We start from the raw sequence: 72,089 nt of genomic DNA, 5'->3' as shown, positions 1-72,089 counted from the left end.
TAACTAGGAACCGACTGGAAATCGGTTGAAGGGTGAAAAGGGGATGCAACGCTTTGGAGTGACAAGAAAAGGGGAGGGGGTGAAAAGCTCGGTGGCACAGACGAAGATAAGGCCGTGGAAGCAATTTAGCCGGAGTTCCGAAGCGCGATGGCCGGCCGCGAAAGAGAAATCGGCCCTTTCCGCAACAGCAGCGGCTTTCTGGGCGAAATAACAAAGCGGTGAACGCCGGTGCACGCATGTTCAGCGGCGTGTTAGCAGATAAGAACCGCGGTCTCGCGTTCCATTAAATGGATTTTAGGCGGAAATTAGGTTTGTTAACGTGCATCCCCGAGTGGAACGGCCGCTGTTCATACATGAAGGATACAATTAGAACGTTAATTAGCGTTGCAGTACGCAGCGACGCGACGCGACGCGCGTTCTGCCCGCCTATTTTCCGCGATCCCTCCGCGTTCTCGCCTCCAGTTCCTGAACGGACGAGCCGGCCGCGCGGCTATCTGATGGAAAACGACTGCACGAACGACTGACCGACTGCGAAACACGCTGTCTTACACGCGCAGATATACCCAGACGATTTTTCACCGCTCTGCTCTTCTATTACACGAAAGTAGAGTTAACCTTAATTTAGCTGGCTGAGAATTGATCGCTTGACGGAACGAAATTTTCTTCCACGTACTACCTGAATTGTTTCTCCCTAACTACCTTGAAAAATGTGTAGTTCAACCTTTCACTAGTAACTATCTGTTCAAAATATATTAAAAATGTATACGAATCTATCGAAAAGTATACGAAACAGTAATTTACGCGCGTATAACCCTGTACACGTTAAAAGATTTCCATAGAGATCGCAAGAGGCCGGTTCGCACGAACCAGGTATCGAATGAAATCCGTTTCCAGTAACTTTTCCAGCTAGAGCCGCGTGAAATCGATAATCAGCGAGCATTACCCATTCGCATTTACAACGCTCACTTATCCCCGCCGTTCGTCCTACCGTCGCCGGTGACTTTCCAATTAACCGCGTAAACGTCGCCAGCGTTCCGCAATCGAAGTTTCCCAATCGCGACGGTGTCGAGCGTGGTCGCGTAGTCGCGGGAAATCGCTCGCTTCCTGGCCACGCGCAATTACCAGTCGGCCGCGATTTCAACAGGAAACCCATGCGCGATGGAAAATCGCCGCGCGAAAGAAAACGGCGGCCTGTACCCCTCCATTTTCCATCAGCTACCGCCCGTCTCCTCCGGTCCCCTCAGTGATTATTGATAATTACGTAACGCGGAGCAGCGGTTTCAACCTTGGAAATTCCGTTACAAGAGCACCCCAGAACAAACACCGCGTTCGAGCGTGACGCCTGGGGTGGGGCGAAAAGAGAGTTTGGTCGCATTTGCAAGTAGATTATCATTCCAAGAAGAGAGAGAGAGAGAGAGAGAGAGAGAGAGAGAGAGAAAGAGAGAGTTCCTTCTGGCCCCCGAAAACAACTGGGCAACGTCTTTTGCCGCTGACGTTTGACAAATAAGAAACGGGGTCCAGCCGTATCATTACCCATCCTTCGCGGTGGATTCGTCCCTGGCCGTAGCCGGGGCATCCTCAAAAACTCTTTCGGCGATCTAATAACGTCGAGGACGCGCCGCCTCATTAGTCAAGTCCGAGCTGCTCACCCTCCGGCTCTCTCGCCCTATTATTACAGCCGGTCCGCGTGTAACCGGTACCACGCTACAACCTGTATACCTCTCGTCGCACGAGCGGATACCTCTATCTTCCTCGCATCGGCGAGCTCTTTCTGGTTCTTCTCTTTGCTTTTTCCACCGACGAAAGCCCGGAAGATTCCAGGTGGAAGATTGCGCGAGACGCCGCCACGATCCGATCCCGTCCTCGTTCGAACGCTCCAACGAATTCCACGCGACACCCTCTACCCTCGCGTCCTCTTCACTCATCGAGCTCCAGCGATTTAGAAATTAGCGGCAGCTTCGTATGCGTTCCATCCGTCGCGACGACTCGCGTGTACACGCTCGCGTACGCGGTAATCGATACAGTAATTGCTCGCAGAGGGAACGATGTATGCCGATCTCGCTTATATAAATTCGCAGCGTGCGTCAAATCTTCAATCACGTAACAGAGCAATTGCGGCAAGATCCCCGAAAAAGGAGGAAGCAGAGGCGCGCGGATGAAAAAAAGAGCACGGGGCAACAACGATGGAACGAGGGGACGAACGGGAAAGAGCAACGACGCGTAATCCGTAATCATAATTCAAGCCGGCTCCGTGCTACCGGTTCCGTTGTAACCGATGACTGCCGACCGGCCCCCGTGTCACGTCTCCCTCCCGTCCATCGCCTGAAATCGCAGCGGCCGCCGGAATTTTATGTAAAATCCGATGCGGCTGTTAGTTTATGCGGGCAGCATACATTGGCCGCGGTCCCACGGACGTGCCCTACGTACCAAACCCCGCCAGCGCACTTTTCCTCCCTTTCTACTATCCCGTTTTCCTTTCCCTTCGCCACCTTCGCGGAGCCGGCCGTCCGATCCCGAGGCTTCCACGATATTTCGAGCCCCGATCGCGATCAAATCCGCCTATATTCGACGGGAATCCATGATTCCCCCGTTACGTGCGCGGCTGAGATTTACGTCCGAATTTATTTCGGAGATAATAGCCTGGCTATTAAAATTGGATAACGATGTTCCTTTTCGGGGTTGAAGCGTTGCAGCTGAGATCTCTCGCATGTTGCAGGTACAACTAATAGCAATTCAAGTCGTGGAACTACTTTGGTAGCTATACTATTGAATTAAAAGAAATTGCAATTACATCTAAAAAGAAAAAAGAGAATCGTTTCCAAGAGGAACGACAAAAAACCTCCGCTAGCTCTAAATCACACGCATCGTTAAAAATTCCCCGCGATCGTTGACCGACATTCCAACACGCTCATAAGCAATGGCTGTCGCTGGATTTGCATGAAATCGAGGCGTCGTCGGCAAGTAGAAATTACGAGGCGATCGTTCGCGTCACGTAGCATTACAACGTGCGATTTAATTGTAAGCCAGGCCCGCGGCCGGGATTTTCCGCGGACAGAGTGGACGCTGGGCGGAGAAGGAAAAAAGAAAAGAGGGCAAGGGACACGGAAACGGGACAGGGAGAACGAGGTGGCAGGGGGCGAGCGACAAACGGACGAGGGAGGAGAACACCAGGGTCCCGTTCGACCACGATCTCACGGACCAGACGAGGCGACGCGACGGATGGATGGATGTGAATGCAATTGTTTAATTGGGGAAACGGTACGTGGCACGTATAGACGAAACTGCTCGAGCAGAAGCCCATCCATCACCCAGGAGTCGCCGCCGCGGGCGTCGATGCCCATTCTACGCGGCTTCTTGCGAGCCTGCCCTCTCTCGGGACGATGGACCGAGAGACAGTGGTTCGAATTGGGTATTGACGTGCGTTCGCACGCGAAAACTGCCAGGGATTCTGCGGATAGAAAAATTTTATAAGTAGAGAAGCTAACTTCGTGGTCTAATGGACACGTAGGATGAGTTTGGAGTAGAATTTGCGTTTGATATCGGTGTCGATGTCCAGTCAGTTTGGAACCTTGTTTACGAGTACGGAATATTTTGGATAGGGTCAAAAATTGAATAAAGAACGGGATAAAAAGGAGGACGAGGGAGCAAGGCCGAGGTTGCGTCGACGTTTGACATGGCCGCCGGCCACTGACAGTCCTCCTCTCCCTTTCCAATCGTCTGACAGAGCGCCGTTGAAAAATGATGCGCCGTCAGTGGCTCGGCTAAAAGTACAAAATAGTTTTTCGCTCTCGGAAAAACACGGCTTTTTGTCGGCCTCGACGACCCTGAAACCGTTCCTTCATTTTTCTCCCTCGACATTCCAGGCTTGTCGCGAGATATATATGTCTCAAACAGAAAAAAAGCACGCAGAAAAATTAACAAAACCATCGCAGAAACGAAATCTCGTGTCTTGTCTCTCGGAGTATATCAATTTAGATAGCTTTCAAATTGACCCTCGAGCAAGGCGGAAGGAGGAACAAAGGAGGCAAACTTCTCCTCGCTCTTCTCATCCCACAAATGGCACCCGGGGAACCTTTCCGGATGGACATTTAACTCATTCCCGTTAAGTACATGAAATTAATGCGGCCCCCGGACACGGTTCGCCCTGGAAGAAAAGAAATTCTATGATGGCGCGCGCTGTACGCACAGGGTGAGGGTGAATGAATCTTCTTTCTGTCTACGCGTACGATACGATTGAAAAATACTTGCCCAGCTGAAGCAGGAACGAGCTGTACAGCTCCTCGATACTTGTAATTAACGCAGTCACTTTTTAAATTCGAAAATAAAAGATTCCGCGATGCAACAAATCCTGCAGCAAGAATTCGGTGAACAGCCGCATCGGAGGGTAGCGGTAGCGGCGGGTGAGGGAGGCGGAAACGGTCACGGGCCGTGTAGAATGTGGAACGAAGGGGTTAGGAACGAGGGTAGGGGGCCAGTACGCAGTATTTCTTGCCAGGGTCCAGGCTGTAACGCTCCCTGGTCAAACAGTGTGTCGCCTTTGGTATTTATCGGGCAAGTTCTCACCTCAGGCTCATTTGTCTTTTCGCCGCGGGGAGTTGTCCAGGAGGGTTAAGCCGGTAGGTGAGAGTTTCGTAGCAGGAAAGAGAGCACGGGTCTCCTTCGCGATGAGATACCAGTGAAACTGGCCACTGGACTCCCAGCGTCCCGTATTTCTCGGTCACGACGACCGTTGCGCGAGGCGTTCGGACGATGATCGTCGCTATGATAACCCGTGACAAGGGTCGGCCAGGACGAGAGGGCGCTCGGTATTTGTCGCGAGCTCTACGTTTCGCATACGGAGGAGAAATGCTGAACAGAGAATCGTATCAATTCAGGTGGCAGCTTATCGGAGGCGAGCTCGAGCGCGCATGCAAAGCGCGCTTCCCTGTTTTTTCTAAGGTTTCGTCGCGCTTAGACGTATCTCGCGCGCATAATGCACGCTCGGCCACGAATGGAAGGGAAAAAAAAGAAAGAAAAGAAAAGGAGATTACGCGGCACGGCCACGGACGTTATTAATGACACGCGCGCCGGCCGCATAATATTCATTACCACAAATAGTTGATTATGTACGTTGGCTCATATTTTACCAGCGGCCCGACAAAGGACGTTGCTACGCGGCGGAGGCCATGACGAATTAATCTACTGATTAAAGCAATCCCCCTTGACACCACTGGCTGCTACCACACATTTAATACGTCACCGGGAATCAAATCTCGTCCGCCCTTGCCCGATTTTTTGCCCGGTGCACGCGGAACGGGGAACCTCTTCTTCTTCTCCGCCGCGTCCGCTACGCGAATTCCACCGCCTCGCCTCGCTTCTCGCGCCACGTCTCGTTAACCAACCGAGAGCGGGTACGCACCGGGCCGCGGCGTTATCGCCATTAACTCGTCGATTCCACCTCGCGGTGGGTAGAACGCCGGATAGATTTTCCCGAGCGTGGAATGTTGATACCGAGCACGCTGATGGCGATGCGCAACCTTTGATCGGTGGGAGAGAAATGGCGGCCGATGATGACCAGGATGCGTGAGCGAACGTCAGAGGTGAACGCCGTGATTCTACGGATTCACCTGGGTACGGGTTGCCTTTACCACCTATCGGACGTCTGCTTAGGCCTTTGAAGAATCGTACGCTCGTTGCTCGACGGCCGGCGCGGAGATCTCGTTGCGATTTAATTTTACGCTTTGAACGCCGTTTCGATGATTTATGAAACGCGACGAGCACGGAGGAGCTTGCGAAACCTGGAAGAAAGGTCGAGGAGGGTTACGAGCTTTCGAGGTGAAACTCTTTCTCGACATCAGTCATCCGACGTGGATCCTGTACGTGGATCTCTGACCCGCTGCATCCCCCGGTTCGTCCATCGCGATGCGTGCGCGATCGAGATTCAAAGCCCACCGATTATAACGATTCGCGCGCCGAAGACAAACACACGGAGGGAGAGGAAGAAACGTTAACAAATCGGTTTTAAATGAATCGTCCGCAGCGGGCACAAGACAGAATCAGGCGGGCGGACCGGCCGCGAAACGTCCGTTTTATTAAGACGCCCAGCGGGATAACATATTACAATCCGCGTAACAGATTCCGTCAATGTTTATAGCCGGCGAGATTTCATCCATCACCATTTTTCAGCATATCTGCGATCATCCATCACGAACGCTCCGGAATCCCGGGGTGGGCCTGACGGCGCGATGTCTGCCCACAACTACTAACTGCTAACAACTTGTTCCTGTTGACACTATCGAAAGCGTAACCTCTTATAGATGATCATGCGCGATTTATCTCGCGACCCGATCGCGATTGTCCACGGGAAACGGACAGCGGCCCGGCGCGGTGAAAGAAACGCGTACGAATCGGTATCCCGTCGCGCGATAAAAACGTGGAAACTCTCCGTCGGTGCTGGTTTTTCGGAACGCTGCGCCCCGCGAATAACGCACCGTCGATGGCTCGTTTTGTCCTCGACGAGGCGTAGAATAGATTCGATGCTCGAATTTAACGAAAATTTTTTAATTTCCCTTCAACGAACCGAGCATTTTCAATCCACCTAAACAACCAACCGAAATGTTATTAATTCCAAATCGAATTAACGATCATCATCGTGCGAACCGTCGCAACTATCTCGCTCGTATCAAATTGAAAGCATCGACGAAAACGAACGACATTAAAAAAAACGTGGGGGGACCAGGGTGACACCCATTTCGCTATCCAGGTGAAATCAGACGGGAATTCGTCGGTTTCCGCGATTAGGCGCGATCGTTAACGCCACGGCGGGCGACGTGTTCGAGGATCTCGACGCGGGCGAAGGTGATGCGGGGCAGGGTGGCCAGAAAGGAGTGGAAAGGCGAGTCGGAAGCGGTGTCCTTAAAGCTCCACCGCGAGAAAGGAAGCGCGTGCACGCGAACGCGCACTTAGCGTCACGAATTGATATCGAGTCGTGGGTCACGTGACTGGAAACATCAAACCTGGACGAGGTGTACGGTTCGTATCGGGGTTGCCTCTGGAAGCCGATTGGTCGCCCCGGCGATTCGCCTAGCGTATCACGTGGCACGCCTTCTGGTCACGCGAGTGCTCTTTGTTTCAACTTCGAAACGGGGGTAAAAAGTTTCGCGCCCTCGACCGCCCCGCACGAACCCACGCGGGGGGTGGCCCGATCAATTTACCCGCCAAGTTGGCGATTATCGAATTTTTGGTCAATTCGCTGGATGCTTTAAGGGTAACACGGTTTTCTACTTATCCGTTGCTGGAATTGCTCCTCTGCTTCGACGAGGTAGTTCGTCGTGGCCAACCCCTTTCGAAGAAAAGCAGTTTTTTCAAGTTTCATTCGATCGAGGTCGAGCGACTCAAAGACATCCCCCTCGTCGTTCGTTGAACGGCAGGAACGTTGCTCCGCGGACCTTGTTATTATCGCTATCTCGTGATCGAGTGCGCGTTGGTTGGTCCTCGATGGGCTAAAATTGCTCGAATAACAAGCAGCGTGGCTCGTTTCCGTGGCCCAATGGGTTTCGACGTACGCAACAACCTCGGGACGATAGCCGCGTAATTATATAGCGACCAACGAACCACCCCGACGACGCGATGTGTGCGTTACACGCGTGATCCCGAAAGGGAGATATCAGGGACGCGACTGGCTCGCGATTCGAGATAACCAGCGAACCACCGTTGACAGCTCGACTTTATATCGATCGTATATCTAGCCTTTCATCCTCGAATTTACTCGATTCCCTTAATACCACGTGCAGCGTAGACAAATATTTAAACGAACGTCCTGCACAATTTTTATTTAGGAAATTGTTGTGTATTACGAATAATTCTATCGATACACGAAAACGAAAGATGCTACACTGGTTTCAGATCTCGATCGTGAGACCAGCATCTGCTCGAAACCGCTCATCACAAGAACCTAAGTTGAACCAGTCGATTCGCGCAGGTTTGGGATGCTCTCGACGCGGTTCTACAACGGACGATTCCCATCAGGGCAGATGTCTTCATTTTTCTGGCCAAAGGCTATTCTCGTATCGACGTTATAATCACGATTTTGGTCGCTGAACGACTGCGAATTTTTAATGCGCGCATCTGCCCCTTGATTGTATAATCACCAGGTTATAAACCGGCCGGGAGCACGTATCATCACGATCCCGGCGCGCACTTAACTCGTACCAACGGCGACGAGTCTGAAGGGTTGAAAAAAAATTTCGAACTCTCTCGAACCATCTACATTCTTTCATTAAACGTAATGCTGATGTCCGTCCCGGCTTTACACGTACGATACCAAGTCGAACAACAAAAGTTGAAATATAAAGGGCGACCATCCGAAGAAGGAGAGGACGAAATCCAGCAAACCTGAAGCAACGAGGACGATAACAGAGAGATCGCTGACGGGCATGGTCGTTGAGAAACGATACGTTTCTCGCGAGGAGAGCTCTCGCACGGGCAAAGTGGAAGTTATCTCTCCTGGCGGGCTAATAGAATAGCTCGGATGGCGCGCCTCCGAGGGGGTGGGTGGAGGTACGGGTTCTCGCGGGCGTGGAGGACCGGCTGGAGGCTTCTCCGCGGCGGTTTCCCGTCCCCGTTTCGCGGCATTCGAATTGCAAATACCAGAATGTTTGCATGTTATTGTCACCGCATCGGTACCCGGAGGGGACAACCGGAGAAGCGGCGCGCAGAAAGAGCAGCCGGCTGGGGGGATGATGGAGGGCGGCGGAGGGAAGGCGAAGAAGAGGCGCAGAGGAGGAGGAAGAACTCCTCGAGAGGAAATGGAGAGGAACCGACTCAAGTCTCAGATAAAGACGAATAAAAATAAGCGAGCGAGCGGAGAGATAGAGGGTGCAGGATGGAGACGGCGTTTCCTGCCCGAGGAACATTAGCGCCCTCGATACTCACCCCCCGAACCCACCCACGCTTTCGCCGAGGGGCCACGTTCCTCTGCCCAGGCGTTCGCTTCTCTGCGCTACCACCGCGTGACAGACGGGTGGCCACCCCCTCGATTCTCAGCTTGTCCTTCCACTTTTTCTCCCTTATTTAACCTTTCGACGAGCGACAGACAGAATTTCGAAGCACTGCGAATCTTGTATTACTAACGAATAGCATTTTCTTCGCGTTCGAATGTAAAAATATGGCGGGCCACCTTTCTAGAACGCATAAATTCAATGGCCTACCGTTTGACGAGCATCAAAAGGGAGCAGGAGAGGGTGTCGACCAAGGAAACCGGATGTCTCGCGAGATCCAGTCGCGCGATTTGTTTCGCTGTTGCTCGTAGCCAAGTTATAAACTTCCCCCTATCTACCGGCGTAGATACGTCTCCCGTGTTTGCCTGGGGAGCGTTTATCGCGCGATTCCATATTGAAAAGCGCGGAAGGATCCCGCGCGGAGTCCCTTTCAACTTCTTCGCGACCATTTATTGGGAGATCTAGATGCCACCGTCGAACGCAGACTGGTGTTCGTTTTTTATGGCACCCAGCTTATGGTATTCGATCATGGGAATCTTAAAGTTAACGTCGAAAATCGAGTCCTCCTCGTTCAGCGTTATTCGTATCGGCCTTGAATCACTGGCGAACGTAGCGTAATAGTCATTCGAAGAAATCTATCGAACCAACCTCTCGTCGAGCGAGCGAACCACCAAGAGACTGAACGAAGTTTTCTTCTCAAGAAACTTCAACGAAACACCTCCCGATCCCACGTTGATCGCGCGAGGAGGACGCTGCGAGGAAAACGCGGCGGATATCTGGCGTCTGTCCCTATTACGGCGGCCATTTCGCTGGACCCCGGACATGACGGTCGCCGCATTACGATAATACAGCCTAATAATAGAGTGGCCGCGAAACGAGGAAGACCAAAACGGCGGGACAAAGACGGAGGTAGCGACGTTGTCGTGGTGGAAGAGAGCCGTACGATTGGACGCCCCGGGCCCGTAATTGCGGCCGTACCGGATGATTATTGGTGGCGCTGAGGCCCCGATCACGATCGAGACTCGCAAGCACCGTGTATATATCCCGGACTCGATCGTTCCTCTACCATCGTCCCTTTCCAAGCCGTACACCACCGGCTAAACACACCCATTACACTGAAAATGCGACTTTGATGATTGGGTGCGAGCCTCTCCTTCGCGTGTTGTCGCTCGCCTCTTACCTACGCTCCTTGGACCGCTCCGCGTAGATGATGATTCCTCCTCGCTGGACGTGGGAGGGCCCACGGTGAATTGTTTCACCATCCCGGTGGTACGGCATTCCCCTCGCCGCTTTTTTCCTTCGTGATGTAATATCGTTGGATCATTGGTTAGCGATGGAAGGTGGAGGATCGAGCCTCGTCGAGCTGGCCTCGGTTGATGAGCTAGCGTTTTGTGTCCTGCGTCGTTCGTCCAGCTGTAAACAATAGAGATAGCGTTCGTTGATCGATTTGTTTAAATTATTAGACGAGATCGACAGAAGCTACCAAGAAGAGTGCGAGCATTCGCGGGGGATTTTAAGATTCTAGCGTTGGTTCAGGGGACCAGTTGTCCCGGGATTCTGGTTTTATCGCGGGTCGCATGGCAGCGCGCGGTCAACTTGCAATTAATTTCAATTATAAAAATATTATTGCCCTTTATGGCTCCGGCAGGTGCTTCGCGGTCAGAGGTCGGCTTTTTGCCCGGGCTACACTCGCGGCTTCCGCGTCTCTTCTCCCGAGAGCACGCTCGAGACCCCGTTCTCGTTCCTGAGATTAATTTCGCGCGGTCCGCTCTTGGAGGAAACGGACATTTTACGAGCATGCATGTCCTTTTACGGGTATGTTTCCACGACCAGAGAATGGTCGTTTCGTGATTCGCCGCAGACCGTTGAAAGTGGCATAGCTATAATTACTAGTTAACCAGTTAACTGAACTTGATTTCTTTAACAAAAAATAATCAATTCAATCCCTATAAGTAACATTTCATATGGACCATGTATCTGTATATACAAAATAAAAAAATTTCTCGAGATAGGTCAGCAAGCAATTCCATTTAGCTACCATTTTCCTCTCCTTATCGACGCAAAGTAGTCGAGTAAAAAGCAGCGTCGGAAATCTGCGGAATATTATACACCCTCGTCCATTTCAATTCATTACAACCCTTTCGCGGGAGCGCCTTAAAACAATCTACGGCCCCGATCATCCCCGCGGCGACCCTCGACGGGAAGCCCTGCTCGCAGTTACGTTTTTTCCTCCTCTACGCGGTTCCATTGGCGAAACGGACGATAGCAAGCCGGCAAATTAGCCGGTTAAAGTCCGTTCGCTACAATCGCGCCGGTTTTCCAGCGTGCCGCGGGCGTTACATCGATCCCATTGTCGTCGAAAGACGGCCGCACGGCCGGGCGAAGAAAAAGGCGGCATTGTTCCGGGGCTAATAGTCCGTTAATTCCCCGGGCGTACATTGTGCGCGCGATATCCCAGCCGCGGCTCTGGGGATCGGTTAAATCGAATCATAAAAGAATCATAATTAACCGGTCTTTTGTTGCCGCTGAGGAGCGAGGACGGGGGCGAGGAAAGCAGCGCGGGCCGCGCGCTCTGCACACCCTCGCGCGCTTCTACGCGGCCAAATTGCCGCTTCCGACTCTCGCCTGGCCCCGGTAATTTTGAATAATTCCTCGCGCGCCGGTCACCGCGTCGGATGTACATTTATAATCATAAACGGATCGTTCCAGCTGGAGCTACGTTTCCACGGAGTGACAAACCTTCGAGTTGTTATGGTTCTTTCGATATTTAGTCTTAATATTCACCCACTTGCTTCATCATCGCGTTCACGTCTTTTCTTTCAATCGTTTTCTTTTTATCGCGAGAATTTTTAATTATTATGAGAGAAAGAAGTAAGAGGGTATCGCGTCGAGAACCCCTTTGGCGCCTCCTTAATTCGTTAATCTGCCGGTTAGAAACACTCGCCAGGCTGATCCTGATTCACGTCCGGATCATTGCGGGCGATTTACCGAACGGTGATTTATCGTAACCACCGGAGACCAGACTCGAGCAATAAACCCGAGCAGCGTCTAAATCCCTATTTTACTTACCGACCAGTCGCGAGGAAACAGAACGAGGAGGGTAGGCAGGGGATGGAAATCCGGGCGTGTACTAAATTTAAAAGTAAAACCTCCGCCTTTGTTGCCGGATCCCCGCGCTGAAAGAGAACGTTGTTCTGCTTCTTCGAGCCATTCAACAGATTTAAATGGACCCCGAGTCCCGCGACCGCGCTCTCCTCTTTTGGTTGTTTTAAAATACAGACGCTCCGCGGGTTCAACGATACGTGCCTCGGATTTATTTCGATCGAGCTCGTTCTCTGCCACTCTTCTTTTGCTCGTTTGGATGGTTTCCTCCCTTTTTTTCTTTTTCCTTCTTTTTTGGCGCAGCGGCAGAATAGATTCGTAGGTAGTCTAGTCGCGATATGGACGGTGGAGCAGAGTATCGTTCCAACGTTTGGCCACTGGATAGCTTCGAAGGTTGTTCGTGTTTTTTCTGCACGATTCTACGTTGCTGAGTTCGTAAGAGAATTTGACAATTTTGCTTTTACATTCACTCGATTCCAAACGCTCCATTTATCAAAATTAGGGGATGAAAGTTTCTTCTCTGCGCTGCTCTTATGTATTACATTATCAGAAGCATCGTTTATGAATAATTCTAAGCTACTACCACGATTTTTAAGACTCGAGCAAGCACGCTACTTTCGCAGCAGATCCTCCGGTTACGTTTAACTATACATCCCTTACGGAAGTGTGGGCGGATCGGCCAAAACGCGGGCCCCAAATACATTATCCTAATGAATTAGAAGTCGGCCGAGCCGATTCGAGACGCAGCCGAAGTTCAATTAACTTTAAGAATCAGGTGACATATTTAATTTCCTTGGAATAATGAGAGTGGGGCCGCGTGGAAGGGTGAGCCGGGCGAGATACAGCCGGCTTGAGTGCCGGAAGAAGGCACCCGGTCCTTCGCCGCAGCTCCGTGCTAGCTCGAGAGAGAGAGAAAGAGAGGAATAGAGAGAGAGAGAGAGAGAGAGAGAGAGCCGTCTCGAACTTATCGCCCCGCACGAACCAGCCCTGTGAGACTTATTTAGAAAATGGAAAACGTTCCCGTTAATCGAGCGGTCGCGCCGTGCCATCGTTGTTACTTCGTCGAACCGGCTTCGTCTTGCACGCAAAAATTTCAGATCAAAGCTCATAATCTCGACCGCGTCGGAACTTTATTAAAATGGGTAGCTGGTAGAAAAATGTTTCGTTCCACGAAACAATGAAACTCTCGACGGCGTTCCGTTCGCGCGCACCCGCAAAAAGGGACAGCATCGCCGGTTAAAACTCACGGCGGAAAGTCATAGTGGTTTTTAGCCCCGGGTGGGAGTTCGAGTCGCAGGGTTTTTTTGTGGGACGATTAGTCGCGGGAGAGAAGCAACACGGCCGTAACGGCTGGATCCGCGGTCACAGCAGGATTTTGTCAGGAAGCTTTTATCCCTTCGCAAGGAGTAAATCGTGCGGTCGCCGCGTACATCTATTTGTCACTCGGACCGCCTCGTGGACGTCACGGAGCGGGGAAAGGCAACGGACGTGGCCTTATCCACCGTGAGGCTCGCCCGCGCCCACCCCGCCGCCCCCTGGGGGCCACTCGATCTTTCCTCCTGTGGTCGATCCTCCGGGCCAGAGGAATAGGTAACCTTTCGTTAAAGAGGTAATTTGTGCAACGCACGCGGTGGCCGAGAGCAAACCAAACCAAAGATTAATGCACTACACTTACTGGGGCAATTTGCGCCAAGTGTCGGACCCTAGACCTGCCCTGTATACCTCCCGGGTAGATTTGTTCCAGGGCGGCGTTCTCGCGGGGAGATCCCTCTCTTTTCTAGCAGCCACCCCTGAGAGGGATCCCACGGAACGAGGAACGATAACACTCGCTGGATCCGTCGATGGATCCGTCATTGATCTAGCGCGCTTGAAAATGTGTACGAGACTACGAAATAAGTTGAATTCTCGTGGAATTAAAATCAAATGAACGGATGAGCTTAAGAAAAAATAAACTTATATGAAGATCCACCATCTTATTAGTACTGTGAATCGTTCGTTCTCGTTTCAGAGGTTGGTAGAAACAATTAACAAGGATACCCGTCTAGGAACCAATACCAATACGTTTAAATAGTTAAAACAGTACTTCCAGACGCGCGATTTCTATCGAGACAAGTCGTTCGCAGGACAAAACATCGTCTAAAATATTTTCTAAGCGCGTGCACCGAATCGACGGAGGGTGCGGCGGGACGGAGAGGAAGCCGCGTGGCGGATGAACGAGGACGGTCGGTGCAGAAAGACAGAGCAGGGCCCCTGGTTGAACGGGAGTGGCAGTTCTTGCGATTAGCGAGCGACTAGGGGGAAGCTCCGGCACCGGAGTCTGAGGTTTTAATTAAGCATTCACTGCGGATGATATCGCATGCCTCTTTATACTTCATAGCGGCCAGATGTTGCTACGAGGACCAACCTCGCCTTAGGTCCTCCGTGCCGTGCCGCCGCGCGACGGAAGGAACGTCGCTATTTCGTTTTAATTATGCATGTTTAATTTGCTTATATCCGGCCCGGGGCTGATACGGGCACAGCCGAGACGTTTCTGGCCGAGTTTCGCCGCAGTTTCCACTCGCCGCCACCCTTCGAGGAGATTTCGCGTGACCTGACGCCTGCTGCTGTCTGCCGCGTACCCTCTCGAGGGAATTTGCGTCTCGCGCGCTTCAGAAACTCCGTGTAGCGACAGAAAAATGTGTAACGCAACGTGTACGACTGTCGAGGAGATCGTTCTGTTTCGATAATAATCGTCGAACTGTGTAAAGTGCGAGCATCGCTCGAGAGGGTGGGAAAGGAGTGACTTTATTTGGAGTCTCTAACGAGTTCGCCTTCGCTTCGGACGAGAGGAAGGAAAAAATTCGAAGGGTCTGCAGGGAGTCGTGTTTCGTGAACGAAGGACAAAAGCCACCCTTGCGGGGAGGGCTCGTTTCGGTGGTCCGGTGATTGACAGATCGAGCCCCATGCTAAAATGGCGACGAGAGACGGTTTATTTTTAATGGCGGATGCGACCAACGTAGGGTGTGCTGCTTTCTGGGACCATGCTCTCGGGTAAGACGAAACGAAGTTCCCGTTTCCGGTTGCGATGGCTCGTAAAGACATCGTAGATAATTGATTACCGATTTTCGACCATTCAACCCTTTCCAGTAGACAAAATTTGTAACCTTGCGTGAGTATTAATCGCAAGATGAACGAAACGAAGACGAAATCTGTCGAGGATCTGGCGACCTAAAAGCATATTGAAAGAGGGTGCTAAGACGGAGTATACGCGACTTTCTTCGTGGCGCTCGGTAGCCTATATATTAGCCGCATCTTCGTGGAAGGGGTGGCGATGTCAATATATATGCAAACGCCGACATAACGATCTATCGGTACGTAAATATATAAGGGGGTGCGAGAGGCGAGGTGGAAGGCGTCGAGAAAAAGAAAGCGAGGGACGGTGGGACGGAGTTCGCGCGGAGCTGAGAAAACGGGGTGGACGAGCAGAAGCGGTGGCGAGGGGTGGAAGAAAGAGAGGGAAGAAAGTCGAAGCTTAATATAAAACTTCATTTCGCAATCGGTGGCAGCCGGAGGAAACGGAGAGAACTGACATACAGAAATTCCAGTATCGTAAAAAGGGGCCTCGGCTGGAATCTCCCATTTTTCTAGTATTAAGCTTGCCCGAGATAAGATAAGCGTGAACGTTCGTGGATTCGAGCACGCGGCGCTGCCGCAAAAAAGGACGGGGAATTTCCTCGATCCGAGAAGAAGAACCGGGACGATGTCGATGAAACCTCTGAGGAAGAACGCGAGAGCAATGAACAATAGTCGTGGTTATTTTTTATTGCTCGAGAAGCTTATATTCGAGAGACGAAAAAGTCTGCTTGCAAGCTTAAGGAAGAAAGTGTATTGCGAAGAAGTTATTGACTCCAGTTTCTAATCTAATAATTAGAATCACAGCGACAAAGTTACCTCGTTCACTTCATTCCACTCTTAGAAACAATTCATCCAAAGCAACGCGGAGAATGGAAATTCCAATTCTATCGATCGAAAGAAGAAAAATCTGCGGAGTCCTCGAGAGGACTCGAGTATCCACCACCCCTTTGCATCTCCAGCCATATTCCTCCGTCGAGAAACTTTTCGTTCGTATATTTCGAGCATCTTTCCTATGTTCCTCCGCGGCGCGGCTGAAAGAAGGGGGTTGAAGCGGGGCGGCACGGTGGCGCGCGCGCGATGAAATTTTTAATAAATAGCGGAGTCGATATGAAGTATAGGACTTTGACATATCATGTGTCTGTAATGTATAGTTAAATCTGGCGGCAGATGTGGCGGTAGCTCGCCTCCTCCCTCTCGCGCTCTCTCGCACCCGTTCTCCACTCGGAGCCATCCGCGCCCTCGTTCGCGTTTGCCACTCGCCTGTCGCCCTTCCCATCCCTCTCTCTCTCTCTCTCTCTCTCTCTCAATCTGTCTCTCTCTTTCTATCGTATTTGTCCTCTCGAAAATTTTCGATTCTAACTCTACGCTACGAGTCGATAGTGCACGGAATCGCGTGTCTACACTGAGAAGGATTTTTTCACTCGCTTGCTCGGATATGAAATATATTAATAACGTACGATGAAAATTGATTTCACAAGACCGAACCAAAACGAAATTTCATTCCCCATGCAACTGTCCATCCATCAGTTTTTTTTTCTATCGATTTCCTGCAACAAAAGATCCCGTTCTCACCCCTGAATGATGTGCAATACGTATCGAACCTGCCCAGCGAAAAGCTCACTGTTCTACTGCATCTTAAATACATCAAAAGAAGAAAAGAGGAACACGCACGCGATTCGTCTATGTTTCAGGGTGTACCGCGCAAAAGGAGGGTAGCGATGCGAATTTTTTGCCCGGTGGTAAAAGCGGTCGGAAAGTTTTCGATCAAACCGGCTGTCTAAATGAGAGCTTCTCCACAAAGCGGATCAGGGTAATCTGTCATCAAAACTGCCCCATGGCAAGTCGTCGTAACACCAGCCGGCGCATCCAGCACCCGGAAACCGTTGCGACTACCTCGCATCCAATGTTTCATCCCCGAACCCGCTGCAGTATTTACTACCCCCGTAAAATTTACAACTCGACAAACAGAATACGATACAACGAGATCTGTCTCCCATAAGAGAATCGCGATTTCCCTTCGTTTTCACCAAGCGAACGATAAAGCACCGAAGGAAGAGCAGAACAAAATGTCCAAGTGAAACCCTTCACCAACCACAATCGAACCATCCATGCCCATCCATCCAAGAACGAGAGATCTTTACCTTCTCTGAGAGCGTTCCTCCCGCGGGAAGTGGAACCGCGTGGCCGAGCACGTGAGAACTTCCCCTCCACGTGGCGTGTCGTCGGAAGCGGCGCGCTCGCGCGTCCCGCCCACAGTTGCGCCGGAATCCATGACCGCCCAAGTCGGCCTCGTGCTCGTGGGGCGAACCGTACAGGAGGAGAGAGTCTGCTGGGCGCACTGGTGGCGCGCCGCGTCGCGGCCCAGCAGAGAGCGCAGAGCGGACGGGTCCGCTCGTCCTCGCAGCTTCGTACCCTGCCGGTTCACCGTGCCCTCAGACGGACGCGAAACGTCCAGCCCGCCTACGACGCCGGAGGGCTGTGCCTCGGCCGCCGCGATACCGCCGCCCCATTGGTCGACTCGTTCTACTAGCGGCTGGTCACGTGACTCTCCCAGTGGCACGCACATCGAGGAAGAGGAAGAGAGAGAGAGAGAGGGAGAGGGCGAGAGGCAACCGCGACGCCGAAGCGCGGAGTGACGCGAACCCCGACGCCGCCGCCGGGGCCGGGGCCCCACTACCGCCACGGAGGAAACGAGATAGCAGTAACAACAGAGACACGCCACCGGGAACACTGGAGAAGCGAAAAAGACCGCGGCGTGGAATTCGTCAGGGTGCCGGAGTGCTCGAGTGGAAGTCACCGCTCGAGAGTCTCTCTCTTCTTCGTCTTCTGCCGACCTCCTCTTCCTCCTCTTCCTCCTCCTCGTCCCCTTCTCCTTCCCTCGGCCGTGGTGCACCCAGTGCTTCCGCCACCATCGAGCTGGATCCTCGTCCCCTTTCCCACATCGCCGTCTTTTTCTATCTCTCTCTCTCTCTCTCTCTCTCTCTCTCTCTCTCTCTCTCTCTCTCTCTGTCTCTCTCTTTCTCTCTCGCTCTTCTTGTCTCTGTTTCTCTTCCCAGTTAGCTCGCCTCTCCGACGTCGCCCTTCTCGTACCACCTCCACCTCCATCTCTTTCTCCTCCTCCTCTGCCACATCACTCGGCAAGTGTACATCGCGATCGCTGGCTCGCCTGCCTAGCCAGCCTGCCTGCCTGGGTTCCGGCCGATCGGAACGCTCCTGGTAGCCGCGGCGTACGCGATCCCGGTGCGCGCCACTCTCTCGTGCCGATCTCGCGCGACCGTCCATCGATCCACCGATCTCTGTGAAAGTGCTTCCGCGTTGTGGCCCGGCCGCGGGACTCGTCTGTGGTACGGTGGTAGCCCCTGGGCCTCTGTGTTTTTCTGTGCGCGCTCGTGCTTCGCTCCAGTGAACTGCGTAGAGATGACCCGGTGAATACGCTCAAGTGGGTCCAGCTGTCGGTCGCTGGTGCACCGCTGCTGCTACTACCGTTTTCCCTCGAGAGTGACCCCGCGACTATGACTCGCGGTGCGCACCCGACACGCGGTGCGACACGCGATCCTTTTCAATTTCTGTGAGATCTGCTTCTCGCGTTCTACACCCCCCTCTCGATGACGCTGGCTTCCAAACTCTGACTACCACCTACGACACGCGCAACCAGATCGTGACTCAACCGTGAACGAGCGACGAGAACGAGGGCGTTCATCGTCCCATGCGCGGCAAGCAACAACCTCTGTCGCACCAGGTAGAAAACCGCGAAGCCCCGTCGCAGCTAGCCGGAAGGCACCTCGAGGCGTTGGTCCACGCGGGCAAGGAGGTCGCGAGCGTGAAGACGAGGCCGACGACACCCGTCCTGGCGAACGACGGAGGGGGTGGCTTCTGGCTGGCCACGGTGGCCGCGGGGGCAGGTGCCCCGGCCGGGCTGCCCCCGCACGGGACCCGTCATCCAGCCATGGACCCAACATGCGGCTCCGCGGAGACCGGCTTCATCAACAGCCAGCCCTCCATGGCGGAGTTCATGACCGCGTTGCCGCAACTAGCAGGCGACGCTGCCCTCCAGCATTCCCCGGGAACCGGAGGATCCATCAGCCCTGGTTCCCACCATCCTGGCTACCACGCGATGATGGACCCTCACGGGGTCGCAGATCCGTCCGTCAACGTGCCAGAGTACCCGTGGATGAAGGAGAAGAAGACCACCAGGAAGAGCAACCAGCAAGGTAAGCGGCAGCGACTTGACGAGAGGTTGAAGTGGATAAGACGGAAGTTTTCTTTTGGAGAACGGGAGGTTCAGTGGTTAGATTATAGGTCGGTTGTAAAGTGGGGATTCGATTGCTCTTCGTCGTTTCAGTCGCGTTATTAATTGCGAGGGACCCCACAGGACAATTCAAGGGTTCGTTTCGTTCAACCCGCGCCGTGGGGGGTGAAACGACGAACGTTTGAGTCAATTAACGCGGGCCGTATCCGTGGACGATTATCGTTGCTACACCGCACGATTTTACAACCCTTTCACGTAGCTCTAATGGTTATAGGAATCGGCCTGCGCCACGACTGGGAAAGAGCTCTAATTATTCTCAACACTCCTATTCAGAGCCCATCACGCCTGTCCGATACCAATTTGAGCGATCCTCCGCGGTAACTCGGTAGGTGAAAAACAAACCGACGAAACCGAAAATTACCCCTTTTACGTATCAACAAACGCATCGTCGTTCAACACGAGGCATTCATTGAGAAAAGATCCGTGATCCGTCATTCATCAACATCTATCAACCTCCTATTCATCTGACAGGACATCTAATCGTTTGCAATCGTAGAACATAAATCAATTACAGGCAAGAACGCGTAAACACACGCGTGAATTGTCCTTAAACTGCTTCTTCCACCGCTGACCACCCTCGACGAACCTCCGATCGAACTACCAAACTACCCCTTCTGCACCATGTAAATTACATTATCGCGGGAGAATTCGTCGAACGATTCGTTCGTTTCATTCACGAAACAGAAACTATCGTCGTCCAAGTCAATGGACACCAGGATGCACCCGTGCACGGGTTCGCAGAGAACGCAGGGTCGCGTCCAGGCCCTCCGCAGGGTGCCCGTTGTCCGTCGGCTAATGACAGTCCGCAGCCACTCCTTTTCCTCGACGGAGGAGCATCTGGGCCTCGTCACGTGCGAAAACCGCGCGTTTCCCAAAGCATTGGTAAACATTCGCCGGCAAATTATGATGTATCCGCCAGCGGTGCGTGAGCCAGCCGCTGACAATCGATAGACCGATGGCCAACACATGCGGGCGCACCGGAACCCTTTCAATGACGATGAATTATTGTCTTCCGGGGACGGATCGCGTTCACCGGTCGCGTACAATCCGGGATCCGGTGTCTTCGACCGACCGCAAGGACCCTGTTCCACGTTCGTTCTGGTTTGCACCCAGAATTCACGTCGATTAGCTTTTCGGTTTCTGACGCGTGGTTTCCGTGCATTCGCAGGGGTGGTAACGACAAGCTCGCGTTTGCTTACGGTCACAGGAGACCACCCTCGCAGTTGGAATTCCATTTAAGATTTCATACGAGAGAGAAACTCGTTCAAGAGGCTGCTCGAGGCTGAACGCAATTTCCTGCCGGCAGGAAGCGACGCGTCGTCCTCGAATTGTGCAACCGGAAGTGAAGTAACGGCCAAGTATCGCGTTACGCCCGTGTATTGATAGCGCGCGCTGTAATCGACTCGATGTCATTGTTCTGGTAATTAATGGAATTGCAAAACGCGCCAGTCGTCGTTGCCTCTCATCAAGATACCATACGATCGTCTCTCTTCTCTCGTATCATTCTATCTCTCCACGATCGAGCATCATTCTCTGTCCATCATCGAGAATCATCCCTAAAAATTAACGGATCGTTGCGAGGAGCATGCGGCTTAATGTGTGTAACTTGGATTTATGAATTCTCATATGCAGCAATACATTAGTCCGGATATAGTACATATATGTATGTAAAAGGCTTAAAAGTAGAATACAGGTTCTGGTAAAGTCGGATCCCTGAATTGGAGGAGTCCCCATTGAGGTGATGGGCTGTTCGTTAACAAAACTGTAAGCTCAAATATTATCTATTGTTCATTATGTTAAAAGAAATTTATTAGTCTTCGTACATTACAGCACGTCATAGATCAGTCTAATTTATTGCCCAAGCAACCATAATTCAGAAGTTAATTAATATTACATTTGCAAAAATTTACAATATGTAAATTTCGTAAATTTTAAAGGTGACGAAGCCGGTACACGGTTCTTGGATCTTAAAAATGGTAAAAAGGTGCGGCAGGAAGAGGAGAACCTAGTCAACCACTAGGTACAAAATTATAATAATATCTTTTACGTTCAAATTAATTAGACATGCAAAATAAGTTTACTAGGAATGTAATATTATATATCTTTCGGAGAATTAATACTTGCATCGGCAAAGTTGTGATGGAGAAGTTGAAAATTAGCGGCGATCTACGAGAAGCAATGAAATAAGAGATATTAATGGTCAATTTAAAGTCGAAACTTACTTTGAAAAATTGAATACCGTCTTCTTAAAAGAAACCGACACATTAACTAATTAAGGAAAAATCATTCCTACTTATAAAAATTTTGTTATTTTTTGTAAAGGTTTAATATGATAATATAAAATATTTTAAATATTAAAAAAACTAAAGTAAAATATATTTTTATATATTTTTCTAATATATTTCGTAACATTAAATGATAAAAATTAAACAAATTACGTTTGAAAATATTTAATTACGTAGATTGATCTTTACTCATACATTTATAATAAAATGAACATAGTTATTCATATTTTTTTTTTTCAAACAATGAGCAAAGATATAAAGTACTTTGTTGTTATAGTTCTAGATACTTCACAAGTTCCGAAAACGATAAAATAGACCAATACCTGGAAAAAGTCTAATGTTTTATAATTATTTTCTAGTTGATAGATTATCAAGCTTTATGCCTGAATGGATGCTTATATATAAGTATAACTGCCAAAATAAAATGAGATCGCAAAGTGATATATACACACCTGCGTGCTGCAATTTTGGTGTATTTAAATTTCCGATAAAAGCATATAAATGTTTCTAATCTAATTATCAAATACAAATGGAATTCTACAATTTATCCATGTAATAGTCCTTTCTTATTGTACGCATCCTCCAATACATACACAGTATCTTTAATCTTGATGGATTTCGTATGGTCGCGTTTCCGTATGAGCGCGCGCACGTGTGGATATGGTAGCAGTTGCAGAAATATCACATAATATGTTTCATTGTTTCGATTCTTGTAAATCGAGTAAAATAGCATAAGATTTTCTGTAGAATATTAAGGAGATGTGAAGCTGCTCTTGCACTGCATACAGTATCTTTCACTGGAAGAATTTTTCTTCCAATGTGTCGAGTCCAGATTTATTTGAATTGTTCTCGTTTAGAAATTTAAAACCGAATGACATATCCCTTAACACAGCACGCCGGTAACCACGATACACAACAGATCCAATGTTCCTTTATCTGAGATTAAGGCCTGCTTTCTTTGTTTCCAAACTTCTTTACATTGCGTTACATTCTTAAGACTCCTTGTAAGTTACAAAGAACAGGAACGCTACATGGATTATAAAAGTGTAACAGTCTAATTTATATAATCTTGAACATTTTAAATCCGTTTACGTTGATTTGCTTGTTGTACATGTTTATCACCTGGCGCTGAACCAACTACTACTGCCATCATTTGTTTCTAAAATTTCGAAAATCCACCAGATCTAACGAAACTTTGCTCAGATTGCAAATATGTTTTTACTGTATCCAGCAGAAATGAAATTACATTGGCAGAAGTACCAGCTAGTTTTCCAAGCCTATTTGAAACAACATTAAACCACCTGGTTAAACAATAATATATTAAATGTGAATTGGACTTTTAAATTTGAATTTATAAACAGCTAACAAATAAATATGTTTTTCTTACTATTCATATCATTATACTTTCAGTGATTTATTATGTGCTGTGATTTGATACATTAACTGCTTGATTATATTTTACAACGAACCTTGCATACCAAACATTGCTTTTACTCCTTATAAGAGTGGATAATCCTTCGTTTTATATTCTTATATCGCATTGGTTATAAAAGTATATAATATTGTATTTATGCAGTCACGTATAATTATGTACATACAAATTCGCGACTAAGTAGCTATATGTTGAAATTCAATTCCGAATAATGCTCTAAAAAGCATCCCAGATAACAAAGGACAAGATGGCGGCGACACCATACCGGCACTATATTGCCACTTCCGAAGAGTGTCAGCTGATCCGTAGCCATCTATGGCCGGATTCGTTAGCTAAAATGTCAGAACGTGTTACCAGCACTTTCTAAACAAGCATAACACGCTGCGTGAATCACGCAGCACCAGCACTATCGTGACACGCGTGTCATCGCTCCATTCACGAATCTTTTCAGCAATGACGTAGGGTCACATTTGGTAATGGGGAACCTCTGCTTTCATACAAATTAGAACCGTTAGATGTCAGTAGATGTACAACATATGAGTATTGATATATATTCTGATAGTCGTTGTAGTATATGTGCAGTTATCGAGAGAGTCGTATATATTTCTTTCAACCCGTCATAAACTACAAATATAATTTATAAGAACAATATTACTTACAAAATACAAATTCATGCTGTTACGTCCCTAACTTCGCCTTGTGTAAATACAAGGAAGTGTGGGATTTGTATTCTTTTGATGTGTAGACGAGATATACATAACGCGTTGTATTGAATATTACATCTTATCGAGACACATAGAAATGAGATGCGATATCGCGTTTTAAGAAGCATTAGAACTCTATTGCTTCGATACGTAGACATCTGCAAACGCTATTTCCGAGAAATAGCATTTACATTCATTTGAAGTGTAGACGAAGAATACATAACACTTCACAATAAATATTATATAATATCTTATCATGAAACACAGAAATGAAATGCAATATGGCGTATTAAGAGGCACTAGAACTATATTGCTTCGATACGTAGACATCAGAAAACGCTATTTCCTAGCAAGGAAGTGTGGCATTTACATTCTTTTGAAGTGTAGACGAGGTATGCACAACACTTCGCAATGAATATTATATCTTATCATGCAACATAGAAATGACATGCGATATCGCGTTTCAAGAAGCATTAGAACTATATTGCTTCGATACGTAGATATCTGGAAGCACATTTCCTAGCAAAGAAGTGTGGCATTTACATTCTTTTGAACTGCAGACGAGGTATACGTAGCACTTCGCAATTAATATTACATCTTACCATGAAACACAGGAATGAGATGCGATATCGCGTTTTAAGACGCATTAGAACTCTATTGCTTCGATACGTAGACATCACGAAACGCAATTCCTAGCAAGGAAGTGTGGCATTTACAATCAGTTGAAGTGCAGACGAGGTATACAAGGAAGAGTGGCATTTACAACACTTTGAAGTGCAGATGAGGTATTCTTAACACTTCGCAATAAATATTATATCTTATCATGAAACATAGAACTGAGATGCGATATCGCGTTCTAAGAAGCATTACAACTCTATTGCTTCGATTAGCAGACACCTGGTAACGCTATTTCCTAGCAATGAAGTGCGATATTTACATTCTTTTGATGTGTAGACGAGGTATACATAACACTTCGCAATGAGAATTATATCATATCATGAAACATAGAAATGAGATGCGATATAGCGTTATATGAAGCATTACAACTCTATTACTCCGACACGTTGACATCTGGAAAACGGTATTTCCTCGCAAGGAAGTGTGGCATTTACATTCTTTTGAACTGCAGACGAGGTATACAAAACACTTGCCAATGAATATTATATGTTATCATGAAACATATAAATGAGATGCGATATCACATTTTAAGAAGCATTAGAACTCTATTGCTTCGATACGTAGACATCTGCCAACGCTATTTCCTAGCAAGGAAGTGCCGCATTTACATTCATTTGAAGTGTAGACGAGGAATACATAACATTTCGCAATGAATATTATATCTAATCGTAAATCATAGAAATGAGATGGGATATCACGTTTTAAGTAGCATTAGAACTCTATTGCTTCGGAAAGTAGACATCTGCAAACGCTATTTACTAGCAAGGAAGTGTCGCATTTAATTTCATTTGAAGTGTATGCGAGGTATACATAACACTGAACAATGAATATTATATCTGATCATGAATCATAGAAATGAGATGCGATATCGCGTTTTAATAAGCATTAGCACTCTATTGCCACGATACGTACATATCTGGAAACGATATTTCCTAGCAAGAAAGTGTCGCATTTACATTCATTTGAAGTGTATGCGAGGTATACATTACACTTCGCGATTGATATTATATCCTAACATGAAACATAGATATGAGATGCGATGTCGCGTTTTAAGAAGCATTAGCATTCTATTGCTTCGATACGTGGACATCTGGAATCGCTTTTCCTAACAAGGAAGTGCGACATTTACATTCCTTTGAAGTGTAGGCGAGGTACACATAACACTTCGCAATGAATATTGTATTTTATCATGAAGCATAGAAAAGAGATGCGATATCGTGTTTTGAGTAGCATTGGAACTCTATTGCTTCGATACGCAGACATCTGGAAACGCTATATCCTAGGAAGGGAGTGTGGAATTTACATTCTTTTGAAGTGTAGTCGAGTTATGCGTAACATTTCCCAATGAATATTATTTCTTATCATGAAACATAGGAATGTGATTCGATATCGCGTTTTAAGACGCATTAGAGCTCTATTGCTTCGTTACGTAGACATCTGGAAACGCTATTTCCTAGCAGGGAAGTGTGGCACTCACATTCTTTTGAATTGTAGACAAGATATACTTAACACTTTGCAATGAATATTATATCTTATCATGAAACACACAAATGAGAAGCTATATCGCGTTTTTAGAAGCATGAGAACTTCATTCCTTCGATACGTAGACATCTGGAAACGCATTTCCTTGTAGGGAAGTTTGGCATGTACATTCTTTAGAAGTGTAGACGAGGTATACATAACACTTCGCAATGAATATCATATCTTATCGTGAAACATAGAATTGAAATGCGATATCGCGTTTTAAGAAGCATTACAACTCTATTGCTTCGATACGTAGACATCTGCAAACGCTATATCCTAGCAACGAAATGTGGCATTTACATTCTTTTGATGTGCAGACGAGGTATACATAACGCATCGCAAAGAATAATATATCATGTCATGAAACATAGAATTGTGATGCGACATCGCGTTTTAAGAAGCTTTAGAGTTCTATTGCTTCGATAATTAGACATTTAGAAACGCTATTTTCTAGCAAGGAAGTGTGGAATTTACATTCTTTTAAAGTGTATGCGAGGTATATATAACACTTCGCAATGAATATTATATCTTATCATGAAACATAGAACTGCGATTCGATATCGCGTTTCAAGAAGCATTAGAACTCTACTGCTTCGAAAGGTTGACATCTAGAAACGCATTTCCTAGCAATGAAGTATGGTATTTAGATTCTTTTGAAGTGTAGACGGGGTATGTGAAACACTTCGCAATGAATTTTATAACTTATCATGAAACACAGAAATGAGATGCGACAACCCGTTCTAAGAAGCATTAGAATTCTATTGTAATTGATACGTAGTCATCTGGAAACGCATTTCCTATCACAGAAGTGTCGCATTTACATTCCTTTGAAGTGTCGGCCGAGGTACACATAACACTTAGCAATGAATATTATATTTTATCATGCAACATAGAACCGAGAAGCGATATCGCGTTTTGAAAAGCGTTAGAACTCTACTGCTACGATACGTAGATATCTGGGAACGTTATGTCCTAGCAAGGAAGTTTCGCGTTTATATTCTTTTGAAGTGAATACGAGTTATACATAACACAGCACAATGAATATTATACATTATCACGAAACATAGAAATGAGGTGCGATATCGCGATTTAAGAAGCATTAGAACACTATTGCTTCGAAAAGTAGACATCTGCAAACGCTATTTCCTTGCAAGGAAGTGTCGCGTTTACATTCCTTTGAAGTGAATACGAGGTATACATGACACTTCGCAATGAATATTATATCTTATCATGAAACATAGAAATGAAATGCGATATCGCGTTTTACGAATTAATAGAACTCCATTTCTTCGATATGTAGACATCTAGAAACGCTGATCCGTTGCAAGGAAGTGTGGGCTTTACATTCTTTTGCGGTGCTTACGAGATATGCATAACGCGTTGCATTGATATGGCATTTTATCATGGAACATAGAAATGAGGTGCAATATTGCTTTCTATGGAAAATTAGATCTCTATTGCTTCGATGCGTAGACATTTAGATACGCTATCCCGTGGCAAGGAAGTATGGGAATAACATTCTTGTGAAGTGCTGACGGGATATACGTAATTACATCTTATCATGAGACACAGAAATGAGATGCGGCATCGCGTTATATGAAGCGTTAGACCACTATTACTTCGATAAGTAGATATCTAGAAACAATATTCTGTAGCAAGGAAGTGTGGGCTTTTCATTCTTTTGAAGTGTTGACGAGATATACATAAGCAATGAGATGCGACATCGCGTTTTGTGCTGCATTGGAACTCCGGCCTACAGAAAAGCGTTGATAGAAAAGAACGAGAAACGAATATGGAACTGAAAGTCCTACAAAACGTTCTGAACAGATGCCAAACGACGCGAGATATGCAGCAAATGCGAATGATTCAAGGGACAGACCTGGTAATAATATTGGAAGCACACAAGATGGACGAATACTGACTGCAAGACAAGAACGGTGACGCTGCGATATGGATAACCGGCGTTAATCGAAAATCTTTCACATATGGCACCTCATACTCCTCGACTGGAATCGTTCATGCAATGGTCGAAGGAACAAAAGCTATAAGCAGCCACTTCTCGCCGAACAGGAACGGAAACAAATCGAAGAATATATAAACCAAACTGAGGATAACATAGAAAAGGGAGAGAAATCAAACAGAATAATAATCGCGGGTGACCTGAACGTTGCGTAAAGTAGAAGAGATTGAGATATTTTCAGCGTCGGACTGTCAATACGTACTATATACCTTCCAAAGTACGATTTACAAGAATAACGAAGAGGGATTTGCAAGCCTCGATGGAAAGAAAGCGAACTAAGGCCAAGAAAATATATGATCGACTTATATAATATATAGATATTTATTTTTATTTAGAGGGGATTATCTATTTTCAAGTAACTAAAATATATGATAAGTGTAATTATATAAACCAATTTCAAATATTTAATTAAAACATCATGAAATGATATGAAATTAGATAGGATTTTAGATGTAATGGAGTATCTTAAGGAGATATTATATTTAGAATTAACTAAAATATAGAATATGTATTAATATTTATACGAATTTGAAATATTTACTTGAAAAGCATGAAAGCATGTGGTCCAGCGTGTGGGAGATTAACGGATCGTTGCGAGGTGCATGCGGTCCAGCGAGTGGGAACTCGCGTCTCGTGGTGGGACTATCGGCGCGTCTTTCGCGTTTAACTTATAAAATAGTATAATAAAGTAGTATAGCATGAACTTACAATTACGTGTGTGCTGTTCGTGTCTTGCATTCTTAACGTGTGTAACATTGATTTATAAATTCTTATATGCAGCAATACATTAGTCCGGATGTAGTATATATATGCATGTAAGACGTTTAAAAGTAGAATACAGGTTCTGGTAAAGTCGGCTCCCTGAATTGGATGAGTCCCCATTGAGGTGATGGGCTGCGACTCCGCCTTTTAGTAGAACGAAGTTACTTGTGCGAGTTACTTGTTCGTCTTTTATAGGCATATATACACTCGTTAGAGGTAGTGAGACAGTAGTGCTCATCGGTGAGATTGAAACAGCAATGCCTGGTGTGAACGAGCCATGTATACCGGTCGGTTCGAGTAACACAACAGTGCTTGGTGCGTGTGAGCGCGTGCAGGTGTGCGTGCCTAAAAGCTGCCGGTTGCCGGTGCTGTAGGCGAGCGCGGCAGGTTGCCTGAGCCCAGGGATTGATGACCGAAGTGCGAAAAGGCTCATGTGTGGAATGAGTGGCAGGCGCTACGCACGACGTTACACTTAGTAGCAGTTAAGTATAATGCAATGCATAGAACATTACAAATAACTTACCTTGAAACGCTGAAATGAGGTGGGCTCTCGCGTTGCATGAAGCATTAGAACTCTCGGTTTATATCGATACTTAAATATTTTCATTTCACCATCATTTCCACGGCTAGAACTGACGACCGTTAGTATAAACTTAGAATTATTGTGAACGCAATTGTCTACACTTTCGAAAATACTGTTAACGCGTTGAGTGCTACGCCGATCTTGCTATACTTCTCGCTCAAGCGACAGCGCGTGAGCACTTGAAGCCGAACACTTGACTGATGGGTATAAACGAACGATAACTTTGATACACTGTATCTGTTTCGTTTGGCCTGTCGAAATGATATAAGCAATGCATTTTTTTTACAATGTATAAGCATAACATAATGGGATGCGGAATGCCAGAGAGGCGAAAGACCAAATACAAGGGGAGAGTCATTCTGAAAAAAAGCCACGGGAGAATAAAGACCTATTGCAGCAGAGAGAATTCAGTTTTATAGTGACTATTTTGAAAAAGTTTTGGTATCCATCAACTAAAAATGTTGAGAGGACGAACAAATAGTGTCTCGTCGAGTGAGCTATTTGTACCACGCAAATGTCAGCGTGTAATACCACTACCATTTTCAGATAGTGACAGTTCATCTAGTAGTTCACTAAGGAATACTGAAACATGTGATCCAAATGATTGGTTTGATCCGCGAGGCAACCAGCCAAACATTATACCTTTTTCAAGTCCCCATGGTGCCAAACTCGCTCATGAAAAAATGCAAAATTGCAGCACAGTGGAAGATTTTTACGGCCTTTATGTGACGTATAAACTATTTCAACATATAAGCGAACGAACAAATATTTATGCGACACAAAGAACAATCGCTTCCAAACGTGTTGAAAAATAGGTGCCAACAGGTAAGGATGAAATAAAGAGGTTTTTTGGAGTGGTTTTATGGGTGAGATAGGTAAAGCTCCCATCTTTGCATCTGTATTGGTCTAAGGATCCATTGTTTATTCAAACATTCCCGCGGAAAATTATGAGTAGAGACATATTTCAAATTCGGTTGAGAATGTTGCATTTTGCCGACAATACAAAAGTGGATGCTTCCAACCGTCTCTCAAAGGTTGAATTTTTAATAAAAGAATTAAATATAAATTTAAAAAAATATTATGATCCCGTTGAAGTATTATGCATTGACGAGACGGTAATACCATTCCGTGGACGGATCATATTTAGACAGTACGTGAAACCAAAAAAGCATAGATATGGGATAAAAATACTTAAATTGTACTGTGATAATCATTACACATGTAATCTCTGCATTTACACCGGCCAATCATTGGATAAAAAAAATACAGCACCCACAAATGTTGTCATGAATTTATGTGAAAATGTGTTTCACAAAGGCTATACTTTATACACGGATAATTATTATACGAGTGTGGATTTAGCAAACAAACTCATAACAAAAAATACGCATTTGGTTGGTACTTTTCAACCAAATCGAAGAGGCAATCCAAGTAAAGTTGTGACAGCCAAACTGCGACGCGGAGGAGTCATTGCTCAAGAAAACAGTAGAGGGATTACAATCATGAAATGGAAAGGCAAAAGGGATGTTTTAGTTCTTTCGATCAAGGATTCTGACGAAATGAAATTCGTAATAACAAGAGCAGGGGTATCCTGCAAACCAAAAATTATTATTAATTATAATAAAGGTAAAACAGCGATTGATCTGTTTGATCAAGCGGGTGCTTACAGTAGTCCACTTAGAAGGTCATTAAAATGGTATAGAAAACTGGCATTCGACCTTCTTTTGAATATTGCCGTCGTGAATGCGTTACATATGTTCCAAAATGTAACAGGAAGAAAGATGTCAATTACAACATTCCGAAACCAATTGGTAAATACTCTCACACGACATTTACATGAAGAAACCCCAATTAGGGTCGATACAAGTAGACGAATTCACAAATTTCATAAGAAGGAAGGAAAAGCGCATGAAGTACGAGAACATTATGTTGAATGCTACAACACAAACACAAAAATGTTCGGACGCCAGTTAGCGAGGAAAATAACGAAGAAAGTTACTACATAGTGTAATATGTGCAAATCACAGCCACATCTCTGCTTAAAAAGTTTTAATAGACTTCATTAAATATTAGTATCAATTTTTTAATTGTCATTAATAGTTTAACCCTTTACAATCAAACTTTACGATAAAACAAGAAGTTCGCTGTCAGTCTCTAGAATCCACGTTGTCCAAACGAAAAGTCGATTGTCAGTCCCTGGGGACTGATGCCGCCTGAACGGAAAGTTCACTCGGAAAGTCAACGGAAAGTGACGTAGCACTCAACGTGTTAAGCCCGGTAAAAATATTGTAATCGACGAAATCATGGTTTCATGGCGAGGACGCCACAGTTTTTGCCAATATTTCCCAGAAAAGCGGCATAAATATGGTATAAAACTTTACAAACTGTGCCTTCTGGAAGGATACACACATAACATTCTTATTTACGCCGGAAACAATGCAACCAGAATAGCGAAATCGCATGCGCATGCTGTAGTTATAACGCTGGAGGGTGAATTATTATTTGAAAGTCGCGTATTATACGCAAATAGCTTATATACTTGTGTCTCTTTAGCCGAGAAACTTCTGCAAAAAATAACAATTATTTATGGTACAGTAAAAATTAATACAAAATTTCTTCCGCTGCAGGCCAAACGGAAAATGCAACGGGGTGGCTTTATGTATTTTCAAAATCAGAGCGGCTTTAAATTTTTAAAGTGGACGGATAAGAGGCCGGTATGCATTCTTGCCACTTCTAAAAACCACAAATGTGTTATTGTCCAGTGTAGTAATAATAAGTTAAAGCCGGAAACAGTGTTCCTTTATAACAAAGCTAAGAAGGGAATTGACCATCTGATCAGATGTCTTCTTATTACAGTTGATTACGCGGAACAGTAAAATGGTATAGAACAATATTTATCGAACTGGTATGCGGGACTTTTCTCGGCAATGCCTCTTATATACATATAAAATGGAGTATCATTGTTATGAAAATATTAAACCTCCGCAAAAAAATTATTGACTATTTCCTCAGTACAGTGGATCATCATGGTGAACATACGTCATCTGAAACTGAAGCAGTGCCTAAGAAACTTACACATTTTCTGCGGTCGTTCCAGGGACGCGCGAGAAATACGAGACAGCTATGTAAAGAATGTCATAAACGTATGTCTAGGATAAATGGTAGGCAGTATGCCGCGAATAAGGCGAGAAAAGAAAAAACCTGTTGTAGCCGATGTAAGGGCCAACCGGAACTATACCCAACATGTTTTCAAAAATTACATATAAAAATTAAGTAATTATGTTAGGTTTATAATATTGATTTGTCATGTTTTAAATATTAATTATATATAATATTAATATTTAATATTATTTTTTAAATTTAATATTAATATTTCCTATTAATTATATAATTAATATTAATTGTAATGTCTGTTTACAATGCTGGGAATTGAAAAATAAACCTATTTGGTACTATCTACTATGTGAAATATAAGTTCGACTCATCGTGATGCACACCGGCTCACGAAATAGACACGTGTGACCCACCTGTGATGCACGCTGGCGTCCACGTGCTAAACGTAGAAATTAGATTTACCATCGTATTGCGTGGCGCATTAGATCACTACAGCTTTGACAAGCAGACAATATGAAACCCCAGCCCGGTGCAAGGAACATTCGAATTTACATTCGTTTGAAGTGAAGAAGTACTTAAGGATAATGCGATACATAGGACATTACAACATTCTTGCTTTCGAACGTTGAAATGAGACACTCCGCCACACAGCATGTAGCATTAGAACTCTATTGCTTATACACATAGACACCATGAAACGCCACCCCGATGCAGTTATCTGTAGAATTTGCATTCTTTTGAAGTGTAGAAACAGATCAACGAAACGCAAAGCGTACGAAGTTATATCTAACTTACTTTGAGTCGTTGAAATGGTTTGCACCATCGCATTGCATGGAGAAAGAGAACACCATTCCTTTGACACACAGGCACTTTAAACCGCCATCCTGTTGCATGAAACTGTATAATTCACATTCTTTTCAAGAGCTTCAGCAAATAAGCATAATGCTATGCATAGAAGATTCTAGCTTACGTTCTTCGAAACGTTGAAATGAGATGCGCCATCGCATTGTATGGAGCCTTAGTACTCCATTGCTTTTGACAAGCAGACACTACGAAGTATCATACCGTGCACGGAACTGCCGGATTCACATTCTTTTGAGGTATACAAGCAGATGAGCATAATGCTATTCATAGAAGATTGCAGCTTACTCACTTTGAATCGTTGAAATATGATGCGACATGGCATTGCATGGAGCATTCGAACTCTACTGTTCTGAAACGCTGACAGTATGGTGCGCCATCCAGTCGCATGGAGCCGTAGAGTTCACATTCTCTAAAATTTTAGAAGCAGATATGTATAACGCCATGCATAAAAGATTACAAAATGACATACATTGAAACGTTGAAACGATATTAGCCATCGCAATGCATGGAACATTAGTACAGTAGTATTGACGCGCAGACATTATGAAGCACCATCCCGTTACATGAAACTGTAGAACTCACATTATTATGGAATGTAAAAGCAGATAAGCATAATGCTACGCATACACGATTACACCTTACTTACTTTGAGACTTTGATATGAGAGGTGCCATCGCATTGCATGGAGCATTAGGACTCTCCTCATTTGACACGCAGACACTGTGAAGCGCCATCCCGTTGCTTGAAACTGTAGAATTCACATTCTTCTGGAGCGTAGAAGCTGATAAACATGATGTTATGCATAACAGCATACTGCTGTTTGATTATTTCACATGTCAACGGAGAAACAAAAATGAATCTTGAGTTAGGAAATAGAATCCAGTATATAAACTGTGAAATAGTTCTGTCGGTTTGAGTAGGGTACATGACTGTTTATACCTAGTGGCCTGAAAAGAGAACACGTTCAGAGTTTGCGTCGTCTATTTCTTTAAGAAGGAGGACCCTATGTTTCCTATGCGGAGTCCTCACAATTATTAGAGCTTTTTTAAAACGTAAAGATGTACCTTCAAACCTTAAGAATAATGTTACAGACTATAAAGAACTTTTGACAGCATTTCATTTATATTTACCCATAATTCAATAGGTTATGGACCCAGTTTACGTATTTTAATAGTATTAACATTTTAGTAGATATTCTCTTTAGTGATAACTTTCGTGTATCTGATTATGTGATTATAAGTGTAATATCAGAAGTATAAATAAGTGATTAAACTAAATTAAAAACCAGGAGGAACATTAAACAATTTGATGGTCATCGCTACAGTATGTGACAATTGAGAATTTGTGCACTGTTAAGCGAATTGGATAATTATTGATGACCCCATTCCAGCAAAAATAAAAAATAACTGAAAATTGGAGGAGCTTTTTGAGCTTCGCAAATAATGCGAAGACTGCTGCTGAAATTTTGCAGAAATTGTTTATTATTTATTCAGATGTATGTGGTTTTATTATTCCTTCAACTATTAACAGAAAGAATTATTTTCTCCTGTTTGTGGACAAATATACACTTTACCGTGTAACATATCTGATTACATATAAATCAGAAATATTTTCTGCATTTAAAGATTTTGTAACTAAAATCGGGGCTCATTTTAATTTAAGAATTGTTCACTTGTGTAGCGATAATGGCAGAAAATATCTGTCAAGTGAGACGAAAGATTATTATGTAGAAAAAGGTACTAGTTACCATCTAACAGTTCCACGAACCCCCCAATTGGTGTTTCTGAGAGAATGGTCAGAACCATAACAGAAAAGACACGCACGATGATAAGTGGTACTAGTTTAAATAAAGTGTTTTGGGGGGAAGCAGCTTTAGCTGCGACGTATTTAATAAACTTAAGCCCAACAAAGGTTTTAAAACAAAGTAAAACGCCATTTGAAATGATGCTTGATAATAAGCCACAAATAAAGTATTTACGAATTTTCGGTTTCACAGCTTATATTCATGATAAGACCTGAGAGACCTTGTTTGATAAAAAATCTTGGAAGGGCAATAGAAATCATGGCTGCAAACAACGGGTTTGCGCTGCACAGAGTCTGCTTGTCAAAACAGAAGAGGTCTAATACTCCATGAAATTCAAAGGCGCATCTCACTCCAAATTTTCAGAGTAAGTAAGTTAAAACTTCTAAGCAAAGCATTATGCTTATCTGCTTCTACATTTCCAGCGATTGTGAATTATACATTTCCATGGAACAGAATAGCGCTACGTAGTGTCTACGCGTCCAAGCAATATAATTCTAATGTCATATGCAATTCAGGACCAAACGTTTTTCGACGTTCTAAAGCAAGTAAGTTGTAGTGTTCTATGAATCGCATTATCCTTATCTAGACTGCAAAATAATGTGAATTTTACAGTTATTTGCAACGGGATAGGATTTTATATTGTCCAGGACTAAAAACAGTAAAGATCTAATGCTACATGCAGTGCGATGACGCATCTTATATTAACGTTCCGAAGTAAGGAACCAGTATTCCTCTATGCATAGCAGCATGCTTATCAGCTTTTACACTTTAAAGGTCTGTGAATTCTACAGTTCCATGCAAGGGGATGACGCTCCGTAGTATCTGCGTGTTAAAACAATAGTAGTCTAATTCTCAATGCAAGACGATGGAGCATACCGCTTCAACGTTTGAGGGTAAGTAAGCTGTAATCTTCCTTGCATAACATATTGCTTATCTGTTTCTACACTTCAAAATAATGCGAATTCTACAATTTCATGCAACCGAATGGCAATACGTAGTATCTGCATGTCAAAGCAGTAGTATCGTAATGTTGCATGCATTATGTCTTGCGACAAACATGCGGTTCATGCTATAATATTTAAGCCATTCATCCTTGTTCGGACACTCGTCATAATTCACTCAACGATACATCTGGCTACCAAACCCCTCATTTCACAAATCCTGCAAAATCCCTATTAAACACAGCAGAAATAAACTTGTAAAGCAACAAGATGTCGTCTCATCACAAATTTCAAAATCAAGTCTTCGTAGTGAATCTTCAAATTGTGTATACCATGTAGCTGGCCGTTTTATTGTTTTATTTCCTGCTCCTCACATCAGTTGCAACTGATCTACAAACCATGGTCCCACTCTTCGCGCCTTCTTCTCTCCTCCCAGTTCCCTAGAAAGAAGCAAATTTACAGTTTTTCCACCAATAACGTCTCATCAAATTGCGACACCCTTGATCACTCCTCGACACGAATTCACATTAAATGAGTCGGACTTCATGGCTGATGAACTTAGTAGGAATTCAGATTCAGACACGTCAGAGAACATGAACAACACTAAATATTTGTTAATGCATTTTCATTTAAATATAATTGTTTGTTAAGGAATCGTCCATTCAAATTGTATCTACCTCCTTCCCTATTACTGTAACATGTGTTAGAGTGCACGTTGTAACGGCGACGAAAAGGTTCTTGACGAAAATTTACGCCCTTCATTGGTTTATCAACCGAAAATGAGCCTCGTCGTAACGCGTGCATTTTGATCATTCGAGCCTGATTCAAAATCCAGCAGACCGCGAGTTATAAAAACGAACAGTTAAAATCAGTGATGTGAGTGCCTGAACTGCAGTGTCATTCAATCAACACTCAGCGACCGAAGAATCAAGCCTGTGATCAGGCCAATGCTCCAGGACAAATTGAGATTCTCAGCAGCAACAAGTCAGACATCCCAGCGGATCCAGACATAATGGCAGATCCCAACAAACGATCGCTCGAACAAGCTCAGTCCAATCCTTATGAAATTATTCTCAGTTCCCTGCTGCGTAAATCCGGTATCATATTTGGTCACACCACTGCCTTCACTTCCACTACTGCGACTTCTAAACACATGCAAAAGGATCAGAACAACCGGACATACGTTTACCAAAAACCCACCTTTACGCGTTAACTGAAACATGGAAGAGATTCGTTGACATCCAATTTGACTTCGAAGAATTACACGAAAGAGAAACGTCACGTCGCTACAAAATTCAAAACAACTACTTCTCTAGCATAACTCGTGCCGAATCCTTAATCAAGAGAAGACTTCCGAAGACGAGACGAAACACGTTCGAATCATCGGCCACTTTCTCAACCATCCCATATGCCATTAAATTACCAGAAATGCAACTTCCAACATTCGATGGAACATACGAAAATTGAGTATCATTATATGTTGTATTCTCATCGATCATCGATTGCAAGGACAACCTAACTGCAGTTCAAAAATTGCAATACCTGCCGCCGACATTAACTGGAACGGCCGCTGTGTGCATCGAATAGTTAGCACAACCTATGCAAATTACACCGACGCGATTGAGTTATTGAAAGGTAAATTCGAATGTATAAAACGGCCTGCCTTTAAATATTGTGGTACAATCTAACACATCCCAAAACTGCCAAGAGACACTGCAGAAACATTAGGCAATATCGTCGACACCATCAACCAACAACTTCGCGCACTAAAAAATTCCGCAAAAAAATATCTCGCAATGGAACACTTCTACTTTCTATCATACGAACAAAGATAAATGCTAATACATTGTTCCAATGGAAACTCACGGTAAAGGACAACAAGGTGCCGCCTTACATGGATCCTTTAGAGTTTCTGGAGAAACGAGCCAACTGTGTACTAGAGATGAACGCAAAAGCAAGTTCAACCGCAAGTCGAGTCAACGGAAAACCATCGGACCATTCACGCTCCACGAATCAACGTACTACGCGAAACCAGGTGTTCTTGTCACAAGGACATTGTAATGGCGATTAAACCGAAAGCTGGACAAACAGGACAATCATAGGAACCCAAAAGTGTTCAGTATGGCACGGAGGAATCAGCATCTGGGCATGTGAAGAATTTCACGGGCTCTCAGTCCTGGACCGCAAGGCAGCTGTCGAAAAGACTTCACTATGCGTAAATTGCTTGCGCAAGGGACACAAATATAGCCTGTACCACAGGGGTCCCTGTCGCATACGTAACAAGCAATACCACACAATACTTCACCAAACGCAAAGCACCTGGAAACAGACTACTTTTAAACCGCCAACCATCACTCCACACGAATAACAAGAACCGATAACGAACGAAGAATCTTCAATGTCCGAATGACTTCAGGATGTTGAGGCACGGAAGTGAGGGGGACATCAAAACGTGTTTGTCGTCTATTCAGTCACGAATGAATTACTCGTAACCACACAAATTCACCTTTTAATTACGCGAATCTCGGCATTCCAAGAAAACGCTGCTCCGTACCCACCGCTGTTCTAAACACAATGTACACAATAGCAAAACACTCCACCACGGCAACCTTTAAAGCAAGGGTCAGAGATTATGAACGAGATCTGACCTTTCTTACAGTCGCAAATATCCCATCATTCATTCCCGATAAACTCATTAATCATTCGGCTATCGAGATTCCGAGAAATCTACAACTAGCCGATGCAACTTTTTATCGTCCAGCGCCAGTCGACCTGCTCCTCGGCGCTTGAGTCGCCCTAACGTTTCTACAGATTTAAATCTTCAAAAAACATGGTTCGGATGTGTAACCGGAGAGAGTGCCTAACCACGTCCCCAACTTATAATATCATTCCACCACGTTACTACGTTAGTAGTTACTACTGTTCGCGTCCTTTCGAAGTGTAGAAGCAGCCAAGAATAATGCTGAGCATAGAAACTACAGCTTACTTACTTCGATACGTTGAAATATGATGCGTTAGCGCATGACACAGAGCATTAGGACTCCACTGCTTTTACACACAGACACTATCATGCGAATACCCATTGCATGGATATGTAGAATTCACATTCTTTTTAGGTGTAGAAGCAGGTAAGCATTATACTATGCATGAAAGGTTACAGCTTGTATACTTTGATACGTTGAAACTCGGTGCGCCATCGCATTGCATGGAGCATTAGAACTCTACTGCTTTGACACGCAGATACTATGAAGCGCCATTCTGTTGCGTGTAGCGTTGAATTCACATCCTTTTAAAACGCCAAAGCTGATAAACATAATACTATGCATAGAAGATTACAGCATACTTTGAAACGTTGGAATGAGTTGCGCAATCGCACTGGATGGAGCAATAGAACTCCAATGCTTTGACACGCAGACACTATGAAGCGCCAGTCCGTTGCATGGGTCGGTAGAATAAACGTTCATTAATATTGAATTATTGGTAGTAATAATAAATGAAAAGCTGCCCAGAGTTCTTTATAGTCTTTAACATTATACCTAAAGTTCGAAGGCACGTCCGTACGCTTTGAAAGCTCTACTAATTTTGCGGATTTCGCATAGGAAATTTAGGATCCTCCCCACCAAAAGAGAATTGACGACGCAAAGTCTGCACGTGTTATTCTTTCAGGCCTCTAGGTATAAACATTCGGGAACCTTACTCGAACTGATAAAACTATTCCACAGTTTATATACTGGATTATATTTCCGAACACAAGATTCACTTTTGTTGCACCGTTGACGTGTGAAATAATCCAACACGGACAACCATAGAATCACATTCTTTTCAAATGTAGAAGCAGATAATTGTAATGCTATATATAGAACATTACAGTTTACTTAATTCGGAACGTTGAAATGGGATGGGACATCGCGCTGCATGAAGTATGAGAAATGTGTTTCTTGGGCACGTAAAGATCTGGAAACGATATTCTGTTGCAAGCAAGTGTAGGATTCACATTCTCCTAAAGTCTAGATGCAGATGAATATAACATATTGCATAGAACATTGTAATTTACCATAAACCATTGAAATGATTTGCGACGTCGCGTTGAATGAAGCATTAGATCTCTATTTCGTCGACACGAAGACATCTAGGAATGCTAACCTATTGAAAGCAACTTTAGAATTCACATTCCTTTGAAGCGTGGAAGCAGATAAACGTAACGCATTGCATAGAATATTACATCTTACCTATTTTGAAACGTTGAATTGAAATGCGCTATCACGATCTATGATGCATGAGAATTGTAATGCTTTGGTACGCAGACAATATGAAACGCGATCGCTTATATATATATTTTGTATAAGTCGATCATTTACTTGTATCGCCCCAGTTCGCTTTCTTTCCATCGAGGCTTGCAAATCCCTCTTCGTTATTCTTGTAATTCGTACTTTGGAAGGTATATATTACGTATTGACAGTCCGACGCTGAAAATATCTCAAACTCTTCTGCTTTACGCAACTTAGCATATATGCAACCTCCTATCAACATTATGTCTATTTTTGATTTGCTTCGGTTCTTAAAGTATGTATAGTCTTCTTTCGGATTCATCGCTATTAGATTGTTTCTTAGAGCCAGTTTGATGATATTTTCCTCTCCGTGGTTGTTCTTCTTACTACTTCAGATTACCGATGTTTCGTTCAGGTCACCTGCGATCATTATTCTGTTTGCTTTTTCTGCCTTTTCCATGTTAACCTCAATTTAGTTTATATATTCTTCGATTTCTTTCCGTTCCTGTTCGGCGAGAAGTGGCTGCTTATAGCTTTTGATCCTTCGACCATTGCATGAACGATTCCAGTCGAGGGGTATGAGGTGCCATATGTGAAAGATTTTCGATTAACGCCGGTTATCCATATTGCAGCGTCACCGTTCTTGTCTTGCAGTCAGTATTCGTCCATCTTGTGTCTCATGATAAGATGTAATTCAATGCAACACGTTATGTATATCTCGTCTACACTTCAAAAGAATGTAAATCCCACACTGCCTTGTTTCGGAATAGCACTTCTAGATGTCTACATTTCGAAGCAATAGATTTCTAATGCTTCATAAAACGCGATATCGCATCTCATTTCTATGTCTCATGGTAAGATGTAATATCATTGCAACGCGATATGTATATCTCGTCAGTACTACAAATGAATGTAAAGCCCACACTTCCTTGACACGGAATAGCGCTTCTAGATGTCTTCGTGTTGAAGCAATAGAGTTCTAATGCTTCATAAAACGCGATATAGCATCTCATTTCTATGTTCCATGATAAGACGTAATATCAATGCAATGCGTTTCGTTTATCTCGTCAAAACTTCGAAGAAATGTAGATCCCACATTTCCTTGCTACGAGATAGCGTTTCTATATGTATACGCTTCGAAACAATAACGTTCTAATGCTTCGTAAAACACGATATCACATCTTATTTCTATGTCTCATGATAGAATGTCGTATTCCATTGAATAACCGTAGCATTCTACGGATTATGTATATCTCCTTTACAATTCAATACAATGTAAATCCCACAATTCCTTGCTACCGGATAGCGATTCTAGATGTCTACGTTTCTAAGCAATAGAGTTCTAATTCTTCATAAAACGCGATATCGCATCTTATTTTTATGTTACATAATAAGATGTAATTCAATGCAACGCGTCATGTATATCTCTTCAACACTTCTAATGAATGTAAATCCCAAACATCCTTGCAATGTAATAGCGTTTACAGATGTCTACGCATAGAAGCAATTGACTTCTAATGCTTCATAAAACGCGATATCGTATCTCGTTTCTATGTGTCACGATAAGATGTAATTCAATGCCTCGTGCTAAGTATATCTCGTCAGCACTTCAAATGAATGCAAATCCAACACTTGCTTGCTACGGAATATCGTCTCTTGATGTTTGCCTATCGAAGCAATAGAATTCTAATGCTTCATAAAACGCGACATCACATCTCTTATCAATGTCTCATGATAAGGTGTAGTACTCAATGCAACGCGTTATGTACATCTCGTGTACACTTCAAAGGGATCTAAATACAGCACTTCCTTGCGACGGAATCGCGTTTCTAAATGTCTACGTATCGGAGTAATAGATTTCCAATGCAACATAAAACGCGATATCACATCCCATTTCTATGTTTCATGATAAGATGAAATTCTATGCAATGCTTTATGTATTTCCCGACAACACTTCAAACGAATGTAAGTCCCACACTTCCTTGCGACGGAATAGCGTTCCGATATGCCTACGTATCGGAGCAATACAGTTCTAATTCTTCATAAAACACGATATGGCATCTCGTTTCTAGGTCTCATGGTAAGATGTAATATTCAATGCAACGCGTTATGTATATCTCGCCTACACTTCGAAAGAATGTGAGTCCCACACTTCGTGTCTAGGGAATAGCGTTTCTAGATGTCTACATATCGCAGCAATAGATATATTTACGAAATTACTTAAATCGTCTTATTCTCAAAAATAGCCTTTTCGTCACAAACGTATAATAAATGAAGTCTTCGAAGACCCCACGTTTTATTTGTTCCGTCGGTCGGAACATGTTCCCCCCGTGGAGTGACCGTGTCGATCAATCTAGATCGGATTGATCTGAATATCTCCGCGACGTCGATGGTTCACACTGTCGCCTCGAATGTGGGCAGCTCCGCTAGCTGCTTGACGTTGCGTTTGTCGACCCCCTGGCTGGTCCGTACGGTGACCGCTCTGATGATCTTGTCTGGACCTGGGTGCACCTCTTCGACCCGACCACGGTGCCACTGCAAAGGCGGGAGGTAGTCATCCCTTAAGACTACGAGGGATCCTTTCTTGATCTCGTGGTAGCCCTTGGTCCATTTTTTTCGCTCGTTCAGACGGTCGATATACTCCTTGTGCCACCTGGTTCAAAAGTCCTGCTGGACGTTCTGGATGTGTTGCCAGTGTGAGAATCGGTTACGAGGAATATCGCTGAAATCAGTCTCGGGGAAACTCGTTAAGGACGTGCCGATCAGGAAGTGGGCCGGAGTTAGGGCCGATGGACCATTAGGATCGGATGATAATGGAGTAAGCGGGCGGGAGTTTAGGATCGCTTCGATTTCGATCGCGAACGTGTTGAACTGTTCGAACGTAAACAGTTCTTCCCCGACGTCTCGTTTGACGTGGTGTTTGAACGATTTGACAGCTGCCTCCCAAAGGCTGCCGAAATTTGGAGAAAGAGCTGGTGAAATGCCATGAAATGCCACGATATTTCCTTGCCCGTGAGGAAGTGTCTTACCTTATCGTCCGTTTGCAGTTTTTGGTACAGTGCGCTTAATTCGTTATTCACTCCAACGAAATTTTGTCCCGTTGTCGGAATAAATGTACCGACAGATGCTCCTACGACCAATGGAGCGTTTCAATGCCGCGATGAACGCTTCGGTAGTCATGTCACTGACGACCTCAAGATGGACCGCTCTCGTTGCAAAGCACACAAACACGGCTACATAGATTTTTACTCGCGTTTTTCCTTGATATAGAAAGGACCGCAATAATCTGTTCCGCAATTATAAAAAGATCGGCATTCGGATACGCGTGCCGCGGGTAGAGTGCCCATTACGTAATTCACGGCCGGTGGTTTTACGCGGAAGCACCTGATGCACTTCTTACCATCAATGGGCCAATACCTCTGCCTTAGTGTCGGCAGCGTGGTATTGATACCCGAATGATGTCCCTTTAAATGCGTGTGACGAATGATCAGATCGGTGATGTGATGCGATCTTGGAGGCAGGATCGGATGTTTCTGTCCGAAGGGAATGTTTGCGTTTTGTAGTCGACCGCCTACCCGTAGAATTCCCGTTTCGTCTAAGAATGGCTGCAGCGAGATCCCGTTACTCTTTGGATGCAGCTCTGTACCGTTCTTCAAATTTCGGATCTCCTTTTCGAACACGGAGGCCTGCACGAGCCTCAAGATCCGATCATTAGCGTCGTGGACCTCTCGTACGGTTAGAAGTCCTGCGTTACAATGATTTTTGCGAAATCGGAGACAATACGCGACGATCGTCCTTAATTTCGCCATGTCTGAAGAGCGGCCGAGAATTTCGTTGCTACGGATGGTCGTTGCCAAGCATGTATTGGCACGAATATCGGGTATTTCCGAAATAAGGTTGAACGTATATTTCGGCTAATCCCTGTTATTGTCGGCAAACCACGATGGTCCATGACGCCAGATGGAGGGCTTCAAGAATTCCGCCGGTGTTTGTCCTCTCTATATGAAGTCCGCTGGATTGTCGTTTGACCTGACGTGCCGCTATCGGTCTTCGCTTGGATTTCGGCCACTCTATTTGCCACGAATGTTCTTAGCGTGGCTGGTTCGCGTTGCAGCCAATTTAAAACTATCGTGGAATCCGTCCAGAAGTTAATCCAGTCGAATCGGCGTGCATTACTATCTCGGGCGTTAGAAAATAATGACGTCAGTAGCACCGCACCGCAAAGTTCGAGACGTGCGAGGCTGACAACTTCTACTAGTACGAACCGAAATTTCGTGCATAATAGTCTCGTTTTAATTCGTTCGCGATTGTCGACTGACCGTACATACACGCACGATCCGTATGCTCGTTCGCTCGCGTCGCAGAACCTGTGTAATTCCACTCTTCGCACCTTCGATTGGCATACGTGTCACTCGAAGAATGACACTTTCGTTATGTAACTGCAATTCCTTCACGTACGTGGACCATTCTGTATGGAGAATTGTTGGTAGCGATTCGTCTCAGGCCAATTGCAGTTTCCAAAGGTGTTGCATAAATATTTTTGCCATTATTATTACTGGCGCCAGTAAACCTAACGGGTCGAATATTTTTGCTATGGTGGATAAGATCGTGCGTTTGGTGATCCTCGTATCGATGTTTGGATCCACGAAATAGATGATTCGGACGCCGAGAGTTTTCATGGTGGCTTCTCCAAAATATTTTGGGTGAATTTCGCCTTCCGGAAGTCCTGCTAAAAGTTTCGGTTCGTTCGAGACCCATTGTTGAATGTGGAGGCTGCTGCGGTTAAGTAGCTTGATTACCTGGTCCCGTAAATGTCTAGCGTCTTCGTAATTATCTGTGCCAGTTAGGAAATCGTCGACGTATAGATCTCCCTGGAGCACGGTCGATGCGAAAGGAGCATTCGCCTTTTCGTCGTCCGCTAGCTGATGAATACACCTGATGGCGGGGAAAGGTGCTAAAGATAGTCCGAACGTGACTGTATTCAGCTCGTACGCTTTCACCTTTCTGTTGTTATCTCGTCATAATATCGGCTGGTATCGACGGTCTTCCGGTCTTACGAGGAACTGCCGATACATCTTCTCGATGTCTCTGGTTAAGACATAGGTGTGTTGACGGAACCTTATGAGAAGAGCGAATATGTCGTCCTGTATCGTTGGTCCTGCCAAAAGCGTGTCGTTCAATGACAGTCCACTGCTCGATCTTGCAGATCCATCGAGGACGACACGAACCTTCGTTGTTGAGCTGGACAGTTTGATGACGACGTGGTGGGTGTGTTAGAAGACATCCGAATCGCGTGGTTCTACCTGGCTCATGTGTCCCATCTCGAGATACTCCTCGATGACGGCGGAATATTCTCGTTTCAGCTCTGGATCTTTCATGAATTTTCGTTCGAGCGAAAGAAGACGGTTGAAGGCGCGCGACCGAGTTTCGCCTAACTGCATCTTCTTTTCATTGAACGACAGTGCAACAATGTAACGACCGGTTCGTGTCCGTTTAACGTGGTCATGAAAATGCTGCTCGCATTCCTGCTCCGCGGAAAATAGGTGTCGTACGTGTGAACCCTCTTCTAACCCCCAGAATTTTTGAAGTTCGAAATTCAGGGTTATAACGAACGTTTGATGTTTCCTCCACGACGCCGATGTGGAGACGCTCCCCCCAATAATCCATTCAAATTGTGTCGTTTGGTGGATTAATTCAGGATCGTTGTGAGGAGAAAGTTTGTACTGGCCGATGCTAAGGGACGATAAGGAGGGACCGGTGCCGATTAACATAACCACATTTGCTGGTCGATGAAATTCTGGATCTGCTAGTTTTACGTTTGCCGGAATCGGAATCTGCGCACGATCGATTTGCTCTTCCGGTATCGGTCCAGCGATTCGCGGTATCGTAAAGAATGTGAGCTTCCGCGCGAAGCCCAATAACCGCGATTTGATCGTCGTTGAGGCAATTTATTCGCGAACTCGTGTATTTGGTTCAATGCTTGGTTGGCTGTCGTGTTATTTTTCGTGGGAAGTCCAAGCATCATTGCCAGGTCGTCTGTAATGAAGTTTGCACTCGAACAGGTGACGCTCAACGTTCTACACTCAATTGGCTTCTGGTCGCGATCGATATCGCGGACGATCGCGGTGGCCATCCGTTGTGCGACTGTTGATGACTACGACCATGAACCATGGTACGAGCTTTTCGACCTTCTGTTGCAGCCATGCATTTTCCGGTTGGTGGTCCTCGTGCAGCTTCGCATTGTGTTGTTGGTTGCAGACACGTCATCCTCTGGCTCTGTAACGTATACAGTTCAATAGAATGTAAATGCCACACTTCCTTACTACGGAATAGCGTTTCTAGATGTCTACATATCGGAGCAATGGAGTTCAAATGCTTCATAGAAAGCGATATTGCTTATCAATTCTATATCTTATGATAAGATGTAATCTCCAATGCAACGCGTTTTGTACATCTCGTCTACACTTCAAAAGAATATAAATCTCACAATTATATGCTACGGAATAGCGTTTCTAGATGTTTACATGTCGAAGCAAAGGTGTTCTAATGCTTCGTAAAACACGATATAGCATGTCACTTCTATGTTTCATGATAAGACGTAATTCAAGGCAACGCGTTAATTATAACTCGTCACCACATTACAAAAATATAAATCCCACACATCCTTCCAACGGATTAGCGTTTCTGGATCTCGACGTATCGAAGCAATAGACATCTAATTCTTCATAAATCGCGATATCGGTTCTCATTACTGTGTCTCATGATAGGATGAAATATTCAATGCATCGCCTTGTATGGATCTCGTCAACACATCGAAGGAATGTAAATCCCACATATCCTTGCTACGGGATAGAATTTCTAGATATCTACGGATCGAAGGAATAGCATTCTTAAGCTTCATAAAACGAGATAAAGCATCCCATTTCTATGTCTCATGATAACATGTAATATTAAATGCAACGCGTTATATATATCTCACCGACGCTTCGAAGGAATGTAAAGGCCCCAAATACTTCCTAAGGAATCGCGTTTCGAAATCTCTACGTATCGAGGCAATAGAGTTCTATTGCTTCATAAAAGGCGATATCGCATTTCATATCTATGTTTCATGATCAGATGTAATATTCATTGCAAGGTGTTATGTATACCTCGTCTACCCTTCAAAGGAATGTAAGTGCCACACTACCTTGCTAGGAAATAGCGTTTGCAGATGTCTACGTATCGTTACAATAGAGTTCCAATGCTTCTTAAAACGCGATATCGCATCTCATTTCTATGTTTCATGATAAGTTGTAATATTCATTGCGAAGTGTTATGTATACATCCTCTACACTTCAAGTGAATTCAAATGCGAAACTTCCTTCCTAGGAAATGGAGTTTGCAGATGTCTACGTATCATAGCAATAGAGTTCTAATGCTACTTAAATCGCGATATCGCATCTCATTTCTATGTTTCGTGATAAGATATAATATTCATTGTGGATTGTTATGTATACCTCATACTCACTACAAAGGAATGTAAATGCGACACTTCCTTGCTATTAAACAGCATTTGCAGATGTCTACGTATCGTAGCAATAGAATTCTAATGCCTTTTAAACCGCGATATCGCATCTCATTTCTAAGTCCCATGATAAGATATAATATTCATTGTGGAGTGTTACGTATACCCCGTATTCCGCTCAAAAGAATGTAAATGCGACACCTCCTTCCTAGGAAATAGCGTTTACAGATGTCTACGCATCGAAGCAATTGAGTTCTAATGCTTCTTATATTGCGATACCGCATTTCATTTCTATGTTTCATGATAAGATATAATATTCATTGCGAAGTGTCATGTATTCCTCGTATTCACTTCAAAAGAATGTAAATGCGACACTTCCTTGCTAGGAAATAGCGTTTGGAGATGTCTACGTATCGTAGCAATGGAGTTCTAATGCTTCTAAAAATGCGATATCGCATTTCATTTCTATGTTTCATGATAAGATATAATATTCATTGCGACGTGTCATGTATACCTCGTATTCACTTCAAAAGAATGTAAATGCGACACTTCCTTGCTAGGAAATAGCGTTTGCAGATCTCTACGTATGGAAGCAATAGAGTTCTAACGCTTCTTCAAAAGCGATATCGCATTTCATTTCTATGTTTCATGATAAGATATAATATTCAATGCGAAGTGTCATATGTACCTTGTATTCACTTCAAAAGAATGTAAATCCGACACTTCCTTGCTAGGACTTAGCGTCTGCAGATCTCTACGTATCGTAGCAATTGAGTTCAATGCTTCTTAAAACGCGATATCGCATCTCATTTCTATGTTTCATGATAAGATATAATGTTCATTGTGAAGAGCCATGTATACCTCGTATTCACTTCAAAAGAATGTAAATGCGACACTTCCTTCCTAGGAAATAGCGTTTGCAGATCTCTACGTATCGTAGCAATTGAGTTCAATGCTTCCTAAAACGCGATATCGCATCTCATTTCTATGTTTCATGATAAGATATAATGTTCATTGCGAAGAGCCATGTATACCTTGTATTCACTTCAGAAGAATGTAAATGCGACACTTCCTTCCTAGGAAATAGCGTTTGCAGATCTCTACGTATCGAAGCAATACAGTTCTAATGCTTCTTAAAACGCGATAGCGCATCTCACTTCTATGTTTCATGATAAGATATAATATTCATTGCGACGTGTCATGTATACCTCGTATTCACTTCAAAAGAATGTAAATGCGACACTTCCTTGCTGGGAAGTACCGTTTGCAGATGTCTACGTATCGACGAAGTAGACTTCTAATGCTTCTTAAAACGCGATATCGCATGTCATTGCTATGTCTCATGATAAGATATAATGTTCATTGCGAAGTGTTATGTTTTCCTCGTCTACACTTCAAATGAATGTAAATCCGACACTTCCTTTCTAGTAAATTACGTTTCCAGATGTCTACATATCGAAGCAATATAGTTCCAGTGCTTCTTAAAACGCAATATCGCATCTCATTTCTGTGTTTCGTAATAAGATATAATATTCATTGTGGAGAGTTACGTATACCCCGTATTCCGCTCAAAAGAATGTAAATGCGACACTTCCATGATAGGAAATAGCGTTTGCAGATGTCTCCGCATCGAGGCAACAGGGTCCTAATTCTTCTTAAAACACGATATCGCATCTCATTTCTATGTCACGCGATAAGATACAATATTCATTGCGAAGTGTCATGTATACCTCGTATTCACTTCAAAAGAATGTAAATGCGAAACTTCCTTCCTAGGAAATGGAGTTTGCAGATGTCTACGTATCATAGCAATAGAGTTCTAATGCTACTTAAATCGCGATATCGCATCTCATTTCTATGTTTCGTGATAAGATATAATATTCATTGTGGATTGTTATGTATACCTCATACTCACTACAAAGGAATGTAAATGCGACACTTCCTTGCTATTAAACAGCATTTGCAGACGTCTACGTATCGTAGCAATAGAATTCTAATGCCTTTTAAACCGCGATATCGCATCTCATTTCTAAGTCCCATGATAAGATATAATATTCATTGTGGAGTGTTACGTATACCCCGTATTCCGCTCAAAAGAATGTAAATGCGACACCTCCTTCCTAGGAAATAGCGTTTACAGATGTCTACGCATCGAAGCAATTGAGTTCTAATGCTTCTTATATTGCGATACCGCATTTCGTTTCTATGTTTCATGATAAGATATAATATTCATTGCGAAGTGTCATGTATTCCTCGTATTCACTTCAAAAGAATGTAAATGCGACACTTCCTTGCTAGGAAATAGCGTTTGGAGATGTCTACGTATCGTAGCAATGGAGTTCTAATGCTTCTAAAAATGCGATATCGCATTTCATTTCTATGTTTCATGATAAGATATAATATTCATTGCGACGTGTTATGTATACCTCGTATTCACTTCAAAAGAATGTAAATGCGACACTTCCTTGCTAGGAAATAGCGTTTGCAGATCTCTACGTATGGAAGCAATAGAGTTCTAACGCTTCTTCAAAAGCGATATCGCATTTCATTTCTATGTTTCATGATAAGATATAATATTCAATGCGAAGTGTCATATGTACCTTGTATTCACTTCAAAAGAATGTAAATCCGACACTTCCTTGCTAGGACTTAGCGTCTGCAGATCTCTACGTATCGTAGCAATTGAGTTCAATGCTTCTTAAAACGCGATATCGCATCTCATTTCTATGTTTCATGATAAGATATAATGTTCATTGTGAAGAGCCATGTATACCTCGTATTCACTTCAAAAGAATGTAAATGCGACACTTCCTTCCTAGGAAATAGCGTTTGCAGATCTCTACGTATCGTAGCAATTGAGTTCAATGCTTCCTAAAACGCGATATCGCATCTCATTTCTATGTTTCATGATAAGATATAATGTTCATTGCGAAGAGCCATGTATACCTTGTATTCACTTCAGAAGAATGTAAATGCGACACTTCCTTCTTAGGAAATAGCGTTTGCAGATCTCTACGTATCGAAGCAATACAGTTCTAATGCTTCTTAAAACGCGATAGCGCATCTCACTTCTATGTTTCATGATAAGATATAATATTCATTGCGACGTGTCATGTATACCTCGTATTCACTTCAAAAGAATGTAAATGCGACACTTCCTTGCTGGGAAGTACCGTTTGCAGATGTCTACGTATCGACGAAGTAGACTTCTAATGCTTCTTAAAACGCGATATCGCATGTCATTGCTATGTCTCATGATAAGATATAATGTTCATTGCGAAGTGTTATGTTTTCCTCGTCTACACTTCAAATGAATGTAAATCCGACACTTCCTTTCTAGTAAATTACGTTTCCAGATGTCTACATATCGAAGCAATATAGTTCCAGTGCTTCTTAAAACGCAATATCGCATCTCATTTCTGTGTTTCGTAATAAGATATAATATTCATTGTGGAGAGTTACGTATACCCCGTATTCCGCTCAAAAGAATGTAAATGCGACACTTCCATGATAGGAAATAGCGTTTGCAGATGTCTCCGCATCGAGGCAACAGGGTCCTAATTCTTCTTAAAACACGATATCGCATCTCATTTCTATGTCACGCGATAAGATACAATATTCATTGCGAAGTGTCATGTATACCTCGTATTCACTTCAAAAGAATGTAAATGCGACACTTCCTCGCTAGGAAATAGCGTTTGCAGATGTCTACGCATCGAAGCAATAGAGTTCTAATGCTTCTTGGAACGCGATATCGCATCTCATTTCTATGTTTCACGATAAGAATAATACTCAATGCGAAGTGTTACGCATACCTCGTATACACTTCAAATCAATGTAAATGCCACACATCCTTGCTAGAAAGTAGCGTTTCCAGATGTCTACGTATCGAAGCAATAGAGTTCTAATACTACTTAAAACGCGATATCTCATCTCATCTCTGTTTCATGATAATATATAATATTCACTGCGAAGTGTTATGTATACCTCGTCTACGCTACCAGTGAATGTAAATGCGACACTTACTTGCTGGGAAATAGCGTTTGCAGATGTCTACGTTCCGAAGCAATGGATTTCTAATGCTTCTTAAAACGCGATATCACATCTTATTTCTATGTTTCACGATAAGTTATAACATTCATTGCGATGTGTTATGCATACTTCGTCGACACTTCAAGTGAATGTAAATGCGACACTTCCTTGTTAGGGAATAGCGTTTCCAGATGTCTACGTAATGAAGCGATAGAGTTCTATTGCTTCATTTAACGCGATGTCGCAACTCATTTCAATGATTCATGGTAAATTGCAATGTTCTATGCAATATGTTACATTTGTCTGCATCTAGACTTTAGAAGGATGTGAATCCTATAGTTACTTGCACAGTTTCCAGATCTCTACGTGTCCAAGCAACATATTTCTAATACTTCATACAGCGCGATGTCGCATCTCATTTCAACGTTTCAAAGAAAAGAACATAAAATTATTATAATTATCTGCTTCTACTCTACAAAAGAATGTGAATTCTATAGATCCAAGCAACAGGAGGACAGGCCCTCCACCATTCTACTGGCTGCCCTGATACAGGCAAAGTATTCCCAGGGCCACTCGAACCGCGACCAGCATCTATCTTACACTCTATCCGATTCATCGTCATGCGTTTTCCATTAAGCTTGCCGGGATCAGTGATATTGATTCGCTCAATTTAAATTATTATTTTCTTTTTAAGTTTCTCGATTTTTTTAGTTTCTCTCACGATATCGTCTATTTCGTTGTACCTTACCCTTACAGTATGGTATATAATCTGTTGTTTGATATTTGTAGGATTTCCTCTTAATAAATGCAATGCGTCCACATATTTTCTTTCTCTTTCTCTTTAGTTACATTGTTGTTATTTTATGCTATTCACCCTCCACATTCCCTCTCTACACCATCTCGGAACAGGCGTTATACGATTACTTCATGATGGCGCCCGGTCTCGTTACACCGAGATCGAGTGTTCTCTCTTGCATCCGTTGATTTACATATGTTATGTATTGGAGAATATTTCCTCTTATTCTTTGTATTCTTCGAATGAAATTACATTGACAGAAGTACGAGCTAGTTCTGCACGCCTATTTGAAACATCATTAAATCACCTTGTTAAACAATAATATATTAAATGTGACTTGGACTTTTAAATTTGAATTTATAAACATCTAACAAATAAATATGTTTTTCTTACTATTCATATCATTATACATTCAGTGATTTATTGTGTGCTGTGATTTGATATAGTAACTGCTTGATTATATTTTACAATGAACTTTGCGTACCAAACATTGTTTTTACTCTTGATGGGAGTGGATAGTTCTTCGTTTTATATTCTTATATCGCATTGATTATAAAAGTATATGATATCCTTTTTATGCAGTCATGTATAATTATGTGCATACAAATTCGCGATTAAGTAGCTATGTGTTCCAATTCAATTCCGAATAATGCACTAAAAAGCATCCCAGATAACAAACGGCAAGATGGTAGCGACACCATGCCGGCACTATATTGCCACTTCCGAGGAGTGTCAACTGATTCGTAGTCATCTGTGACCGGATTCGTTAACTAAAATGCCAGAACGTGTTACCAGCACGTTCTAGACAAGCGAATCGCGCAGCACCAGCACCATGGTGGCACGCGTATCATCGCTCCATTCATGAATCTCCTCAGCAATGACGCAGGATCACATTTTGCAATGGGGAACCTGTGCTTTCATACAAATTAAAACCGTTAGATGTCAGTAGATGTTCAGCATATGAGTATTGATAGACATTTTGATAGTCGTTTTCCTATATTTATAGTTATTGACCGAGTCGTATATATTTCTTTCACTCCATCATGGATTAAAAATATTATTTATAAAAAAAATATTACTTATAAAATAAAAATTCATGCTGTTGCGTCTCTAACTTCGCCTTGTGTAATTTTTGAAATAACATGCTCTCATCGTATTTAATGTAACCCTCAATTGCATGAATTTGTAACGATAAATTGAAGAAAATATATGTAAAATAAGTGTATATATTTTTATGACAAAGTAATTATCGACTTTATGGAAAAAATCGCCCTATCGAGCTAGTTTATGGAAAATAATAAAATCGAGTTCTTATATCTTTGTTTTGTGCCGGTGTATCTATTTTGGAATCAAAATAAATAAATTGCGCAGTTTAGTCATTTTTCATACTTGCTTATAATTTTTATGGAAACAGCTTCCCCATTAGTAAATGTCAGCCTACGCCACAACCACGCGTGTAACTATGGTGAGCTGATAGTGTCATTGCCACGGCCGTGTAGCCCGTGTGCTATATCTCCGTGCTTTAATAGTGCCGTGATACGAATGCCGCCCTAGCACTATCAGTATGACATTTCAAAAGCTGAGTAGGAGCACTGGCTTAGCACAGTTCTGCCACGGAATTCGTTCCATCCGTTGTCATTGGCGTGCCAATCGCTGGCTGTTTGGGATATTGTAGTGGATGAGGCAGACTTGTTCCTTATCATCACCAAGGAGATGGATTTTCACTCCCCCCTTTTTGAATTTTTGGAATTATTGTTTGGAATTTTTGCTGTTTCTGTATCTCTATGACCGCATTGTGGATTCAACTTATGTACGATCTTTTTGGTCTCCATCTTTTGTTACATGTAATATTATATATGTGATGCACGTTTGTTATGTAATGCTCCGATTTGTAAGCCTCAGATTCTTTTATTCTTTGGTAAAGCAACTTATTCGATTAATATATATTTATTAGGCATAGATATAAACAATTAGAAGGATGTTATTAAAACACTATTAAATATGTTGTTGCAATTATATATTTAAGGTCTGATGATGTAGATGCAATTAATGTCCGATATTTTACGTGATCCAATTGACGTATCGAGTGAGGCTATAAAATATAAAAATCTTTTACTATTCTTCGACTCCTTTCCATGTTAAAGGAATGATTAGTTCTGCAAGACAAGAAGCCTGAATTAGTGAGATATCTGGGAACATAAGTAATTTGTAAGTAACACATCTTATCTCTTTGAAATATTTGCCTTTGCATAGAATAGAACGTATAGATATAATTGCCTGTTTTGTACCCATTTCGGTCCAATTCTATTATAGCTTTTGAGCAGAAGTAATATTGATTATACTTGATTTTTGCAATAGTTCTTTGATTAACAGATTTTATTAACCTAGAATCATCATTTGAGGGATGTATCAATCTACTTTGTAGCTCCATCAGTTTCTTTTTTTGCTCGCTACTTTCCATTTTCAGTTCTGTATACTTATCCTTTATCACCATCATATATGTTGCGTAAGATTACAATAACTTTTTGTCCTCAAATTTTGCTTTTGATTAAATAAACGGAAATTAAAAAACAGTGGCACGTACCATTTCTTGGAAACGTTGTATCGTAATTTGCATTTGACTGTTTTGAAAGGCACGCACTTTACTTAACGTTTGCAATGATTCGGTTAGCGAAGTAAAGAAATATTCTACTTTCGAAATTGTTGGCTCTTGTAATTCTAAGGCAAATATATTCATCTGTCGACATCGTGAACATTGTTTTTTGGCAACATTCTAGAAAAACAAATATACTATAAGTAAAATAATAAACATCATAATATTAAATTTAACTCTGTTCATCGTTGCCTTGTTGGACACATCCATAACAATATACAGGGTGGAGCAGTAATAATTAGCACCTCAGATAGCCACGAAAGTATAAGTTTCATAGTAGTTTTTGCTAATATAAAACTGCATAGTACAAAGGGCCTATCCGTTGATGAAAATAGTTTTTTTGTAAGTGGAGGTATGTTGGACATATGAAAGTTACCTTCATTTTTTAAAATGAATTGGTATGTCCATTCTTCTGTAATACCATAGAGCATTTTAAAACAAGTTCAACGATCTGCAACATGAAGCCATTGAAGATTATAAAAAGTAAAGAAAGGCGATAATACTCACGGTTTTGATAGTAAATGAAACATACGTATTGTAAACAGTGATGGAAGGCGTAATACTTACCGTTTACTTCACTGTGAATAAACACTTTTCGAAGGGCAATTCAATAGTTTGCAGCATAAGTTAAACATGATAAGATTAATATTGAAAAATCGGTTCGAATAAGTTTGGTTAGGGTGTTCTTTGTGTCGTCCATTTTATAAGTTCTGAGCTGCGGATTCCTGAGGACAGCTCACAAAATTGTTGAACTATGGAAGATTATTATTGTGAATTTAAATCAAAAGGTAATTAAATTCCATTAGATTGTAAACAGATCTCAATGTTTCATTTTAGATAGTAAGATTAAATACTCATTACAAAACTACAGGAATGGATACATACCTCTCTGTTATTATTATTTCATAAAGAATTATAATTGCAATTATATAGTTCATTACAATAGAAAATATTTCTCAGGAAATTCTATATATTAAATTAAAGAATTAAGTAAAACATTTTTAATAATTACAAATATGAAAAATACCTGAACATTCCAATAGAAAGATGTCTAAACAGGAGTTAGAAAAGTCAAACATTCAATTTCAATTCCAGAATTCATCTATAAAAGGTAAAATGTTTTGAAATCTTTAATTACAGTCTTTAATGCAAGCAGTTGGGCAATATTTCAATTTTTAAGAAAATTGATGAAAGTCAACCATTTTGAAGTGGTCAGAATCTTTGTCGTTTGAGCAATAAGTGAATAACAAATAACTGCATGAATTCCAAGCTTAAAAACTTATGAATTAAATCCTATGCAGACTCGTTTATCAGCGAGTTACTAAATAATAATCCACATTAAGTAATCGTTTTAGAACTTAAGCGATTACATCTCGCATACTTTCAAGGATATCACAAGCGTGAAAAGTATGTGGTTTATCAATAACTCTTCTAAAAGAACGGACGAAGCCAATAGAAATCTTTGTTGAAGTAAGCAAGTTCTAAAGTTCTAAGCAACGCGATGACGCTTATCTGCCTACGTTTCATAGCAAGTAAGTCCTGAATTTCTATGAAAGTCCGATGGAGCTCCTCACTATTAACGTTTCAAAGGAAGTACTAAAATTCTCAGTTCGACGTCTAAAGCTATGAGTGTTCCATATATTTATGTAAAGTGATGGTCCCTAACAGTATATACAATTCAGAGTACGTAAGATGCAAAGTTCTATGCAACATGATGGCGCTTCTCATTTCTACATTTCATACTGAGCACTTTCTAAATCTCTATGCATTGCGATGCACCTTCACAGTCCTACGTTTCAAAGTAATTCTGTGCAACAAGATGTAGTTCCTCAGTTTCATGATTCAAAACGAGTATGATGTAATGTTCTTTGCATCGCATTATGCTTAACTGCTTCTACACTTCGAAATGATGTGAATGCTACAGTCCCTTCAACGGAATGGCCCTTAATAGTGTCTACGCTTCAGAGCAATAGAGTTCCAATGCACCGTGCAACGCAATGGCGCGTCTCATTTCAACGTTAAAAAGTGAGTAAGCAGAAACATTCTATGCATCGTATTATGCTAATCTGCTTCTACAGTTCAAAGGAATGTAAATTACACAGTTCCTTACAACGGGTGAGAGGACGTTCTTGCTCTGTGACGTAGATACTATGAAGTGCCAACCCTTTGCATGGAACTGCAGATTTCACAATCTTTGGAAATGTACAAACAGATGAGAATATTGTTATGCATAGAAGATTGCAGCTTACCTACTTTGAAACGTTGAAATGAGATACTTATTGTTTGCTTAAATGGAACTCCATTGCCTTGACACGCAAACACAATCAAGTGCCATCCCGTTGCATGGAACTTTAGAAATCACGATCTTCTAAAGTGTAGAAGCAGTTACGCATAGCGCTATGCATAGAAGATTACAGCATTCTTAATTTGAAACGTTGAAGTAAGATGTGCAATCGCATTGCATGCAGCAATAAAACTGCATTTCCTTGGCACACACAAAATATGAAGCGTCATCATGTTGCATGGATAAGTCGAGTCCACATTCTCTTGAAATGCAGAATCACATAGGCATAATGGTACGTACAGAAGAGTACAGCTTACTTACTATGAAACGCTGAAAGTGTTTGCGTCATTGCATTGCATGCAGCATTGGAACTCTATTGCATTGACACACAGCCCCATTAAAGCGCAATACTGTTGCATGGCACTGTGGACTACACATGCTAACGAAGTATAATATCAGATCAGCATAGTGCCATGCATAGAGGATTCCATCTTACTTACATTGAAACGCTGAAATGAGTTGTACCATTGCATTGCATGAAGCATTAAAAATCTACAGCTCTGAAGAGCAGACACTATAAAGCGCCTTTAGGTTACATAGAACAGTAGAATTCACATTCTTTCAGATCGTAGAAGCAGCCAGCCATAACTCTATGCATAAAAGAATACAACTTATTTAATTTGGAACCCTGGAGTGAGATGCGCCATCATATTGCATGGAGCATTAGAACTCCAACGGTTTAACCCGTTGACTCTTTGTAGCCACTCCTTGTTGCACGAAACTGTAGAATTTACATACTTCTGAAGAGTAGAATTTACATACTTCTGAAGTCAGTAGAAAATCTACTGACACGCATCGAAGCATTAGAACTCTATTGCTTCGAAAAGTAGACATCTAAAAACGCTATCCCTTTGCAAGGGAGTGTGGCGCTTACATTCACTTGAAGAGTAGACGAGCTATACATATCACTTCGCTATGAATATTATACCTTATCATGAAACATAGAAATGAGATGCGATATCGCGTTTTAAGAAGCATTAGAAATCCATTGCTTCGATACGTAGACATCTGGAAACGCTATTTCCTAGCAAGGTAGTGTGGCATTTACATTCTATTGAAGTGTAGACGAGGTATACATAACACTTCGCGATGAATATTATATCTTATCATGAATCATAGAAATGAGATGCAATATCGCGTTTCAAGAAGCATTAGAACTCTATTGCTTCGATATGTAGACACCTGGAAATGCATTTCCTAGCAAGGAAGTGTGGCACTTACATTCTTTGGAAGTGTAGACGAGGTATACACAACACTTCGCAATGAATATTATATCTTATCAAGAAACATAGAAATGAGATGCGATATCGCGATTTAAGAAGCATTAGAACCCTATTGCTACGATACGTAGACATCTGCAAACGCTATTTGCTAGCAAGGAAGTGTCGCACTTACAATCTTTTGAAGTGAATACGAGGTATACATGACACTTCGCAATGAATATTATATCTTATCACGAAACATAGAAATGAGATGCGATATCGCGATTTAAGAAGCATTAGAACTCTATTGCTACGATACGTAGACATCTGCAAACGCTACTTCCTCGCAAGGAAGTGTCGCATTTACATTCTTTTGAAGTGAATACCAGGTATACATGACACTTCACAATGAATATTATATCTTGTCATGAAACATAGTAGTGAGATGCGATATCGCGTTTTAAGAAGCAGTAGTACTATCATGCTGCGGTACGTAGACATCTGGAAGCGGATTTCCTAGCAAGGAAGAGTCGCATTTACATTCTTTTGAAGTGAATACGAGGTATACATGACACTTCGCAATGAATATTATTTCTTATCATGAAACATAGGTGTGAGATGCGATATCGCGTTTTAAGAAGCATTAGAACTCTATTGCTTCGATACGTAGACATCTGCAAACGCTATTTCCTAGCAAGGAAGTGTCGCATTTACATTCTTTTGAAATGAATACGAGGTATACATGACACTTCGCAATGAATATTATATCTTATCCTGAAACATATAAATGAGATGCTATATCGCGATATAAGAAGCATCAGAACTCTATTGCTACGATACGTAGACATCTGCAAACGCTATTTGCTAGCAAGGATGTGTCGCATTTACATTCTTTTGAAGTGAATACTAGGTATACATGACACTTCGCAATGAATATTGTATCTTATCATGAAACATAGAAATGAGATGTGGTATCGCGTTTTGAGGAGCATTAGAACTCCACTGCTGCGATACTTAGACATCTGCAAGCGCTATTTTCTAGCAAGGAAGTGTCGCATTTACATTCTTTTGAAGTGAATACGAGGTATACATGACACTTCGCAATGAATATTATATCTCGTCATGAAACATAGAAATGGGACGCAATATCGCGTTTTGAGACGCATTAGAACTCCACAGCTACGATACTTAGACATCAGCAAACGCTATTTCCTAGGAAGGAAGTGCCGCATTTACATTCTCTTGATGTGAATACGAGGTATACATAACACTTCGCAATGAATATTATGTTTTATCATGAAACATAGAAATTAAATGCGACACCGCGTTTTAAGAAGCGTTAGAACTCTATTGCTTCGATGCGTAGACATCTGCAGCGCTATTTTCTAGCAAGGAAGTTTCGCATTTACATTCTTTTGAAGTGAATACGAGGTATACATGACACTCCGCAATGAATATTATGTTTCATCATGAAGCATAGAAATTAGATGCGATATCGCGTTTTAAGAATCATTAGAACTCTATTGCTACGATACATAGATATCTGCAAACGCTATTTCCTAGCAAGGAAGTGTCGCATTTACATTCTTTTGAAGTGAGTGCGAGGTATGCATGAATCTTCGCAATGAATATTATATCTTATCACGAAACATAGAAATGAGATGCGATATCGCGATTTAAGAAGCATTAGAACCCTATTGCTACGATACGTAGACATCTGCAAACGTTATTTGCTAGCAAGGAAGTGTCGCACTTACATTCTTTTGAAGTGAATACGAGGTATACATGACACTTCGCAATGAATATTATATCTTATCACGAAACATAGAAATGAGATGCGATATCGCGATTTAAGAAGCATTAGAACTCTATTGCTACGATACGTAGACATCTGCAAACGCTACTTCCTCGCAAGGAAGTGTCGCATTTACATTCTTTTGAAGTGAATACCAGTTATACATGACACTTCACAATGAATATTATATCTTGTCATGAAACATAGTAGTGAGATGCGATATCGCGTTTTAAGAAGCATTCGAACTCTATTGCTACGATACGTAGACATCTGCAAACGCTATTTCCTAGCAAGGGGAGTCGCATTTACATTCATTTCAAGCGTATGCAAGGTATACATGACACTTCACAATGAATATTATATCCTACCATGAAACATAGAAATGAGATGCGATATCGAGTTTTAAGAAGCATTCGAACTCTATTGCTACGATACGTAGACATCTGCAAACGCTATTTCCTAGCAAGGAAGTGTCGCATTTACATTCTTTTGAGTTGAATACGAGGCATACATGACACTTCGCAATGAATATTATATCCTATCATGAAACATAGAAATGAGATGCGATATCGCGTTTTAAGAAACATTAGAACTCTATTGCTACGATTCGTAGACATCTGCAAACGCTATTTCGCAGCAAGGAAGTTTCGCATTTACACTCTCTTGTATTGAAATCGAGGTATACATGACACTTCGCAATGAATATTATACCTTATCATGTGTCACGTCCGGCGAAACTATTTTCCGTTGCCCCGGAGGCTTTACGACTCGAGCCTATTTTCGGTAATTCGGTCCGCGGAAACGCGTTAAGACCGGGTCCGATAATTTCGGCTGACGCGAGACTAGCGAAAACACTCGCGATAATAAGGGAATGACCCTACCTTTCGATGACTTCTCTCTCGATCTGTACGTAGAAACGGCGTCGGGGATCGTTCGCTGGGATCGTAGCGGAGCTCGGTCGGTTGGCTGCTACGGAAATCTCGATCAGTCGCCAGCGAAGAGGAGGACGGCAGTCGGAATTCAGCGGTGATGCAGAGGAACCAGCGGTGATAATAGCAGCTTCAGCTGCGAATGTGGCAGAATCGGCGTGATGCGTCGTGGTGCCTGGATCGGAAGCGTCGGCGGTCGCTTCGGAAAGCGGCGGCTGGGCTGGTGCGAAGGCAGGTCGCTGGTATACGAGGACTCTCGGAACGTCCTCCAAATATTCACGCACAAGTGATCGTAAGAAATTCTTCCTACCCGCACGTCGCGTTCTTCGCAAACCGGAAGCACGATTCATTCACCAGGTTTTTCTGTACTTTCGACTAAGATCTGAAGGATAAGCGGCGGTCCGCTCTACCTCAACGTCACAAAGCCGATTTCTATACTCCTGCAAGGTGATGAAGTGCAACCCCAGTTGTATGGAAGAACCCGTGGAGGAATTCGTAGTTAAATGTAATGTTAAAAGTAGAACTGGTATTATAAACACTTGATAAAATTAATGGATATGGAAATAGTAGACTTGGTAAAAGAACTTATACTTGGATGTAGTAACAGTAAAATAAAATATATTCTAAGTTTAAAGTATACAAGAACTGGAATTATTCTAAGACTAAGACTAAGTCAAAATGGAAGTAGAAACGCGATGCCTGAACCCCACATTGAGGCGGCTAATGATCTAGAACTAGAGGTTTCGACTAATCGGTAGGAGATCTCGAGTCAGAGTGTCGCTCTGGAGAGGCGTCTCGGACCTCCTCGGTTCGCGAGGCGCTATAGTCGCGGACGCTGGTGGTAGGGAGATCGCGGTCCCGCGAGTGGGGGACTCGCGTCTCGTGGCGGGGAGCGCGCGGTCCAGCGAGTGGGGACTCGCGGCTCGTGGTGGGGCTAGCGGCGCATGTCGCTGGCCGGACGCATCTTACGCGTTTGACTTATGAGCTAATACAATATGGACTTAGAATTATGTGTGTGTTGTTTGTGTCTTACATTCGTGTCGTGTATAACCTTGATCTAGGAATTCTTATATAAAGATATATGCGTCATGATATAGTATGTATGTACTAGCTTAGAAGTAATATACAGGTTCTAGCAGATCCTGTTCCCGGAATTGGAATAGGCCCTATTCAGGTGATGGGCTACGTCTTCCTGCAGGACGGAATCCTCGGTGCGAGGGGGATAGGGCTGCCTGCCCTTGGTGCGGGCGAGACAGGTATACTCGGCGGTGCGAGTGAGGCAGCGGAACTTGGTGAGCGCGTGCAGGTATGCGCGCGCGAACACTTCCAGTTGCTGGTTCTGCAGACGAGTTTGGCTGGTTGCATGCGTCCAGGGGTTGATGCTGGGGGGTGCGAGGAGGTTGATGGGTGGCAGGCGGTACGCCTGACGTCACACATGAAACATAGAAATGAGATGCGATATCGCGATTTAAGATACATTAGTACTCTACTGCTTCGATACGTACACATCTGGAAACGCTATTTCCTAGCAAGGATGTGTGGCATCTACATTGTTTTGAAGTCTAGACGACGTATACATAACGGTTCGCAATGAATAGTATATCTCATCATGAAACATAGAGCTAAGGTGCGTTATAGCGTTCTAAGATGCATTATAACTCTATTGCTTCGATACGTAGAAGTCCGGAAACGCAATTCTTCGCAAGGAAGTGTGGCATTCACATTCTTTTGAAGTGTAGACGAGGTATACATGACACTTCGCCATGAATATAATAACTTATCATGAAACACAGAAATGGGAAGCGATATCGCGTTTTAAGAAGCATTAGAACTCTATTGCGTCGATACGTAGACATCTGGAAACGCTATTTCCAAGCAAGGAATTGCGGCATTTACATTGTTTTGAAGTGCATACAAGGTATACATAACACTTTGCAATGAATATTATATCTTATCATGAAACATAGAAATGAGATGCAATATCGCGTCTTAAGAAGCATTAGAATCCTATTGCTTCGATACGTAGACATCCGGAAACGTATTTCCATGCAAGGATGTGTGGCATTTATATTCTTTTATAGTGTAGACGAGGTATACATAACAGTTCGCAATGAATATTATATCTTATCATGAGACAGAAATGAGATGCGATATCGCGATTTAAGAAGGATTAGAGTTCAATTGTTTCGATACGTAGGCAACTGGAAACGCTATTTCCTAGCAAGGAAGTGTGGCATTTACATTCTTTTGATGTGTGTACGAGGTACTCATTACACTTCGCAATGAATATTGTATCTTTTCATGAAGAATCGATATGAGATGCGATATCGCGTTCTAAGAAGCACTAGAACTCTATTGCTTCGATACGTAGAGATCTGAAAACGATATTTCCTAGCATGGAAGTGTGGCATTTACATTCTTTTGAAGTGTAGTCGAGATACACATAACACTTCGGAACGAATACTATTTCTTATCATGAAACATAGGAATGTGAAGCGATATCGCGTTTTAAGAAACATTAGAACTATATTGCATCGAGACTTAGACATCTGAAAACGCTATTTCCTAGAAAGGAAGTGTGGCCTTTACATTCTGTTGAAGTGTAGACGAGGTATACATAACACTTCGCCATGAATATTATATCTTATCATGAAATATAGAAATGAGATGCGATATCGCGTTTTAAGAAGCATTAGAACTCTATTGCTTCGTTACGTGGACATCTGGAAACGCATTTCCTAGCAAGGTAGTGTGTCATTTACATTATTTTGGAGTGAATACGAGGTGTACATGACACTTCGCAGTGAATATTATATCCTATCGTGAAACATAGAAATGAGATGCGACATCTCGTTTTAAGAAGCATTATAACTCTATTGCTTCGATACGTAGAAGTCTGGAAACGCATTTCCTACCAAGGAAGTGTCGCACTTACATTCTTTTGAGGTGAATACGAAGAATACATAACACTCCACAATGAATATTATATCTTATCATAAAACATTGAAATGGGGAGCGATATCGCGTTTTAAGAGGCATTAGAACTCTATTGCTACGATACGTAGACATCTGTAAGCGCTATTTCCTAGTAAGGGAGTGTCGCATTTACATTCATTCGAAGTGAATACGAGGTATACATGACACTTCGCAATGAATATTATATCTTATCATGAAACAAAGAAATTAGATGCGGTATCGCGTTTTGAGAAGCATTAGAACTCCATGGATGCGATAAGTAGACATCTGCACAAGCTATTTCCTGGGATGAAACTGTCGCACTTACTTTCCTTTGATGTGAATACGAGGTATACATAACACTATACAATGAATATTATATCTTATCGTGAAACATAGAAGTGAGATGCTATAACGCGTTTTATGAAGCGTTAGAACTTCATCGCTGCGATACTTAGACATCTAGAAACGCTATTCCGTCGCAAGTATGTGTGTGATAAGCATTCTCTTGAGGTATTGGCGAGATAGACGTTATGGGTTGCTTTGATTTACATCCTATCATGACAAACAGCTATATTGCTACGGAATAGTGTTTCTAGATCCCTACGTATCGAATCAGTAGGGCTCCAATGCTTCTTAAAACGCGATAATGCATCTCATTTCTATGTTGCATAAGAAGATGTAATTCAATGAATCGCGTTATGCATAAGTCGTCAACATTTCAAAAGAATGTAAATGCCAAACTTCCTTGCTACGGAATAACGTTTCTAGATGTCTGCGTATCGACGCAATACTGTTCTAATTCTTTATAAATCACGATATCACATCTCATTTCTATGATTCACGATAAGGTGGACTATCAATGTGACGCGTTATGTATATCTCGTTAGCACTTTAAAGGATTGTAAATGCGACACTCTCTTGCTACGGAATAGCGTTTCTAGGTGTCTACGATTCGAAGCAATAGAGTTCCAATGCTTCTTAAAACGCGATATCGCATCTCGTTTCCATGTTTCATGATAAGGTACAATTTTCATTGCGCAGTGTTATGTATACCTCGTCTAGACTTCAAACGAATGTTAATGCCACACTTTCTTGCTAGGAAATAATGTTTCCATATGTATTCGCATCGAAGCAGTGGAGTTATAATGCTCCTTAAAAGGCGCAATCGCATCTCGTTTCTATGTTTCATGATAAGAAATAATATTCATTATGAAGTGTTATGTATACCTCGTCTACACCTCAAAAGAATGTAAATGTCACACCTTCTTGCTATTAAGTAGCGTTTCCAGATGTCTACGTATCGAAGCAATAGAGTTCTAATGCTTCTTAGAAAGCGATATCGCATCTCATTTCTAAGATTCATGATAAGATATAATATTCGTTGCGAAGTGCCACTTATACCTCGCATACACTTCAAATGAATATAAATGCGACCCTTCCTTGCTAGGATCTAGCGTTTGCAGATGTCTACGTATCGAAGCAATAGAGTTCTAATGCTTCTTAAAACGCGATATCGTATCTCATTTCTATGTTTCATGATAAGATATAATATTCATTGCGAAGTGTCATGTATACCTCTGTAACGTCAGGCGTAGCGCCTACCACCCATCAGCCTCCTCGCCGCCTCCAGCATCAACCCCTGCACACAGGCAACCTGCCGTACACGCCTGCAGATTCAGCAACCAGCAGCGTTCGCGCGAGCACAGGTGCACGCGCTCACACGCACGTACGAACACCTCTTTCTCTCTCGCACCTACGAGCATCCCCGCCACCCTCGCATCGAGGACTCCGTCCAGAGGGAAGAAGTCGCAGCCCGGCACCGGAATGGGGACTGTTCCAGTTTAGGGAACCAACATTGCCAGAATCTGTATACTATTTTTAACTCATATATTACATCTATGTACATGTATTATAATCTTAGATCTAAGTACTCATGACACATATTGTAACACCACAACACACACGTAATTCTAAGTCCGTAGGTATATGATTATATATTAAGACGGGCCTGCGCCAACGACACGCGCAGCTAGCCCCACCACGAGCCGCGAGTCCCCACTCGCTGGACCACGCGCTCCCCACTACGAGCGCCCGCGACCGAAGCGCCTCGCGAACCAAGGAGGTCCGAGACGCGACTCCGGAGAGTCAGTCTACTTCGAGATTCCAGTCCGAGGAGTCGAATCCTCCAGTACCATTTCTTATACTCGAGCCATTAGCCGCCTCAATATGGAGTCTGGGCTACGCGCTAGTATTTCTATTTCCTTAGTTCTAACTTAGAATAATTTCAACTTTGTATAATTTTAACTTAGAATATATTCCATTTATTTTACTACATCCAGTTTTTGAGTTTAATACCATATCTACTAATTCCTATATCTACTAAATCTAAATACCACTTCTCGCGCTTAATACAAACAGTAACATCGAATTCTTCCACGTGTCTCTTCCATAAAACTGGGTAGCTTCCCATTACCTCGAAGTAGTATAGAACTCAGCTTTGCAGAGTTGCGATAGACCGGACCGCCGCTTATCCTTCCGAGCATTGTCTGTTAGTACAGAAAACTCTGGGTGAATGGGACGTGATTCCGGTTCGCGAAGAACACGACGCGCGGGTAGGAAGAATTTCCTTCGCTCACTTGTGCGTGGATACGTGGGTAACGTATCCCGGATCCCCGTGTACCAGCAACCTGTCTCCGCACCTGTTCAGCAGCATCTCTCCGAAGTCTCCAGCAACGCCGAGTCTCCTGTTTCCGCAGCCGAGGTTGCTGCGATATCTACAGTCTCTACCGAATCCGCTTCGCATCCGAGTCGCCGCTTCCCGCTTCGCTGGAAGCTCATTGAATTATCAACCTCAATCAACAGGCCAGCACCTACGTCGATACCAATCAACGATCCACGGCGAGAATTTTACCAACGTATCGAGAACGGAATCAGCAAATGTAATATTTCCAACTCCTAATATCCGCAAATCGCGAGTGTTTTGTCCGTGTCGCGTTAGCTGAAATAGTCGAACCCGGTCGTAACGCGTTTCCGCGGACCGAATTTCGAACAAATAGGCTAGTGTCGTGAAGCCTCCGGATAAACGAAAAGTTATTTCGCCGGACGTGACACCTCGTATTCACTTCAAATGAATGTAAATGCGACACTTCCTTTGTAGGAAATGGCGTTTGCAGTTGTCTACGTATCGTAGCAATGGATTTCGAATGCTTCTTAAAACGCGATATCGCATCTGATTACTATGTTTCATGATAAGATATAATATTCATTGCGAAGTGTCATGTATACCTCGTATTCACTTCAAATGAATGTAAATGCGATACTTCCTTTCTAGGAAATAGCGTTTGCAGATGTCTACGTATCGTAGCAATAGAGTTCGAATGCTTCTTAAAACGCGATATCGTATGTCATTTCTATGTTTCATGATAAGATATAATATTCATTGCGAAGTGTCATGTATACCTCGTATTCACTTCAAATGAATGTAAATGCGATACTTCCTTCCTGGGAAATAGCGTTTGCAGATGTCTACGTATCGTAGCAATAGAGTTCGAATGCTTCTTAAAACGCGATATCGCATCTCATTTCTATGTTTCATGATAAGATATAATATTCATTGCGAAGTATCATGTATACCTCGTATTCACTACACGAGAATGGAAATGCGACACTTCCATGCTAGGAAATGGCGTTTCCATATTTCTACGTATCAAAACAATAGAGTTCCAATGCTTATTAAAACGAGATATGGCATCTTATTTCTATGTTTCATGATAAGATATAATATTCATTGCGAAGTGTCATGTATACCTCGTATTCACTTCAAATGAATGTAAATGCAACACTTCCTTTCTAGGAAATTACGTTTCCAGATGTCTACGTATCGTAGCAATAGAGTTCGAATGCTCCTTAAAACGCGATATCGCATCTCATTCCTACGTTTCATGATAAGATGTAATATTTATTGCAAGTATCACGATTACCTCGTATTCACTTCAATAGAGTGTAAGTGCGATTCTTCCTTCCTAGGAAATAACGTTTAAAGATGACTATGTATCTCGTAGCAAGAGAGTTCTAATGCCTCTTAAAACGAGATATCGCATCTCATTTCTATGTTTCATGATAAGATACAATGTTCATTGCGAAGTGTCATGTATACCTCGTATTCACTTCAAATGAATGTAAATGCGACACTTCCTTTCTAGGAAATAGCGTTTGCAGTTGTCTACGTATCGTAACAATAGAGTTCGAATGCTCCTTAAAACGCGATATCGCATCACATTTCTATGTTTCATGATAGGATATAATATTCATTGCGAAGTATCATGTATATCTCGTATTCACTTCAACTGAATGTAAATGCGACACTTCCTTGCTAGGAAATAGCGTTTGCAGATGTTTACGTATCGTAGGAATAGAGATCGAATGCTTGATTGGACGCGATATCGCATCTCATTTCTATGTGTCAAGATAAGATACAATATTCATTACGAAGTGTCATGTATACCTCGTATTCACTTCAAATGAATGTAAATGCGACACTTCCTTGCTAGGAAATGGCGTTTCCATATTTCTACGTATCAAAACAATAGAGTTCCAATGCTTATTAAAACGAGATATGGCATCTTATTTCTATGTTTCATGATAAGATATAATATTAATTGCGGAGTGCCATGTATACCTCGTATTCACTTCAAATGAATGTAAATGCAACACTTCCTTTCTAGGAAATTACGTTTCCAGATGTCTACGTATCGTAGCAATAGAGTTCGAATGCTTCTTAAAACGCGATATCGCATCTCATTTCTATGCTTCATGATAAGATATAATATTCATTACGAAGTATCATGATTACCTCGTACTCACTTCAAAAGAATGTAAACACGACACTTCCTTGCTAGGAAATAGCGTTTGCAGATGTCTACGTATCGATGCAATAGATTTCTATTGTTTCCTAAAACGCGATATCGCATCACATTTCTATGTTTCATGATAAGATATAATATTCATTGCGAAGTGTCATGTATATCTCGTATTCACTTCAAATGAATGTAAATGCGAGACGTCCTTTCTAGGAAATAGCGTTCGCAGTTGTCTACGTATCGTAGCAATAGAGTTCGAATGCTTCTCAAAACGCGATATCGTATCTCATTTCTATGTTTCATGATAAGATATAATATTCATTGCGAAGTGTCATGTATACCTCGTATTCACTTCAAATGAATGTAAATGCGACACTTCCTTTCTAGGAAATAGCGTTTGCGGATGTCTACTTATCGTATCAATAGAGTTCTAGTGCTCCTTAAAACGCGATATCGCATCACATTTCTATGTTTCATGATAAGATATAATATTCATTGCGAAGTGTCATGCATACCTCGTATTCACTTCATAAGAATAGAAATGCGACACTTCCTTGCTAGGAAATGGCGTTTCCAGATGTCTGCGTATCAAAACAATAGAGTTCCAATGCTTCTTAAAACGCAATATCGCATCTCATTTCTATGTTTCATGATAAGATATAATATTCATTGCGAAGTATCATGTATACCTCGTATTCACTTCAAATGAATGTAAATGCGACACTTCCTTTCTAGGAAATAGCTTTTGCAGTTGTCTACGTATCGTAGCAATAGAGTTCGAATGCTTCTCAAAACGCGATATCGTATCTCATTTCTATGTTTCATGATAAGATATAATATTCATTGCGAAGTGTCATGTATACCTCGTATTCACTTCAAATGAATGTAAATGCGACACTTCCTTTCTAGGAAATAGCGTTTGCGGATGTCTACTTATCGTATCAATAGAGTTCTAGTGCTCCTTAAAACGCGATATCGCATCACATTTCCATGTTTCATGATAAGATATAATATTCATTGCGAAGTGTCATGCATACCTCGTATTCACTTCATAAGAATGGAAATGCGACACTTCCTTGCTAGGAAATGGCGTTTCCAGATGTCTGCGTATCAAAACAATAGGGTTCCAATGCTTCTTAAAACGCAATATCGCATCTCATATCTATGTTTCATGATAAGATATAATATTCATTGCGAAGTATCATGTATACCTCGTATTCACTTCAAATGAATGTAAATGCGACACTTCCTTTCTAGGAAATAGCTTTTGCAGTTGTCTACGTATCGTAGCAATAGAGTTCGAATGCTCCTTAAAACGCGATATCGCATCTCATTCCTACGTTTCATGATAAGATGTAATATTTATTGCTAGTATCACGATTACCTCGTATTCACTTCAATAGAGTGTAAATGCGATTCTTCCTTCCTAGGAAATAGCGTTTGCAGATGACTATGTATCTCGTAGCAAGAGAGTTCTAATGCCTCTTAAAACGAGATATCGCATCTCATTTCTATGTTTCATGATAAGATACAATGTTCATTGCGAAGTGTCATGTATACCTCGCATTCACTTCAAATGAATGTAAAAGCGACACTTTCTTGCTAGGAAATAGCGTTTGCAGATGACTACGTATCGTAACAAGAGAGTTCTAATGCTTCTTAAAACGAGATATCGCATATCATTTCTATGTTTCATGATAAGACATAATATTCATAGCGAAGTGTCATGTATACCTCGTATTCACTTCAAATGAATGTAAATGCGACACTTCCTTTGTAGGAAATGGCGTTTGCAGATGTCTACGTATCGTAGCAATGGATTTCGAATGCTTCTTAAAATGCGATATCGCATCTGATTACTATGTTTCATGATAAGATATAATATTCATTGCGAAGTGTCATGTATACCTCGTATTCACTTCCAATGAATGTAAATGCGACACTTCCTTGCTAGGAAATAGCGTTTGCAGATATCTGCGTATCGTGGCAATAGAGTTCGAATGCTTCTTAAAACGCGATATCGCATCTTATTTCTATGTTTCATGACAAGATATAATATTCATTGCGAAGTGTCATGTATACCTCGTATTCACTTCAAATGAATGTAAATGCGACACTTCCTTGCTAGGAAATAGCGTTTGCAGATGTCTACGTATCGTAGCAATAGAGTTCGAATGCTTCTTAAAACTCGATATCGCATCTCATTTCTATGCTTCATGGTAAGATATAATATTCATTGTGAAGTGTCACGTATACCTTGCATACGCTTGAAATGAATGTAAATGCGACTCTCCCTTGCTAGGAAATAGCGTTTACAGATGTCAGCGTATCGTAGGAGTAGAGTTCGAATGCTTCTTAAAACGCGATATCGCATCTCATTCCTATGTTTCATGATAAGATATAATATTCAATGCGAAGTATCATGATTACCTCGTATTCACTTCCAATGAATGTAAATGCGACACTTCCTTGCTAGGAAATAGCGTTTGCAGATATCTGCGTATCGTGGCAATAGAGTTCGAATGCTTCTTAAAA

Source organism: Xylocopa sonorina, unplaced genomic scaffold (genome assembly GCF_050948175.1).
Source record: "Xylocopa sonorina isolate GNS202 unplaced genomic scaffold, iyXylSono1_principal scaffold0094, whole genome shotgun sequence".
Lineage (NCBI taxonomy): Eukaryota > Metazoa > Arthropoda > Insecta > Hymenoptera > Apidae > Xylocopa > Xylocopa sonorina.
This window is presented reverse-complemented; position numbering follows the sequence as displayed.